This window comes from Musca domestica, unplaced genomic scaffold, assembly GCF_030504385.1.
Source record: "Musca domestica strain aabys unplaced genomic scaffold, Musca_domestica.polishedcontigs.V.1.1 75, whole genome shotgun sequence".
Taxonomy (NCBI): Eukaryota; Metazoa; Arthropoda; class Insecta; order Diptera; family Muscidae; genus Musca; species Musca domestica.
In genome coordinates, this window is record NW_026712393.1 from 165,799 (window position 1) to 237,887 (window position 72,089).

General features: G+C 36.4%; 4 protein-coding genes across 4 annotated transcripts; 2 read left to right on the top strand and 2 right to left on the bottom strand.

Annotated features, from left to right (window-relative positions):
* Positions 1-7,894: 7,894 nt before the first annotated feature.
* On the bottom strand, positions 7,895-8,943 carry LOC131800498 (uncharacterized). Its single transcript, XM_059130461.1, has 3 exons — positions 8,610-8,943; positions 8,382-8,549; positions 7,895-8,324 (listed from the first exon to the last, which is right to left on the bottom strand). The coding sequence occupies exons 1-3, from the start codon at positions 8,928-8,930 to the stop codon at positions 8,148-8,150; spliced, it is 666 nt and encodes a 221-aa protein (XP_058986444.1). The 5' UTR covers positions 8,931-8,943; the 3' UTR covers positions 7,895-8,147.
* A 1,496-nt stretch (positions 8,944-10,439) lies between these two features.
* Positions 10,440-11,152, top strand: LOC131806389 (uncharacterized). Its single transcript, XM_059130445.1, has 3 exons — positions 10,440-10,700; positions 10,755-10,922; positions 10,982-11,152. Exons 1-3 carry the CDS (start codon positions 10,440-10,442, stop codon positions 11,150-11,152), a joined length of 600 nt encoding a protein of 199 aa, XP_058986428.1.
* A 4,821-nt stretch (positions 11,153-15,973) lies between these two features.
* Positions 15,974-16,355, bottom strand: LOC131806390 (uncharacterized). Its single transcript, XM_059130446.1, has 2 exons — positions 16,221-16,355; positions 15,974-16,150 (listed from the first exon to the last, which is right to left on the bottom strand). The coding sequence occupies exons 1-2, from the start codon at positions 16,353-16,355 to the stop codon at positions 15,974-15,976; spliced, it is 312 nt and encodes a 103-aa protein (XP_058986429.1).
* Positions 16,356-19,830: 3,475 nt separating this feature from the next.
* On the top strand, positions 19,831-22,875 carry LOC131806391 (uncharacterized). The gene is made up of 3 exons (XM_059130447.1): positions 19,831-20,099; positions 20,167-20,334; positions 22,858-22,875. The coding sequence occupies exons 1-3, from the start codon at positions 19,839-19,841 to the stop codon at positions 22,873-22,875; spliced, it is 447 nt and encodes a 148-aa protein (XP_058986430.1). The 5' UTR covers positions 19,831-19,838.
* The last annotated feature ends 49,214 nt before the right edge of the window (positions 22,876-72,089 follow it).

Here is a 72,089-nt window from a genome sequence, read left to right on the forward strand (position 1 = left end):
TTGGCTATGAAAACACGAAGAAATACAAATAGATAAAAACAGGGAAGAAAAACTTGCTCCAATAAACCCACTTTCCAAAAAAAAAAAAAAAAAGCACAAAGAGAGGACTAGAGGAGAAAAGAAATGAAACTTTTCCCAAGAAAGAAAGAGGAGAAGGAATAAAGTGGCAAATGAAATGAACTAAGCTAATTGGAGTGACACGTGTCCTGGCAAATTCCAAGCTTCGCATGCATTTGAATTTGATGACAATTTATAAATGAAAATGGAATTGTAGGGGAATGACAAGCAGGAAAGAAAATATGAAATGTTATGGATATTAAGAGCTTGTTTTAATTTTTTTTTTTAATTTAGAAAAACATGTCAAAAAACCACAAAAATATCTAAAGTGGGATATATGTTAGTTAGAAATGTGAAACCAAATTTTATATTTCAAAACACGGAAAACTTTGGAGGAATGCTATGAGATCGTGGATAACACATATGGATCAGTCTAAAAAAATTTGACAGGGAATTTTCTTAAGGTCATAATTTAATAAGAACTTATGTTTCTTTTCGCTAAACGAATATATTCACGCGCTAGGAAATATTGCGACATTACTTTGAAAATCATGGTAATATTGTAGAATGGGTAAGGATTTTGGAAGAGGAGAATCAATGTCATCTTCGAATGTAAAGAGGCACTTGAGACACAGAAGACCCACGTGCATACATTGTAATGCCGATATACCCAAAACGAGTCACTGTTTGGTTCGGATTATTAAATCCACTCCTTCTGATACCTCTGGCCAAAATTTACAAAAAAAATATTTTACTGCACAGAAAGATAAAGGATGAACCGATTTTGCTCTAATTTTACAAATCGTCATATTTGCATCAGGGCGAGGTCAGGTGCGAAAATTAACAATATCGGTCCAAATATTTTCGCGATTATATTCAGCATTTATTCTGATGCCACGGTCGATTAATACGAGCGGAGAGCGACCATCTGCTGCTATGGCGGCCCACACCACCGCCATGGCCGGCGCTTGAGTTCTGATGGCCAACCGAATATGCACATTTTCAGCTGATCTCTTTGGCAAGTAAACACGATCATTTTGTTTGTTTACAAACTGCTGGACAACGAATGTTTACTCATCGGGGAAACCAAATTCAGCAGTTCACTACTTTCGGCCAAGCGAAGCAACTCTTTAGCTCTTTTCAGTCTATTTTCTTTCCGTTGCGGTGTAAGTTCTTGCACTTTTTGGAATTTCAATGGCTTTACCCCGAGCTCATTTTTCAATATTTGCCGAATGGAATATTGCGATGGTGGTTTTCTAGTCAAATATAAAGAAATCACATTATGTCACTGGAATAATATTAACAGCTGTCGGACGAGTGTTTTAGAAATGACAGCAGTCTGACGTTGGTTGCAGGTTTTTCATCTCACCCTGTATGGTACCTCACGCATATTTTAACATTTTCTAAAAATTATCACATATCTCATATAAAGTGAAGGAAGTAATCGATGTAGTCCAAACCTGGCAAGTCGCAATATTTATATCGTATTTTTTTAGGTCTTTATTGGAACATTCCTCCGGAACCTACTCCATAGAGGGTCAACGATTTGAATAATCATAACAGAAGTCAAAATATATTTAAATGATCGAACACTAGCTGAGGGTCTATATCTGTCGACAAAACCGACTGACACTCTTTTACTTCTTAGCTCTACTTTTATAATCTACTATTTTTTTGTACCCTCAACCGCAGTATTAAGTATTAAATTTGTCATTCCGTTTGTAACACCTCGAAATATACATTTTAGACCCCACAAAGTATATATATTCTTGAACAGCATAAAAGTATATGTCGATTTAGCGATGGCCGTCCGTCTATCCATCTGTCCGTGTGTGTAAATCACTCTAGCTTCCGAACCAAATTATGTAGATTGATAAAATTTTACCAAAATGTATATTATGCTTGCTGGACTTTTGGTATTGAAAATGGGCCATGTAGGTCCACGTTTTGGTTTAGCCCCCATATAACGGTACCTTCCGATATTCGATATTTTGATGATTTTAGCGACATTATTCACCGGAATTGTTTCAAATTTGGTATCAGAAACTCGAAATGGATACTACAGCCTAAGACAGAAAATTGTCTGTGCAGGCCCACTTTATGTATAGCCCCCATATAACGGTACTTCCCGATATTGGGTATTTTAACAATTTTAGCCACATTATTCACCGAAATTGTTTCAAATTTGGTATTTGATATTCGTAATGGATGCTACAGCCTATGACAGGAGATTGTAAGTTCAGGTCCACGTCTCGTATAGCCCCATATAACGGTACATCCCGAATTCGGCAATTTGATGATTTTAGCGACATTATTTATCGGAATTGTTTCAAATTTGGTATTTGAAGTTCGTAATGGATACTAAAGCCTTAGACAGAAAATTATCTGTGGCGGTCCACGTCTTCGTATAGCCCCCATATAACGGTATCTACCGATATTGGATATTTTGATGATTTTAGCGACATTATTCAGCGGAATTGTTTCAAATTTGGTATTTGAAGTACGTAATGGATACTGCAGCCTAAGGCAGAAAATTGTCTGTGCAGGTCCAGGTCTTCGTACAGCCCCCATATAACCGTACCTCCCGGTATTAGGTATTTTGATGATTTTAGCGACATTATTCACCGGAATTGTTTCAAATTTCGTATCTGAAGTTCGAAATAGATACTACAGCTTAAGACAGAAAAATGTCTGTGCAGGTCCGCGTCTTCGCATAGCCCCCATATAACGGTAACTCCCTATATTCGGTATTTTCATGATTTTAACGACATGATTCACCGGAGTAGTTTCAAATTATGTATTTAGAATTCGTAATGGGAACTATAGTCTGTGACAGAAAATTGTCTATGCAGGTCCAGGTCTTCGTATAGCTCCGATATAACGGTACCAATATAATGGCTGTATTCGGTATTTTAAGGATTTTAACAGAATTTTTTTACGGTGTATGGTATTCAGAATTCGGCCTTTTTTACTTGTTTTATCTCACACTATATTGTGATGTGTGTACTTTGAAGACAATCACATTTTATAAGTGTTATAATTATGAAAATATTGAGGGAGGTACTTCTTGGATTGGGCCGACATTGTCGATTTCCGCACCTGACCTAGCACTGATGCAAATATTAGGATTTGCAAAGTTGGAGCAAAATCGGATTATCCTTTCTCTTTCAGTGCAGGAAAATATTTACTTTGGAAAATTCCAACTTTTGTGGGTGAGGTACCAGAAGGAGTGGACCGATATTGTCCATTTTCAAAGTGCATCTAAGTTTGATAATAATATTACGATGTACAAAGTTTGGACCAATTCGTATACTCTCTCTGTGACTTATCGTACGCACCAGACAGACAGACGGACGGACATCGCTAAATCGACTCCAGATGTCCTGAAATGGATTTGGTTCGTTATTTCGATGAGGCACGTTTTCAGCCATATGCCTGAGGGTTTTAAAAATATGAACGTCTTGAATTTTGTTGTTGTACGTACCAGAGAAAGTGTCAACCTCTACCAAAACCGTCTCACTCTTTTGGAGAAATATAAAAAAATATATATATTACTAATAAAAATATTACTCAAATTTCATTAATACTCTTCTTCAAAACTAATCTCATTTACATTTCGAGCCACATTAAGATTATAATAAATTTAATTTAATGTGCTAATTTAATACATTGTCCCCAAGTATTAGTTTTTTTCATCCACACACAACACCAACATGCCACACATGTAAATATACACAACTTCCAACCATTACCACACTAGGCACACTGGCCATCAACACCACCACCATTTGAGTGACCCAACGCCATGCCATCATCGCCGTAGCCATCATCAACATTGTCGCTTCAATTATAATTGAATTTCTGGCTATACGGAGTAATTTCTCCGGCAAAACAACATACCAGTATGACGGTCGATCAGTTCGTTTGTCACTCTGGCAGCTAGACATGACTATGCGGGGACGTCATAATTTCATTTAAATATCTATGGTGGGGGTGAAGATGAAATGTTATTAAAAGCGTTTGGGTTTTGTTTTTCTCTATTTTTTCTCTATTTTTTTTTTTTTTTTTGCTTTTGAGGGGGTCAGGTTGACGGAAATCCACACATGTTATATGTTGGAAGCATTATGGTATGGTCCAGATTCATTCAAGCGGCTTCATACACAAACACTCTGTGAGAGAGGGAGAGCGAGAGCGGGCAGTTGTGAGTGATTGTAGTAACCAACAATGGCACCGTAATGAAATGTAATGGAATGTACGGGTCAACTTTTACACAAAAACAAGCACACACACTCTCATACACACCCATGTACATTGTACTCTCATTGTTGTTGGTATTGTAGTGGGTACTTTAACCGGAAAAGGTCATTAACTCAATGTGGTTTTTTATATTGTGCGTTCTGATTGCTTTGCATTGTTGTTGTTGTTGTTTATTTCTGCACAACTTTCAGTTCAACGCGTATTGCTGGGTACCATTACCACCGCAAAAGGTAGTTATTAATGGGCTATTTATTTTCAATCCCTTGCCGGAGGGAGGGAGGAAAAGATGGAAGGTTTTCAAAAAATTAAAACTATTTGTTTTTCGGTGTTCCTTTTTTTTTGGCAAATTTTCAGAACCCATCATTTCCGCTCTCACACACCATTACCAGCGCATTGCTAATCGTTTTATCGTAGACTGGCTGATATGTTCTATTTTGTGTTTCACTGCGGATTTTGTTTCCCATGGATTTTATATTTTTTATTTGGATAAATTTGCAAACTCACATACATACCTCTATTGAGTTTATGAAGAGGAAGGAAGCACCCATTGATTGCCAAAAACCCAAATGGATGATTGTGGAGCTAATTTATAATTTTAGGGAAAATGATGAACCAACCTGAAATGAGAAATAACAAGGGAATAGAAAATTAATCAGAAATGATTTGTGGATCATAAAAAAAACTTAAAAAATAACATTAAAATTTTAACAGAATTAGATGCCTTGGAACCCATGCAGTTTAGGTAAAGTAGTGTCCTTGGCAATATTACCAACGGCAATGCAAGGATTTTTTTGCAGGAAATTTTAACCCCAAAGCGAGTCACAAAAGAGGTCTTTTTGGTATTTATACCCTACTCCAAATAGTGATAAGGGTATTATTTCTGTGTATTTTTTTTTTTTTTGTAACACGGAGAAGCTGAAGCGAGATAGACCCTTTTGAGGATCTGCATAGAATCACTTTCTGAGTTGATTTATGCATCCCAGTCCGTAAGTCCGTCTGTCCATGTATTCTTGTGAACAAACTACAGGTAGCATTTAGTAGCCGATTGAGATAAAATTTTGTAAACAATATTTTTCTGGCCCAAGAACGAACCCTGATGAAATTGGTGATAATCGGTTCAGATTTAGATATAGCTCCAATATATATCTTCAACCGATTTCGGGTTAATTGTGCACAAAATGGCCAATATAAGTCCTAATGGCCTGAATATGTTTCATCCGATGTGGAGTTTTAAGTTCCTCACATGCGTAATATGCACTCGAGAAGAATGATATTTGGCACCGGACATCAGACACTGCTCTTTGGCACCACATATCAGATACAGCTCTGAAATATGTTTGTCAAATTTTGTCAAGATCGGTTCAGATTTGGGTATAGCTCCCATCAAGAGTGAGATGAAAAAACTGCAACTAACTTCAGACTGCTGTCATTTCTAAGCCACTCGTCCGACATCTTTTAAAATTATTCCAGTGACAGCTCATTATATTGTTTACAAGTGAACAAAAGCACTTTGGTGAGAATTTTCCAGAAAAAGAGTTATTCGTGATGGAATTCAAGCGTGATAGTGTGATTTCTTTATATTCGGCTGGAGAACCATAAGTGGCTCTCGTTGGAACACTCTAGCATTTAAATGTGAATAAATCTTTTGTGTCTCATACCATCTCTCGTTACCGTGATACTGGTAGCGTAGCCCGACGTCTAAGAAGTGGACGAAAGAAAACAGCAACATCAGCAGAAATGGTTCGAAAAGAAAAGAAGCGACTCGATCGAAACCCGCGTCGCAGTGGCCGAAAAATGGCTCGTGAGCTGAAAATATCGCAATATTCCATTCGGAAAATATTGAAAAATGAGCTCGGGGTAAAGCCATTGAAATTCCAAAAAGTGCAAGAACTTACACCACAACAGAAAGAAAATAGACTGGAAAGAGCTAAAGGCTTGCTTAGCTTGTCAACTGCTGGTCAACTGCCGAATTTTGGTTTTCTCCGCTGAGAAAACATTCGTTGTCCAGCAGTTTGTAAACAAACAAAATGGTCGTGTTTACTTGCCAAAGAGGTCAGCTGAAAATGTGCACCTTCGGTAGGCCACCAGAACTCAAGCGCCGGCCATGGTGATGGTGTGGGCCGCCATAACAGCTGATGGTTGCTCTCAGCACGTATTAGTCCCACGGTCGATTAATGCGAATAAATGCCGCATATTATCGCGAAAATATTCTGGAGTGTGTATTAAAGCCTTGGGCACGCAAACATTTTGGCCGGAGACCTTGGACATTCCAACAGGACTCAGGACGAACTGCCGAATTTGGTTTTCTCCGATAAGAAAACATTCGTTGCCAGCAGTTTGTAAAGAAACAAAATGAGGTTAGCTGAAAATGTGCACTGTCGGTTGGCCACCAGAACTCAAGCGCCGGCCATGCTGATGGCGTGGGCCGCTATAACAGCCGATGGTCTCTCTCCACTCGTATTAATCGACCGTGACATCAGAATAAATGCCGAATATTATCGCGAAAATATTCGCGGGTGGTTTATTAAAGCCTTGGGCACGCAAACATTTTGGCCGCAAACCTGGGACGTTCCAACAGGACTCAGCACGCGCCATTAAAGAATGGTAACAACATGAGGTTGCTGGCTTCATTTTCAGCGCACAATTGCCACCAAAATCGCCGGATACCTCAAGCAAGCGCTTCGCCGGGAATGGACAAAAAAACCGCAGAGCAACATTCGGCCATAATTTGTGTCAAAGGTGACCAATGCGAATAAATCTAAACTTATTCTAAAATTTGATGCTATTTCCCTTACCACTATGTGGTATAGGTTATAAATATATCAAATGAAATGTTAGAGGACCTTTAACCCAAAAAGTTTTCTAGTCCTTTAAAAAAAAACATTTAATAAAAAGACATCATGTTCTGCCAAAAATAGTTCTGGCAGGCTAATTTTTTTAGTTTTGCCAAGAAATGTAGAAAAAATTGTTCTTGAAAAAGTCTACGATTTTCATTGCCAGGATAACCATGAAAACGCTTTATTAGGAAATCCATGTGTTGTTACTAGGAGGTCTATATAAAATCTCTAATTTATGACTTGTAGGGAGGTGGCTGTGAAAATGTTGAGCTTTTGTGGAGGAGGTACCTGAAGGAGTGGACCCATATTGTCCATCTCCGAACTCCACCTAAGTTTGATAATAATACTACGATGTACAAAAGTTGGACCAAATTAAATACTCCCTTCGAGAGTTGTCGTGCACACCAGCCAGCCAGACAGACGGACATAGATCGAATGTTCTGAAACCGACTTGGTCCAAAGAGACCTAGGGTCTAATGCGATTATTTCGATGAGTCACGTTTTAGCCGTATGAAATTATATATATCCTCTTTAGCAATAAGTCTCAGGGTATAAAAATCGTCTAGAAAGTTTTTGAAAAAATTACCGACCATTAAAAAGGACTTTAAAACAAATCCTCTATTCTAGAAAGGATTTCCCCGATTTTCTGCAATAAAATCTTAAAATTGATTTTCAAAGGCCATTGTAGAAAGTATTTTTAAAAACTTCACTATTAGAAGATATCTGGGAAGCCAATACGGGGTTTTTGTAAGATTTTTGACCAGGAAGAAGCTGTTGAAAAAAAATTAAAAACTGCACTATTTTTTGGCTAGAAATTCCTTAAATATATTTTAAAAAAGCAATTCTTGGATTTAAAAATCCATGGCTTTTAATAGAAATAGTCCTTGTAAAAATTTCTAACATTTGACAAGTTAATCTTCAATATTTCCTGAAAAGTCTGCCATTTTCGAAGGTCCCTAAAAGTTTGTTTGTTTATGAGAATCGTGCATTTAAAACTTAATATTTCACTTTTACAAGATCGCCAAAAATTTGAACACAGAATTCTTTCGGGCGTTTTCGATTCGAGGTGTCGTCATATGCTACACTTCTCACCACAATTTTGTGACGGCCCTCCATGTTTTGGGAAAAGCTGTACTTGGTGTTGAGAGCAAATGGCCGGTAGTGATAGATGTGCTATGGAGACAGAGTGAAAACATCTAAATCCTTTAGAATATCCAACATCTAACTTACACCGTAATTGTTGATACACTTGCGATCCCATTCGATTATGTGGCGACTCCAAACCGGAAAGAAAATTGAGGTTGGAGCAAATTGTATGGCGCAAAAATCATCTGTGTATGCCGAGATTGGGGTTGGCTGCCAGCCACCTTGTTGGAATTTTAACAATTCTGATCTGATCTAAGGGTGAGAGTAACAAAAATTTAATTTCCAAAATGCCTACATTTCTCCGTTTCATACAGTAATGCGATCGGTGGGTTCCACACCCTCCCATTTGCAGGTCATACTTCCGCTGACAAATACACGACCTTCCCTGTACACTATTGATAGGTTGGTCAAATCAAAATAATCGTGTATGCCCTTGCCGTCTAGCATGTCGGGGCATTTATCGAAAACTTCATCGTTGTCCAGAATAAATTCATAGAGTGTCCCATATACCAGGGCGATTGGCAGCAAGAAACCAAGGAAGGTTAGCACTTTTGAACGTTGTATTAACATCGCGAAAAATATTGATTCAATGCTCGAGCTGCTCTCAATTTTGGGGTTATATAGCCTGAACATGGCCAGATCTAGGGTTGAAATAAGATCATAATGATTGATCGGTAAGAGATGTTAATAGTTTAATTGTTTAAAAAAAAAAAACAAACTTTGTAAGATCATTATCGGAACACAGATTTTTCTCACGCGATACAGTGATTCTATTTTGCAAGTTCGGTTAACCTGCATTAATCGTAGCTGCATTTTGACTTTTGCTGACAAAAACAAAAAAAATATTTTTGACTGCGATCATTTAATTAAACAAAATACAGGGTGCGATAAAAAACACTGCCACAAAGTCAAAATTTTTACATGTTTTTTTAAAATTTATTGAATAAACGAAAAAAATGTCGGAACTAGCATCAAATTTTAGAATAAGTTTGGATTTTGTTCGAACTGGCCATCTTTGGCACAAATTATGGCCTTCAAACGGCCAATGAAAACGTCACACGCTGCCCGATTGTTGCTCTGTGGTATTTTGGCCCATATCCGGCGAAGTGATCGACACTTTGGTGTTTTTTAGTGCCAACCTTGCTTTCCAAAATACTCCAGACACAATAGTCCAACGGATTGGTATCCGGAGATTTTGATGGCCATTGTGCGCTGGAAAAGAAAGGAACCTCGTTTTGTAACCATTCTTGGGTGACGCGTGCTAAGTGCGATGCTTGTAAATGAGAATAGAATCCAATCTCTCTCTTCGATTGTCAACTCTAGATTTTTCCAGCGCCTCAATCGCACTCAAAAACATATACAACGATGCTGAGTCCTGCTGGAATGTCCAAGGTCTGCGACCAAAATATTTGCGGGCCCAAGGCTTTAATACACCCTCCAGAATATTTTCGCTATATTATTCGGCATTTATTCTGATGCCAAGGTCGTATAATACGAGCTGAAAGCGACCATCGACTGTTATAGCGTCCCACGCCATCATCATGGCCGGCGCTTGAGTTCTGTTGGCCAACCGAAGGTGCACATTTTCAGCTGACCTGAAACACGATCATTTTGTTTGTTTACAAACAACTGGACAACAAATGTTTTCTCATCGGAGAAAACCAAATTCGGCAGTTCACCACTTTCGGCCAAGCGAAGCAACTCTTTAGCTGTTTTGAGTCTATTTTCTTCCGGTTGCGGTGTAAATTCTTGCACTTTTTGGAATTTCAACGGCTTTAGCCTGAGCTCATTTTTCAATATTTGCCGAATGGAATATTGCGATATTTTCAGTTCAAGAGCCATTTCTCGGCCACTCCGACGCGGGTTTCTTTCAAGTCGCTTCTTTACTTTTCGAACTATTTCTGCTGATGTTGCTGATTTCTTCCGTCCACTTCCTTGACGTCGGAAATAGCATGTGTTCAGATTTTTATCTGACATGGAATAGTAAAACCAATTAGAATTTTAGCACCTCTGATTGAGGAAAAATATAATTAATGTTTTCAATTAAATTCCTCTATTGCTCACCCCTTGTGGATTTTCGAAGTATATAAGCGCATTGTACTAAAATTCGGTAGCTCATTCCATATCGCCAGCTTTTCCGTGATGATAAAACCAAGGCCCATCATTCTAATTTCGATTGTCTGCTTACTATATTCCGTCCAGCCTGCATATTTCGCTCTCTACGAATTCATTTTAGAAAATGACGAAGTTTTCGACGACTGTCCCCAAATACCAGGCAATCACGGAATCCACGATCTATTTGACATAACCAATGTGACATTGGCCTACAGTGAAGGTCATGTCACCGTTAGTGGCTGGGGACCCTGTGCATGGGAAGGTGTGGAACCCACCGATCGCATAGGTGTAAGATAATACATAATTATAAAACTTAAATGTTTTAAAGTTCTTCCTACGCAGGGTAGAGCCGAACTATTAAAATACCATCGCGGCACTTGGCAGCCAACACCAATATCGATAGCTGTGCCTGATTTTTGTGAAACATTGTTCGATCCAACATCAATGACATATCAAGTGTGGGGCCGCCACATCCATGAAAGTGAACGGAAATGTATTAACAACAACGGGGTAGGTCAGGAGGTAAAGATTTTCGTTTTATTAAAAATTTCTTTGGTTTTTCTCCATAGCACATCTACCACCATGAACCCTTTGAGGTGGACACCGTGTTTCAGTTCCCCTGGAATGTTGAGGAACGCCATAAACTTGTTGTCAAAGGAACGGCCTACGACTTGTGGAATCGGCCACGTCCCAAAGAAATATGTTTTCAAATTTTTGGCGAATTTATTAAAGTGAAATAATAAAGTTGGAAGTTGGATCGAACATTATGGGTCGATATTCTGAGAGTTTATATTCTTTTATTTTATTAAATCAAATCTTAATACTAACATAGGTTAAATGACTTAAACGCAACTGTACTACAAATAGACATGCATTTGTTACACGCCGTACTGGATTTAATCAAATCAGCCTAGAACATAATTCACTGATGGTTAAATTTATAAAATACAAGGAATTCTTGGACAAAACATCGTCTTTAGATGACTTTTTCGAGTCTCGATTGGATTCTAAACGGAAAAGGAAAACCTAAATGATATTGCTGATATTCTTCAGCCAACACTGATACTCAAATAATTTCTGAGAATGTACAGGGTTGCCCATATTCGACAAACCCATCTGGCAACGCCATAAATTTTTACAGAGATGTCACATCGCTTAATGACATACCGCGTCTGAAGCGTCAGTCCAAGCAGATTTTTACCATTAAACGTAAGGTAAGGCTCTTTCTAATCCGCAGAGGCCATATAAAAGTCGACCAAGGCGATCGGCCGAGAATATCGCTGCCGTACGAGCCAGTGTTGAGAGGTCCCCACGAACATCCCAAAAACGCCGTTCTCAGCAGTTGGTCATGGCTCGGTCCACTTTACAACGGATTATTCGCATTTGTTCCCGTACAAAATTCAATTGACGCAAAGAATGTTGCCTGCGGACAAGCCTCGTCGATTGGAATGGGCCCAAAGAGTCTTCGAAATGGCCGAAGATGACGAGCAATTTTGGAACAAAATTATCATGTCCGATGAAGCCCATTCCACATTGAATTGGACCGTAAACAAGCAAAATTGCCGTTTTTACTCCACTGAAAATCCTCAGGAGATTCAAGAAGTGCCTCTGACATGACGAAAAAGTCACAGTTTGGTGCGGCGTTAGTGCGAAAACGGTCATTGGGCCGTTTTTCTTCCAAAATGAAAATGGCCATGCTGTTACCATCAATCAGGAGCGTTATCGCGACATGATGACCAATTTTGTGATGCCAATTATTCGTCGAAATCGTATGAGGCAGTTCTGGTTTCAACAAGACGGCGCTCCACCGCACACAAGTCGCATAACAATCGATTTTCTGAAGAATTTGTTTCCGGGCCGTTTGATGTCGAAAAGTGGTGATTTGGACTGGCCACCGCGTTCGCCCGATTTGACGCCACCTGACTTCTTCTTCTTGTGGGGATATTTGAAGTCAAAGGTTTACGTTAACAAGCTAAGGAACGTAGAAGAGCTTAAGGACAACATTCGTGAAGAAATAGCCGCTATTCCGGCCGAAATGTTGGCAAAAACGATGGAAAATGCAGCAAAAAGAGCGCAATACGTCATCAACGCCAGAGGCGGCAATTTGAGAGATATCATATTCAAAAATTGATGTAAACAAATCTATCGGAACAAATTAAATGATTAACATTGCCAACCGCCAAATTTTTATTTTTTTCTTTGATTTTTTAAAAAAATAAACTTGGGTCCGTCGAATATGGGCAACCCTGTAATTAACGAAATGCATTCCGAAGACAATAACTTTTCTGAAAACAGTGAGAAAAACAGAACAGAGCTTACTCTATCCCGTTCAAAAACATTTTTCTCGCCGCAGGTAACGCCTAAAACTCCAAACACGCTATACATTCCTATCTCTCCAAGTCCCATAAATTTAAAAGTTGTTGAATCAAAACGTACAATTTTCACTGGTAGATCTGCCGAAACGAATGAAGATAACATCGTTTCATACATCAAAAACAAATTAAATTTAAATATTTAAATCACCGCTTTTAAATCTAAATATTCTGAAATGTGAAGTCAGCCCTCACTTAAGATTGTTATTCATCCTGAAGATAAGTACCATCCAACACTAAATATTCTGATTGCACTAGCTTTTACTGACCAAAATAATATTTCCAGTGGACATAGTACTGTTTTTCAAACTCTTTTTTTCATTTGCTGATGGACAATGTTTCCCATTTCGTGGCGGATCCGTATCCTTTAACCATCTTATCATAACCTTAACTATGCTATTTTCTATGAACTGACATTTGCCCAAGAAGGTCAGAGTTGTATAGTTGTGCTATCCGTTTCACTGAGTGGACCGAATTTTCTCGTACCTTTTCTCATTTTCTGGCGGTAAATATTTTCAAGTTCTGTTCAACATCCTATGAACTGGTATCTGTCCAAGAAGGCAAGAGAAGAATAGTTCGAAGAATAGAATAAAAGAATGCATGACCGATTTCTCTTTCCTTTCTTCAAGATGAACTAGGTCGATCATCTAGTTCTTCTAGTTCGCCCGTTCCATTCAGTGAGAGTTTGGTCCCAGAGTGTTTAGCCTGGAAAGGACGAGTGGCTGCCAATGTTTCGGTGTTTGAAGCTGATCAGCATCCTAAAAGTATCTAATCGCACCTTCAATAATGCTATTATCTATGAACTGGCATCTGTTCAAGAAAGCCAACGCTATATAATTGTGCGATCTAGTTCACTGAGCAGATCTATATTCTCATTCGTTTTCTCATTTGCTGGCGGAAAATAGGTCCGGGATCGTAGCTGATTCGTATCCTCAACATTGCTATGCTAGGTCGGAGCAGTATAGTCGTTGTTACTCTTCTTCAAGAGGAACTAGGTCGTTTGTTTAGTTATTTTTAGATTCCTTTAAGGTCGTGATCAAAGGTTCCTTTTCGTTCCAACTTTTTTCGATAAAAAATGCAAGAATTTGACCGTTCAGCCTGGGGAAAGTTCGACTGGCGGCAGGTGTTCTGCACCCTAAAACCATATTCTCAATTATTATCTATGAACTGGCATCTGTCCAAAGAGGCCAGAGCAGTACAGTTCGGCGATCTACTTCACTAGGCGGATCAATCTTTCTCGTTCATTTTCTCAAATGGAAGTAGTTCGTTGATTAATATCTCTTCACTTCATCGTTCCTTCCGGCTCAATCGTTCCCTTTGGTTCCAACCTTTTTTCGCTATGAATGCGAGAATTTTATTCCGGCGCATTCAGACTAGAAAGGGGGACTGGCTGCGAATGTTTTCGAGCTCGCAGCTCATTCGCATGGTACAAGCATCTAGGCATGCCCTCAATTATTATCTATAAACTGGCATCTACCCACGAAGACCAGAGAAGTATAGTTTTGCGATTTAGCTGAGCAGATCTATATTTTTTTGTTACTTTCTCAAGATGAAATAGTTCGTTCATTAAATTGATTTTAGTTCAGTCGTTCCTCTCACCTCAATCGTTCCTTATAGTTTATCGCTCCATCGAGATCAATGGTTCCTTTCCTACCTTTTTTTAATATCGAATGCGAGAATTTGGTATCAGGACGTTCAGTCTGAAAGGAAGCCTGCGAAAAACGTTACCGCGTTTCTTAACTATGCTCTTATCAGGGAACTGACAGCTGTCCAAGAAGGCCGGAAGAAATCTTAAATGTTTCTAATTATATCCTCAAATAAGCTATTATCTATGAACTGACATCTGTCGATAAAGGCTAGAGCTGTATAGTTGAATTATCTAGTTTCCTGAGGAACTATTTCGTTCGCCTCGTTCTTTTCATTTTAGTAGCTCTTTGGCTAGCCCTGGATTGAATGCAACGAGAGCGGCAGCAAAGATTCAGGGAAATAAAGCAAATTGGAGTCGAAAAAATACCCAAGAGCGAACAGATATTGCTCATTTAAAGGGAAGTGACAAAGAACTGTGTACTTAGGTTCAGAAAATATCGGTCTTTCCCTATCCTAATATGAGATATGTAGGTTTAGTTACCTTACAAGTAAAGGGATTTAATTATGGTTCAGATCATTAAATTAAAGTAAATATAAAACTTAGAATAGCTCTTTTCGTTCCGGAATGATCCAACTCTATAGAGCAGTTCTTGTCATAAAGACGTCTGTTCTATCTACTTGCGCTCTATCGTAGATCGACCTACCAGAATGAGATCCATAGAAACTGTCTGCTCTACGGATGTAGGCCCAAACAAGATAAAAATATTTTTCTTTCCACGAGAGTTGAATTGATTTGGGTAGTTCCGGAAGGAACAAATTCGAGTGAACTAGCTCGAGCTCTTAAGTTTATCTCGTTTCATCTCTTTTCGTTCGTCTATCTTTCTTTTTCCCAGCCCGTTGCTTCAATTTTATTTTATTATCGTTCTTTATTTAAATTTTCATATTCCGCGAAAATGAACGATTAAAGACAATTTTTCTAATGAACTATAACCAATCGGTACCATTTAAAATGGAGGAACTATGTTCAGGAACTAGTTCCTCATGAGAAAAGCAACGAGAAAGATCGACCCGCTTCGTGAACAAGATTGCTCAACTCTGGTGTTGGCATGGCATCTCCTTTTATATTCTGACGGCGGTTTATACTCAGATCGATGCCGGTCAAATGTGTTGTGACGCGTTTCTGTAGTTTCTTCTTTTTCCGCTAGGTGGGGTAGCCTTAGTTTATGTTGTAGTAATAACTGTTGGCACTAGAGGTCAATGATTAGATTATGAGTTTAAAGGTGAATTATTCATTCAAAACATCTTAGACCTAAATCAAGAATTTTTGATGCAAATTTATGCATTGAGGGCTTCCAAACAGAACTTCTTGCATTTTTTACCGTTTTTATTTAATTCCTAATAATCACCACGAATTTTAATTAACATATTTCACTTTTACAAATTCCCCAAAAATCTGGACACACAGTTCTTTTGTCACAACAATTTTATGACGGCCCTCCATGTTGTGGGAGAACCTGTACTTGGTATTGAAAGCAAATGGCCGGTAATGATAGATTTGCTAGGGAGACAGAGTGAAACCATTGAGAAAATCTTTGACAACATCTAACTTACACCAAAATTATTGACACATTTGCGATCCTCTCGATTTATGTGACGACCCCACACCGGATATGTCAGCGAGGTGGGGACAAACTGTATGGCACAAAAGTCATCGGTGGATGCTGAGATTGGCGTAGGCTGCCAGTCACCTTGTTGGAATTTTAACAATTCTCCCCTGCTCTGTGGAAGATAATCGTAAGAGTTACTAGATTTTATTTCCACAACCGTTCCCATTTCTTTCGTTCCATACAGTAATCCGATCAGTTGGTTCCACACCCTCCCATTTGCAGGCGCTATTTCCGCTGATGTAAACACGTCCCTCCCGGTACACCATTGTGATATTTGTCATATCGAATAAATCGTGTATGCCATTGTTGTCCGGCATGCCGGGGCATTTATCGAAAACTTCATCGTTGTCCAAAATAAATTCATAGAGTGCTCCATATACAGGGCCGAGCGACAGAAGGAAATAAAGCAAGGTTAGGATTTTTGAACTACGTTTTATCATCGCGGAAAATATTTATTCTATAGACGTGCTGTTCTCCATTTCAGTGTTATATATAGCGGAAATATGACCACATTCAGGCTCAAAAGCGAGGTCATAATTGTTAATCGATAAGAGGTGTAAATAGTTTAATTGTTTTCAGAACACAACCTGTCAGATAAAGATCTAAACACAGATTGGTTTTTCACACGAAACTGTGGATTCTATTATGCAATTTCGTATTGAAAGTCAGTACAGTAATTTAGGTTTGGCTGCATTATTCATAACTGCATTTTGGCTTTTGCTGACTAGAATGTTAATACAGGGTTGCCCATATTCGACGAACCCATCTGGCAACGCCATAACTTTTGACAGAGATGTCACATCGCTTGACGAGCACTTTTGGAACAAAATTATCATGTCCGATGAAGCCCATTTCACATTGAATGGGATCGTAATTAAGCAAAATTGCCATTTTTACGCCACTGAAAATCCTCAGGAGATCCAAGAAGTGCCTCTTCACGACGAAAAAGTCACAGTTTGGTGAGGCGCTGGTGCGAAAACGGTCATTGGACCGTTTTTCTTCCAAAATGAAAATGGCCATGCTGTTACCATCAATCAGGAGCGTTATCGCGACATGATGACCAATTTTGTGATGCCAATTATTCGTCGAAATCGTATGAGGCAGTTCTAGCGCTCCACCGAAAAGTCGCATAACAATCGATTTTCTGAAGAATTTGTTTCCGGGCCGTTTGATGTCGAAAAGTTGTGATTTGGACTGGCCACCGCGTTCGCCCGATTTGACGCCGCCTGACTTCTTCTTGTGGGGATATTTGAAGTCAAGGGTTTACGTTAACAAGCCAAGGACCGTAGAAGAGCTCAAGGATAACATTCGTGAAGAAATAGCCGCTATTCCGGCCGAAATGTTGGCAAAAAACGATGGAAAATGCAGGAAAAAGGGCACAATACGTCATCAACGCCAGAGGCGGCCATTTGAGAGATATCATATTCAAAAATTGATGTCAACAAATCTACTTGGAACAAATTAAATGATTAACATTGCCAACAGCCAAATTTTTATTTTTTTCTTTGATTAAAAAAAAAAAACATGGGTCCGTCGAATATGGACAACCCTGTACATTTTTGAGGAAAATTAAAAGAAATATTCGGTTCTTCTTTTGGCTCGACTGTGCTAAAAAAATGCAGTAATAAAATAGGGTCAAGGCTATATAAAGGATTTTAAAGAATTTTGGCTAAGAGCCCGAAATTCTTTTTATGCTTTGATTCGTATGAATAACCACACGGGCTAATGGACCTCAAACGAGCTTATAACTTTTTATTTTATTTTCCGTATTTTGCAAAGAAGACTTGGATAATTTATAATGTAGCAATACACAACTAAGAAACGTACCCAAATCATAGGAGTTTACTTTTCAAATCAACGGTTCATTGTATTGACTCTGCAAAAAGCGGTAAGGAACATTCCTGGTTCCGGCAGACTAGGAACTGTCCAAACGTTGGACAATATTTAAGTGGTACAGGAAAGTATTCGTAAGGATCCAGAAATATCAACTAGGAGAGGTTCGACACAACTTGGCCTCTCAAGAGGGTCGCTGCAGCGAATTTTGCATACCATAAAAATGTTTCTATACAAAATTTAGCTTGTCCAAAAATTGAAACCGACAGGTTACCAGCAACGACTTGACTATACAATTTATTTCCAGCAAAAGGCACAAGAGAATTCTTATTTTATTTATAACTTAGTTATGAGTGACAAAGGCCATTTCCAATAAAATGGGTTCGTTAACAAACGAAACTGTAGGACATGAGCTACGGAAAGCCCGAGAGTACTTCCTTAATTACAACCTGTTTAGTGTGATGTTTCTTCAGAAAGGATCAGTGGTGTTCTATATTGGGCCATGTTGGAAAATTGTGTAAGGCCAGCCGGAAAATTGTGTACGGCCAGCCATCAGTAAATATGTTTCCAACAGGACGGAACCACAGCGCAGAGTACGAGGGCCACAATGGCTCTTTGACGCAACATCTTTGGTGAAAGAATAATTTCGCGTAGAAGCTATAGGGGGGTCCTCTTGTTCCCCGGATCTAACCACACCAGGCTATTTCCTTCGGGAAAGCAAAAAATGTCGGAAATAGCATCAAATTTTAGAATAAGTTCAGATTTGTTCAAATTGGTCACATTTGGCACGAATTGTGGCCTTCAACTGGCCAATGAAACCGTAACATCCTGCCCGAATGTTGCTCTGCCGTATTTTGGCCCATTCCCGGCGAAGCGCTTGCTTGAGGTGATCGACACTTTGGAATTTTTTAGTGCCAACCTTGCTTTCCAAAATACTCCAGACACAATAGTCCAACGAATTGGTATCCGGAGATTTTGGTGGTCATTATTAGCAGGAAATGAAGCGAGAAATATCATTTAGTAACCATTCTTGGGTGGCGAGTGCTGAGTCCTGTTGCAATGTCCAAGGTCTGCGGCCAAAATGTTTGCGTGCCCAAGGCTTTAATACACCCTCCAGAATATTTTCGCGTTAATATTCGGCATTTTTTTCTAATGCCACGGTCGATTAATACGGGCGGAGAGCGACCATCGGCTGTTATGGCGGCCGGCCCACACCATCACCATGGCCGGCGCAAATTCGGCAGTTCACAACTTTTGGCCAAGCGAACCAATGCTTTAGCTCTTTTGAGTCTATTTTCGTTCAGTTGCGGTGCAAGTTCTTGCACTTTTTGGAATTTCAATGGCTTCACACCGAGCTCATTTTTCAATATTTGCCGAATGGAATATGGCGATATGTTCAAATCACGAGTCATATTTCGGCCGCTGCGACACGGGTTTCGATCAAGTCGCTTCTTTACTTTTCGAATCATTTCTGTTGATTTGGCTGTTTTCTTCCGTCCACTTTCTTGACGTCGGGCTACGCTACCAATATCACGGTAACGAGCGATGGTACGAGATACAAAAGATCTATTCACATTTAAAAGCTGGAGTGCTCTAACGATAGCCACTTCACGAAATTTTTTTTTCTGGAAAATTCTCACCAAAATGCTTTTGTACGCTTGTAAACAATATAATGAGCTGTCACTGGAATAATTTTAACAGCTGTCTGAGGAGAGGAGTGGCTTGGAAATAACAGCAGTCTGAAGTTGGTTTTCAGTTTCATCATCTCACCCTGTATATATTCAACACCGGTGATACAAACCTTGTCAATTTTCAGACTGACATTTCATGTTCGCCAATAACACCTCGGGTTGATGAAAATAAAATAAATATTCACAACTAAAATCCTCTTTTCCACACCTCTTGATGTATTTAAATGCATTACATGGCGACTGCCGACCTCATTTTCTGTCGGAAGCTTCGCCGTGATGATAGACCTGAGCTCAAATTTACTAATTTCGCTTGTCTCAATATTATCCAACGCCTCCCCTGTCTCCTTCGCCCTCTACGAATTCATTTTGGCCAATGACGAGGTTTTCGACAACTGTCCCCAAATACCGGGCAATCGGGGAATACACGATCTCTTTGATATGGCAAATGTGACATTGGTTTACAGTGAAGGTCGTGTTACCATCGGTGGCAGTGGTGTCTGTAACTGGGAGGGCATGCAACCCAACGATCGCATACGTGTAAGGCAAAAAATAATAACGGGAACAAAAATTAAAAAATCTTAAATCCCCTGATTCTCTTCCCCAGAGCAGAGCCGAATTGTTGAAATATCATCGCGGAACTTGGCAGCCAACACCATTATCGTCGGCCACGAATAATTTTTGTGAAACATTGTTTGATCCAACATCGCTGACCTATCATATGTGGGGTCGTCACATTGTTGAAAGCGAACGCAAATGTGTTAGCAACTATGGGGTAAGTTCGGAAGAAGTAATTTTGATTTTATTGATTGATTTGGTTGTTCTTTCTTTGATGCCTCCATAGCACATCTACCACTACTGCCCTTTTATGGTGGACACCGTGCTTGAGTATTGAGGGACGCCATAAACTTGTGTACCGAAGTAGGGCTTATGACTCGACGTCGAATCGGCCACGTCCCAAAGAAATATGTATTCAAGTTTTTGGTGAATTTATTAAAGTGAAATAATATCTCGATGGAGGATCATGTGAACTAAAATTTAACTACCGAAGTAGGGGAAATTGGGGTCGCCACAACTCATAAAGTGCTTGAATATGCAGTTCTAGTAGTTCTTAAGGCTAGAAAATATATAAAACCATTGTCTGGAACTTTGAATTTTGGCAAAACAATCACACATGGCGCAAAGGGTAGCGTATGGTGCAATTTTTGTAAATTAGTACCAAAATTACTAAGCTGAATCAAATTACCACTCCAGCGGGCAAAGGGACATAGGTAATATTCGGAACTTTTTTTTTTAATTATGGTATTAAGGTACTTAAGTCTGAACGTTTTTAGTTTAACTGAGGCAAGTTTTTAGGGGGGGGGGGGAAGGGGGGTGAGTGGAAAGGAAATGGAAAAAAATTGCTCGTTCTGGCTATTTCTTTTGTGTTGTTATTTTTACTCAAAAAATTAAAAAACAATGACAGAAAAGTGAGAGTGAAAAAAAAAAAAATGCTGAAAAATTGCCCTGCAGAGTAAGCAAATTGAAAAAAGGACGAGAATAAATGTCGCAAGTAAACTCGCCTATCAGAAATTTTAACATATTGAAATGTTATTTAAAAACCTAAAATTCGAATTATTCTAAAATTATTTTGCATTTAAAACTTAAAAAAAAATTGTTTTCAAAAATGAAAAGTGATTCCTCAGACCCTGCATGGACGTCTGTAAAAATTTAAAAAAAAAAATTGGAGACCTTTCAAGTGCAATTTAAAACGTGAAGAAGACTGGACTAGAAGAACGCGGAGAAGACTACAGATGTGGATTTTTACAGATTTCTAGGACCGTTAGGACCGTGCAATCGTAGATTTTTTTAAGGATTTCTAAGACTTGACATAGATGATTGACATGATGATTATAAAGGTGGATTTTCAAAGATTTCTAGAACCTTAACAAGATGACTATTAAATTGATGTTTTTTAAAGATTTCGAGGACTTCACAAAGTAGAAAATAAGGTGGATTTTTTTAAGATTTCTAAGACCTCGCAAAGATTACAATAAATGTAGATTTTTCAAAATTTCGGGGACCTAAGATGAACGAATGGATATATTTTAAAAATATCTTCGTATTCTCTTAAAATTTTTCAAAGATTTATTGGGTCACACAACGTGAATTTGTTGTTTGATTTCTAGGGCCTCACAAGGATGACTATTAAGGTGGATTATTTATAGGTTTATAGGATTTCACAAGGACTTCTTAAAATATATATTTTTTTCAAATTTTAAGGACCATTGTAAGATGGTTTTAAATGTGGATTTTTTTTAAAGAATTCGTCGATCTTACAAGTACGATTGTAAACGTGTATTTTAAGATTTCATGGACATTGCAAGGACATCTGTAAATCACGATTTTTCAAGGATTTCTAGGACCTCACAAGGACGACGGTAAGCGAGGATTTTTTAAAGATTTATTCGACATTACGAAAATGGCTATATAAAAGGATATATTAAAGATTTCTAGGACCTTTCAGGAATAACTGTGCAGGTGGATTTTTTTTAATTTCCAGGACCTTATAAAAATGACTATTTCTATGACTTTGCAAGGATGACTATAAAGGTGGATTTTTACAGAAGTCTTTAAATACGTTTTTTTTCAGTTTTTAGGAACTTTAAAGGACGATTTGAATAGTGCTTCTTTTTAAAGATTTCTCGGACCCTACAAGGACGTCTCTAAACGTCAATTTTTTAGAGATTTCTACGACCTTACAGGTGCGACTATAAACAAGGATTTTTAATATATTTCCAAGACGACAAAAGGACGATTATAAGTGTGTTTTGTTAAAGGTTTCAAGGACATAACAGGTATGGCTGCAAAGGTGTATTGTTTAAAGATTTCTAGGACCTTACATGGATGACTATATGGGTGGATTTTTTAAGTTTTTGCAAAGACTTCAGGGTCCTTACAAAGGCGACTATAAGGGTGGATATTTCAAGAATTTCTAGGACCTCACAAGGACGATTATAAACTCGGATTTTTTAATAAATTCTAGGACTTTACAAGGACGACGGTAAAGCAGGATTTTTTTTAAAGATTTCTAGGACCTTACAAGGACGACTTTTTATTTGGATTTCTAGGATCTTACATGGATAAATATAAAGTTGAATTTTTCGAACATTTCGTTGACAAGGTCGTCTTTTAACATGTTATTTTCTTATAAACTATTAAAATAAGGTAAATGGTTTATTTTAAGATTGCGATTTTTAGTAAAATGCTTATTCCTTTAACTATTTTCGCCTAAAACTAAATTTTATGTTTCTTTCAGGCGCCAACCGGATTCTAAGCAAAAAATCGTCCATAAATGGTGGTTTATAATGAATTTCGATGAGGAATATTTCTTCTTTTAGTACTTTTCCAAAAAAATAAAGCATTAATTGAGATTTTGATTTGGAAAGGTGTTAAATTGGCAGTGAAAAACGTAAAAACATAATTTGTACTTTTCATATATAAATTTCGAATGTATTTTTCGGAAAAACGGTCATAGATAGATGCATACTTCATTCTTAGGTTTATAGTGGAATTTTGTGAAGAACAATTCTGTCTTTAAAATTTTTGTCTAAAACGAAAAACAATTTTCTCAAAGAAGAAACTTTCTTTGTGTTTATTGGTAACATTGAAGCAAGTTTTTTTTTCTTGATAGCTAGCAGATATAGGGATTTATTTTCTTTGGTAACTTATAGTGAAATTTTGTGATGAATATTTCTGTCTTTGACTTCATTCCTCCAAAATGTTGTTTTGTGGGAGAATTTTGCCAAAACTCACATAAGGTACGGTTTTAACCCAAAAATGTGTTTTTAATATTTATGAATTCTTGGCCGGTGAATAATGTCGCTAAAGTCATAAAAATACCGGATATCGGGAGGTACCGTTATATGGGGACTATACGAAGACGTGGGCCTGCATAGACAATTTTCTACCTTAGGCTGTAGTATTCATTACGAACTTCAAACAACAAATGTAAAACAATTCCGTTGAACAATGTCGCTAAAATCATCGAAATACCGAATATAGGGAGGCGCCGTTATAAGGGGGCTATACGAAGACGTGGACCTGCACAGACAATATTCTGTCTTAGGCTGTAGTATCCATTTCGAACTTTAAATACCAAATTTGAAACAATTCCGGTCAATAATGTCGCTAAAATCATCAGAATACCGAATATCGGGAGGTATCGTTATATGGGGACTATGCGAAGACGTGGGCCTGCATAGACAATTTCTGCCTTAGGCTGTACTATCCATTGAGAACTTCAAATACCAAATTTGAAACAATTCCGGTAAATAAAGTCGCTAAAATCATCAAAATACCGAATATAGGGAGGCACCGTTACAAGGGGGCTATACGAAGACGTGGACGTGCACAGACAATTTTCTATCTTAGGCTGTAGTATCCATTTCGAACTTCAAATGACAAATTTGAAACAATTCCGGTGAATAATGTCGCTAAAATCAGCAAAATACCGAATATCGGGAGGTACCGTTATATGGGGCTATATGATAACGTAGACCCACATGGCCCATTTATGAACTTAACCTGACTACTGGCAAAATATACACGTGTGCAAAATTTTTGAGTCCTCTATCTTAATTCGTTCGAAAGATAGCGTGATTACAACAGACAGACAGACACACAGACGGACATGGCTAAATCGTCTTAGAATTTTACGCTGATCAAGAATATATCTACTTTGTTGGGTCTGTCATTAGTATTTCGAGGAGTTACAAACGGAATGACAAAATTAATATACCTCCATAGTATGGTGGAGGGTATAAAAATGCCTTCTAGACTAAATTTCCGTTTCTGCAGCCTGTCACGCCCTCACTTTAAAATCGCCTAAAACTTTGTCCTTCCCATAAAGCCCCTTCCATCCAAGTAACCCATAAAAATTTAATAGTAAATGCCGGTGATTTTTCCCTTGTATAAACCTCCGCTAAATTCGCAAAGAAGTATCCATAATCCTTTTTCACATAAATTTAAAACATTTAACGGAAAATGTGCGTAATTTAAGTAGCATTTTCTGGGAATATAAAAGAAACTGCGGGCAAAAAAAAAACTCTCAAAAAAACAAAAAAACAAGGAATAAAAATGCTAAAAATAACAATAATTTGTAAAAACTGAAAAGAAGGCGGGAGGACCAAAATGATAAAAAAGAAATGAACGCACTCCATAAGCTAGAAATCCCAGCTACAATTCATTTGCTACGAGAGCCACAAAAAAAGAACAGAAAACCTAACATTGCAAATGGCGAGAAATAATAAAAACAAGAAACGTTTTCGTTTTATATGGCAGTCAAAGACTATAAAAAAACCCCAACAGCAGCACACAGCTCATCCAGGAGAATATGCGAAAATCCCTGTGGGTGAATTACATTCAGATGGAGCTGAGAACTCATAAACAGAATGGGCATCAAAAGCTGCTGGTGAAACAAAATATAACAAAAAGCTCGAAGAAAAATAGACGAACAAATCATCAGCATCAATGGTAGCAGAAGTAGCAGCAGCAGAATCCAGCAAATGGCATTGGCTTGACTGGAAGGCAAGCAGGCAGCTCCATTGGAGTTTTCATCCTCAGGCAGCCATACTGGAATATAATGACGATGGATGCCTGCCTGCCTGCCAGTCAGCCTCAATGCAACGATGATGAGCTGCAATGATGAAGTCTAGCTGAGAAAAAAAGCGAGCGACAATAAATGCAACAATAAAAAACTGCTTTTAGATTTTTGTTATTCTGTTCTTCTTTTATTTGTGCAGAAGACTAAAACAAAACAACGATAGTAGAAAACGTCACCGAGTTAGTTGGGCTAGACGACAACGCCAACAACGTCGTGGAGGATGACGACGACGAGTATAGACAACGCTGGGTCGTAGCGTCTGACTAAAACACATCCCATTGAAATTGATTGAGAAAGGAACTAAATGGAAAAGCGGCATGAAAACAAACTGTGCGTTGTTTTTCTTTTTTCATGTTTTTTTTTCTATTTTTCAGTTTTTTTTTTTTTTTTTTTTTTGGTTAGCAAGATATATAACTCAGGGCAAAAAACGCCCTTTCAAATACACTCGAGGAAAAAAATTAGAACTGATTTTTTCTATGGAAAAAATGCCTCAGAGGCTGAGGCCTGATATTTTTTTATAGACAAAAATGCCCCAGAGGCTGAGGCCAAATTTTTTTCTATAAAAAAAATGCCTCAGAGGCTGAGTCCCGAATTTTTTTCATATAGAAAAAATGCCTCAGAGGCTGAGGCCTGATTTTTTTCTATAGAAAAAAAATGCCTCAGAGGCTGAGGCCTGATTTTTTTCTATAGAAAAAAATGCCTCAGAGGCTGAGGCCTGATTTTTTTCTATAGAAAAAAATGCCTCAGATGCTGAGGCCTGATTTTTTTCTATAGAAAAAAATGCCTCAGAGGCTGAGGCCTGATTTTTTTTCTATAGAAAAAAATGCCTCAGATGCTGAGGCCTGATATTTTTCTATAGGAAGAAAATGCCTCAGAAGCTGAGGCCTGATATTTTACTATAGGAAAAAAATGCCTCAGAGGCTGAGGCCTGATTTTTTTTCTATAGGAAAAAATGCCTCAGAGGCTGAGGCCTGATTTTTTTTCTATAGAAAAAAAATGCCTCAGAGGCTGAGGCCTGATTTTTTTTTTCAATAGAAAAAAATGCCTCAGTGGCCTCATTTTTTTTCAATAGAAAAAAATGCCTCAGTGGCCTGAGGCCGGTTTTTTTTTTCTATAGACAAAAATGTCTCAGTGGCCTGAGGCCTGATTTTTTTTCTATAGACAAAAATGCCTCGGAGGCAGAGGCTTGATTTTTTTCTATAGACAAAAATGCCTCAGAGGCCTGAGGCCTGATTTTTTTCTATAGACAAAAATGCCTCAGTGGCCTGAGGCCTGATTTTTTTCTATAGACAAAAATGCCTCAGTGGCCTGAGGCCTGATTTTTTTCTATAGACAAAAATGCCTCAGTGGCCTGAGGCCTGATTTTTTTCTATAGACAAAAATGCCTCAGTGGCCTGAGGCCTGATTTTTTTCTATAGACAAAAATGCCTCAGTGGCCTGAGGCCTGATTTTTTTTTCTATAGACAAAAATGCCTCAGTGGCCTGAGGCCTGATTTTTTTCTATAGACAAAAATGCCTCAGTGGCCTGAGGCCTGAGGCCTGATTTTTTTTTCTATAGACAAAAATGCCTCAGTGGCCTGAGGCCTGATTTTTTTCTATAGACAAAAATGCCTCAGTGGCCTGAGGCCTGATTTTTTTCTATAGAAAAAAAATGCCTCAGAGGCTGAGGCCTGATTTTTTTCTATAGAAAACAAGTAAAAATCCGAAGAAGGCCGAACTTTGAATACCCTCCACCATTTCGAACGAATTTGGCAATTTATAAAAAAAACAATAAAATCCGTTGTTAGCTGTTATATTAGGGTCTATACGACGACATGGACCGGCATAGGTAACTTTCGGCATAAGCCATTACAATATTCAAATGCGAAACTTAAAAAAAGTCAGTGAAAATGCAGCTAAAATCATCAAAATACCGAATATCTGGGGGCTATAGGGAGACGTAGACCTGCACATACAATTTTCCGTCTTAGGCTGTAGAATGCGTTACGAACTTCAAATGCCAAATTTGAAACAATTCCGGCGAAGAATGTTGCTAAAATCATCAAAATACCGAATATAGGGAGGTTCCGTTATATGGGGGGCTATACGAAGACGTGGACCTGCACAGACAATGTTCTCTAATAGGCTGTATCATGCGTTAGGAACTTCAAATACCAAGTTTGAAACAATTCCGGCGAATAATGTCGCTAAAATGCTCAAAATACCGAATATCGGGTGGTATCGTTATATGGGGTTTATACGAAGACATGGACCTGCAAAGACAATTTTCTGTCACAGGCTTTAGCATCCGTTACGAACTTCAAATACCAAGTTTGCTACAATCCCGGTGAATAATATCGCTGATATCATCAAAATACGTATATCGGGAGGTACCGTTATTTGGGGGCTATAAGAAGACATGGGCCTGTGCAGACAATTTTCTGTCATAGGCTGTAGCATCCATTTCGAACATCAAATACCAAAATTGAAACAATTCCGGTGAATAATGTCGCTAAAATCATCAAAATGCAGAAGTACTGTTATATGGGGGCTATACGAATACGTGGACCTGCACAGACAATTTTCCGTCTTATGCTGTAGTATCCATTACGAACTTCAAATACCAAATTTGAAATAGTTCCGGTGAATAATGTCGCTACAATAATCGAAATACTGAATATCGGGAGATACCGTTATATGGGGGCTATACGAAGACGTGGAACTGCACAGACAATTTTCCGTCTTAGGCTGTAGAATGCGTTACGAACTTCAAATACCAAATTTGAAACAATTCCGGTAAATAATGTCGCTAAAATCATCAAAATACCGAATAAAGGTAGGTATCGTTATATGAGGGCCATACGAAGACGTGGACCTACATGGGTCATTTTCTGTCTTAGGCTGTAGTATCCATTACAAATTTCAAATACCAACTATTAAACAATTCCGTTGAATAACGTCGCTAAAATCATCGAAATACCGAATATCGGGAGGTACTGTTATATGGGGGCTATACCAAAACCTGGACCCATTTTAAATACCAATAGACCTGCAGACATAATACACATTTGAGTAAAATTTTATCAATCTACGTCAATTCGTTCGGAAGCTAAAGTGATTTCCACAGACGGCAGACGGATAGACGGACGGACATCGCTAAATCGACATAGAATTTATTGCTGATCAAGAATATGTATATTGCGAGGAGTTACAAACGGAATGACAAACTTAATATACCCTCCATAGTATGGTGGAGGGTATAAAAATGCTTCAAAGGATGATGAAACTTTATCTACAAGAAAAAAAAAAGAATAAATAAATCTCTTTTTTCGAGTGTATTCCTAGATGAGGTTGGAAAAGCCCTGAATGCAACGAACTGCATGACTCCAAAACTGCATCATTGGTGGGGACTAATGTTCTAGTACTGCAAATGGGTAAAATGCATGAGGATGCCGGGCGCTGCTGATGCCGTTCCTCATGAAAATGATGATGATGTTGTTGTTGCTGCTGCTGAATGGTGGATTTGCCACACAATCATGGGTGTCAGCAGTCACTTGGTGTTCTGGAAATCTTGTTTAGTCGATGTTCAAGCAATTTCTGATGCATTGTATAGACGTGGAGGTTGTTGTTGTTGCTGGCGTGTTTTGTTTTTTTTTTCGCTCCATGCCTTTTGCACTCGTGTTAATGACCCTTCTATGCCTTGGCATGGCAGAGGGACTAATGGCAAGCGCAACTGCTGCACCTACTCTACACCTCTGCCCAGACATGGAGACCATTTCTTATGACAAAAACAAAAAAAGCAAAAACAAAGACATCCTTGCAAGACATGGTTGTATATTTTTAAAACCGTTTCATTTTCTTGGTTCTCCATCATCTCCTGCTGCCGCTGTTTGGAGCCAGCCAGCTAACATCACAGTAAGAAGGACCCTTGGAGTGCAGAAGAAAAAGAAAAAACGCATACATAAACACACATATGCGTGTATGTGGGTAGGTTTGTGTCTGACATCTCTCGTAACAAGGGCCATTTCATGTGTCATGTTTGTTAATCTTTGGAAATGTTCTGCTGTATTCTTGGAGCTTTTTTTTGTTGCATTCAATCTTTCTATAGACGAGCGACAACAAAGAAAGGGAAAAACCAAATTGAAGAGTGAATCGAAAATCGTCATCGTCAAAGTCAGAAAAGAAGCAGACCAAAAATAATGGTAAGCAGAATGTATATAAAAAAATATTCGCCTGTCTTCTTTGCTTGCCGGCTTTCGGTTGTTGTCGTCGAATAACGCCCTACGCTTCCTCTTCCAGCATCCCACTCATCTACCATCACTTATTGTGTTGGACCATAATTTAGGTGTTTATTGTTTATTTCCCTTTCAATTTAGGAGACTGCGCATTAAGATAAGGAAATTCAAATTGAAAAAGAGGAAAGAGATAAAAATTAAAAACATGGATCAGTATTCCAAGGTCTAATAGGAAACAATGTCCTCAGCTTTAGAGAACGACTTTTTCCTATAGGAAACTTAAGTTCTTAACTGTTGAGGACTACTTTTTCCCATAGGAGAAAATTTGGTCCTACTTTTTCCCATAGGTGAAAATTTTGGTCCTCAGCTGCAGAGGACTACTTTTTCCCATAGGGGAAAATTTGGTCCTCAACTGCTGAGCACTACTTTTTCCCATAGGGAAAATTTGGTCCTCAACTGCTGAGCACTACTTTTTCCCATAGGGAAAATTTGGTCCTCAACTGCTGAGCACTACTTTTTCCCATAGGGAAAATTTGGTCCTCAGCTACTGCTAAGGACTACTTTTTCTCATAGGGAAAATTTGGTCCTCAGCTACTGCTAAGGACTACTTTTTCCCATAGAGAATATTTGGTCCTCCGCGGCTGAGGACTACTTTTTCCCATTGGGAAAATTTGGTCCTCAGCTGCTGAGAAATTTGGTCCTCAGCGGCTGAGGACTATTTTTTCCCATAGGTGACAATTTTGGTCCTCAGCTGCAGAGAACTACTTTTTCCCATAGGGGAAAATTTGGTCCTCAGCTGCTGCTGAGGGCTACTTTTACTCATACGGGAAAATTTGGTCCTCAGCTGCTGCTGAGGACTACTTTTTCCCATAGGGCAAAATTTGGTCCTCAGATGCTGCTGAGGACTACTTTTTCCCATAGGGCAAAATTTGGTCCTCAGCTGCTGCTGAGCACTACTTTTCCCATAGGGAATATTTCGGTCTTCAGCAGCTGAGGACTACTTCTTCTTATAAGGAAAATTTGGTGATCAGCTGCTGAGGACTACTTTTTCCCATAGGGGAAAATTTGGTCTTCAGCTACTGCTGAGGACTACTTTTTCCCATAGGTAAAAATTTGGTCCTCAGCTGCTGAGGACTACTTTTTCCCATAGGGGAAAATTTGGTACTCAGCTCCTGCTGAGGACTACTTTTTGCTATAGCGGACAAGTTGGTTCTCAGCTCCTGCTGAGGACTACTTTTTCCCATAGAGGAAAATTTGGCCCTCAGCTACTGCTGAGGACAACTTTTTCCCAAAGGGGAAAATTTGGTCCTCAGCTGCTGAGGACTACTTTTTCCCATAGGGGAAAATTTGGTCCTCAGCTACTGCTGAGGACTACTTTTTCCCATAGTGGAAAATTTCGGTCCTCATCTGCTGAGGACTACTTTTTCCCATAGGGGAAAATTTGGTCTTCAGCTGCTGTGGACTACTTTTTCCCATACAGAAAACTTTGGTCCTCAGCTGATGAGAACTACTTTTCCCATAAGAAAAATTTGTTCCTCAGCTGCTAAGGACTCCTTTTTCCTATAGGGAAAAATTTGGTCCTCAGCGGCTGAAGGCTACAGTTTTTTCCTCACCTTTTTAATAGAAAAATTATTGCTTTCCCCACATCTTTTTCCTCAGCTTTTAAGGACAACTTTGCTGTATGTCCTCCTCTGCGGAGAACAATTTTTTTCATTAGAAATATAAAGGTGTTAAAAATTTTTAAAACAAACTCATTCATAGTTCAAAGTTTCCCCCAAACGCTAAGCTCCACATCCAAGTTTCCACCATCCAAACCATTCAACTTCCAAGTCATAAGAGAGGGACGCTGCAGAACACCAAATTTTCAAAAATCCCTCCAAAAAAAAACAAATCAAACTAAACTATAGGTGGGTTGTAGTTACACGACACTCGTGTGGTTGTCTACCTGGCTGGCGGATTGGAAGTTAATGTTATTTTGTTGTTGTTTTTGTTATTATTGTCTTATTCGATTGTTACAAGGTGTTGACGTCGATGATGTTTGGCACCGCTGGCTGGCTGGCTGTACGAATGGGTGGTTGAGGCGGGTTGACTTGGTGTGGTTATGTTACTCGTGTCAGTTAAGGAAAGAAAAAAAAACTACATTGATTCACTGACTTTTAAGATACGCCATGAATAATAAATTCATTAACAAGTCATCGATGTTGTTGTTGTTGGTGTTATTCTGTTTTGTTGTATGACTTGCAGGCTTTAGGAGAGTAAAGAATAAGTAATGTTTTTCGGATGATTTGGGTGGTTTATTTGTGAACTGTTAGTTGTTATGTTTTGAACGCCTTGTTTAAGATATGGGATAAAACATAGACCACCATTGCGGATCTGGATTCAGAAAAAAACTACATATCATAAGAATATTTCTAGTAACCCACGGTCATATCGTAGTAAACCGTTTTACATTCTTGCAGTTCCGGATAGGATTACATGTCAATAGGTCTTCTAAAGGGCCTACAAATGGCAGCAGGACATAATTTCTCCCCTGGCAGATGAATTACAGGGTGAGATGAAAAAACTGCAACCAAATTCAGACTGCTGCCATTTCTAAGCCACTCATCCGACAGCTGTTACAATTATTCCAGTGATAGCTCATTATATTGTTTGAAAGCGTACAAAAGCATTTTGCTGAGATTTTTCCAGAAAAAAAGTTATTCGTGGTGGGATTCAAGCGTGATAGTGTGATTTCTTTATATTTGGCTGGAAAACCACAAGTGGCTATCGTTAGAGTACTCCAGCGTTTAAATGTAAATAAATCGTTTGTGTCTCGCACCATCGCTCGTTACCGTGATACTGGTAGCGTTACCCGACGTCAAGGAAGTGGTCGGTAGAAAACAGCAACATCAGCAAAAATGGTACGAAAACTAAAGAAGCGACTTGATCGAAACCCGCGTGGCAGTAGCCGAAAAATGGCTCATGAGCTGAACATATCGCAATATTCCATTCGGCAAATATTGAAAAATGAGCTCGGGGTAAGGCCATTGAAAGTCCAAAAAGTGCAAGAACTTTCACCGTAAAAGAAAGAAATTAAACCCAAAAGAGCTAAAGAGTTGCTTCGCTTGGCCGAAGGGGGTGAGCTGCAGAATTTGGTTTTCTACCATGAGAAAACATTCGATGTCCAGCAGTTTGTAAACAAACGGGCAAAATAATCGTGTTTAGTTGCCAAAGAGGTCAGCTGAAAATGTGCACCTTCGATTGGCCACCAGAACTCAAGCGCCGGCCACCGTGTGCCGTGGGTCGCCATAACAGCCGATGGTCGCTCTCCGCTCGTATTAATCGACCGTGGCATCAGAATAAATGCCGAATGTTATCGCGAAAATATTCTGAAGGGTGTATTAAAGCCTTGGTCACGCAAACAATTTGGCCGCAGACCTTGGGCATTCCAACAGGACTCAGCACCAACGCACTCAGCACGCGCCCCCAAGAATGGTTACAAAATGAGATTTCTCGCCTCATTTCCAGCGCACAATGAAAATCTCCAGATACCAATCCGTTGGACTATTGTGTCGGAAGTATTTTTGAAACCAAGCTTGGCACTAAAAAATACCAAAGTGCCGATCACCTCAAGCAAGCGCTTCCCCGGGAATTGGTCAAAATACCGGGCAGCGTGTGACGGTTTTATTGGCCGTTTAAAGGCCATAATTCGTTCCAAAGGTGACCAATTCGAACAAATCTAAACTTATTCTAAAATTTGATGCAATTTCCGATTTTTTTTTCATTCAATAAAATTAAAAAAAAAAAAAAAAAACAATTAAAAAAGCTGTAAGTTCGGCCGGGCCGAACTTTAAATACCCTCCACCATTTGGTAAAAATTTAACAATTTTCAAAAGAATAAAATCCGTTAAAAATTCTGTTAAAATCTGGAAAATACTTAATGTAGCCGTATATCAGAGTCTATACGACGACGTGGACCTGCATAGGCAACTTTTGTCACAAGCTCCTACAATATTCAAATTCAAATGTGAAAATTGAAAAAAAAAATGGTGAAAATGTAGCAAAAGTCATAAAAATACCAAATATAGGGAGGTACCATGGTGGTTATAAAACGTGGATCTGCACAGACAATTTCCTGTCATAGGCTATAATATCCATTACGAACTTCAAATACAAAATTTAAAATAATTTCGGTATATAATGTCGCTAAAATCATCGAAATACCGAATATCGGGGGGTACCGTTATATGGGGGCTATACGAAGACGAGGACCTACATGGCTCATTTTCTGTCTTAGGATGTAGTATCCATTACGAACTTCAAATACCAAAATTGAAACAATTCCGGTAAATAATGTCGCTAAAATCATCAAAATACCGAATATCGGGAGGTACTATACGAAGGGGAGGGGGCTATACGAAGACGTGGACCTACATGGCCAATTCTCAATACCAAAAGTCTGCTGACATAGTACACATTTGAGTAAAATTTTTCAGACAGATAGACCGACGGACAGACGGATAGACCGACAGACGGACGGATATTGATAAATCGACATAGAATTTTATGCTGATCAAGATTATATGTCTTTGTGGGGTCAAAAATGTATATTTCGAGGTGTTACAAACGGAACGACAAACTTAATATACCCTCCATACTATGGTGGAGGGTATAAAAATGTAAAAATTATAGCGTTTGATTATGATGCAGTTTACAAAGTAGGTATGTGGTGAAAGACGGGCTATCCTCCTGACTCATCTCTTGTAAACGCCACATCCATACTGCATTTCTCACCTTTTTTTTCTTTCTTGGCGGCGACCTCAACGGGTGGGGTGGCCCCGATAAAAATCTACATTAAATTATTTTGTTAATTAAAATCATTAAAAAAAAAAACACTTCAAAAGCTATTGAGAGGAAAGCGAAAGTCAAACTTGTTGCCACATTAAAAACGAAACTGAAAATCAATTCCCACAAGAGAAATTGCATTTTTTCTAATTATCGAAATTGTTGAAGTATTTTCTTCGTTGATTTCAAAATTGAATTGAACAGTTATGTTACCTTAAAATTTAAAAGAAATTTTGAAAAATATATTTTTTTTTTGGAATGCCATAACATTTTTTCTTTCAAGTGGCATCAATGATGAAGATGATGATGGGTAGTGAAGATTGAAAAGATTGTGTGGTGGTTGCGACTCGACCACAAAACTTCTTCCTCATTGCACACAGCAAATGAATAAAAAAAATGTTTGAACAGAGACAAAATACGAAAACAGTCAAATAGACAACAACACCGACAACAACAAAACATTCCAATAATAAAGAAGAAAAATGAAAAATGTCTACCCACAGCCTTAGATTGCTCACAAAAGGTAAACATAACAGCCAACGCCGAGTGACTTAAGCGCTTTCATTTAAAAAAGCCCACCATGTCCACATCTCTGCAGCACAGATGATTAGTAAATTTTCCTTTCCAGACTTTTATTGGTGGCATCTTTAAGATGTTTTTTTTTTATTTTAACTGTCATTTCTGGATAAGCAGATGAGATATTTAGGTAGGAGGAAGGGGGGATGGGACCGATGAGGGGAGAGACACTCTCAGTGTCACCGGGTGAGTGAGCAAATGATGTTACACAATAAATCGATTGAATTTTTGTTTAAATAAAATATGACACTGTGCAACACAAAAAACAATAACAGAAAAAGCCCAGTAGCATGTGAAAATGATGAGGCACATTTCCATTCCCTCAGTGGGCAAAGCGACATATAGTTTCTAATTTTTATACCCACAGTCATATGCCTAGAGAGGGTAAATATCGTAAATATCGGCCTAGGTCTCTTTGGACCAAATTCGTTTCAGGAAATTTGGAGTCGATCTAGCGATGGCTGCCCATCTGCATGTCTAGCCGGCTGTTGTGCACGATAATTCTAAAAGGTCCAAACCTGGTACATTGTAATATTATTATCACACTTAAATCGAGTTCGGAGATGGGACAACTCCTCTTGGTACCTATCCCCACAAAATCACATAAACGTGGATTTTTTAAATAAATGTTCTCAAGGACCAACAGTTGAATAAACGTGGATTTTTTAAATAAATGTTCTCAAGGACCAACAGTTGAATAAACGTGGATTTCTTAAATAAATTTTCTCAAGGACCAACAGTTGAATAAATGTGGATTTTTTAAATAAATTTTCTCAAGGACCAACAGTTGAATAAATGTGGATTTTTTAAAAAAAATTTTCTCAAGAACCAACAGTTAAATAAACGTGGATTTTTGAATAAATTTTCTCAACGGCCAACAGTTGAATAAACGTGGATTTTTTAAATAAATTGTTTCAAGGACCAACCGTTGAATAAACGTGGATTTTTTAAATAAATTGTCTCAAGGACCAACAGTTGAATAAACGTGGATTTTTAAATAAATTTTCTCAAGAACCAACAGTTGAATAAACGTGGATTTTTTTAATAAATTTTCTCAAGGACCAACAGTTGAATAAACGTGAATTTTTTCAATAAATTTTCGCAATGAGCAACATTTGAATACACGTGGATTTTTTAAATAAAATTTCTTAAGGACCAATAATTGAATAAACGTGGATTTTTTAAATAAAATTTCTTAAGGACCAACAATTGAATAAACGTGGATTTTTTAAATAAAATCTCTCAAGGACCAACAATTGAATAAACGTGGATTTTTTAAATAAAATTTCTTAAGGACCAACAATTGAATAAACGTGGATTTTTTTAAATAAAATCTCTCAAGGACCAACAATTGAATAAACGTGGATTTTTTAAATAAAATTTCTTAAGGACCAACAATTGAATAAACGTGGATTTTTTAAATAAAATCTCTCAAGGACCAACAATTGAATAAACGTGGATTTTTTAAATAAAATTTCTCAAGGGCCAACCGTTGAGTAAACGTGGATTTTTTAAATAAATTTTCTCAAGGACCAACAGTCGAATAAACGTGGATTTTTTAAATAAATTTTCTCAAGGACCAACAGTTGAATAAACGTGGATTTTTTAAATAAATTTTCTCAAGGACCAACAGTCGAATAAACGTGGATTTTTTAAATAAATTTTCTCAAGGACCAACAGTTGAATAAACGTGGATTTTTTAAATAAATTTTCTCAAGGACCAACAGTCGAATAAACGTGGATTTTTTAAATAAATTTTCTCAAGGACCAACAGTTGAATAAACGTGGATTTTTTAAATAAATTTTCTCAAGGACCAACAGTCGAATAAACGTGGATTTTTTAAATAAATTTTCTCAAGGACCAACAGTTGAATAAACGTGGATTTTTTAAATAAATTTTCTCAAGGACCAACAGTCGAATAAACGTGGATTTTTTAAATAAATTTTCTCAAGGACCAACAGTCGAATAAACGTGGATTTTTTAAATAAATTTTCTCAAGGACCAACAGTTGAATAAATGTGGATTTTTTAAATAAATTTTCTCAAGGACCAACAGTTGAATAAATGTGGATTTTTTAAAAAAAATTTTCTCAAGAACCAACTGTTAAATAAACGTGGATTTTTGAATAAATTTTCTCAACGACCAACAGTTGAATAAACGTGGATTTTTTAAATAAATTGTTTCAAGGACCAACCGTTGAATAAACGTGGATTTTTTAAATAAATTGTCTCAAGGACCAACAGTTGAATAAACGTGGATTTTTAAATAAATTTTCTCAAGAACCAACAGTTGAATAAACGTGGATTTTTTTAATAAATTTTCTCAAGGACCAACAGTTGAATAAACGTGAATTTTTTCAATAAATTTTCGCAATGAGCAACATTTGAATAAACGTGGATTTTTTAAATAAAATTTCTTAAGGACCAACAATTGAATAAACGTGGATTTTTTATATAAAATTTCTTAAGGACCAACAATTGAATAAACGTGGATTTTTTAAATAAAATCTCTCAAGGACCAACAATTGAATAAACGTGGATTTTTTAAATAAAATTTCTTAAGGACCAACAATTGAATAAACGTGGATTTTTTAAATAAAATCTCTCAAGGACCAACAATTGAATAAACGTGGATTTTTTAAATAAAATTTCTTAAGGACCAACAATTGAATAAACGTGGATTTTTTAAATAAAATCTCTCAAGGACCAACAATTGAATAAACGTGGATTTTTTAAATAAAATTTCTTAAGGACCAACAATTGAATAAACGTGGATTTTTTAAATAAAATCTCTCAAGGACCAACAATTGAATAAACGTGGATTTTTTAAATAAAATTTCTTAAGGACCAACAATTGAATAAACGTGGATTTTTTTAAATAAAATCTCTCAAGGACCAACAATTGAATAAACGTGGATTTTTTAAATAAAATTTCTTAAGGACCAACAATTGAATAAACGTGGATTTTTTAAATAAAATCTCTCAAGGACCAACAATTGAATAAACGTGGATTTTTTAAATAAAATTTCTTAAGGACCAACAATTGAATAAACGTGGATTTTTTAAATAAAATCTCTCAAGGACCAACAATTGAATAAACGTGGATTTTTTAAATAAAATTTCTCAAGGGCCAACCGTTGAATAAACGTGGATTTTTTAAATAAATTTTCTCAAGGACCAACAGTCGAATAAACGTGGATTTTTTAAATAAATTTTCTCAAGGACCAACAGTTGAATAAACGTGGATTTTTTAAATAAATTTTCTCAAGGACCAACAGTCGAATAAACGTGGATTTTTTAAATAAATTTTCTCAAGGACCAACAGATGAATAAACGTGGATTTTTTAAATAAATTTTCTCAAGGACCAACAGTCGAATAAACGTGGATTTTTTAAATAAATTTTCTCAAGGACCAACAGTTGAATAAACGTGGATTTTTTAAATAAATTTTCTCAAGGACCAACAGTCGAATAAACGTGGATTTTTTAAATAAATTTTCTCGAGGACCATCAGTTGAATAAACGTGGATTTTTTAAATAAATTTTCTCGAGGACCATCAGTTGAATAAACGTGGATTTTTTAAATAAATTTTCTCAAGGACCAACAGTTGAATAAACGTGGATTTTTTAAATAAATTTTCTCAAGGACCAACAGTTGAATAAACGTGGATTTTTTAAATAAATTTTCTCAAGGACCAACAGTTGAATAAACGTGGATTTTTTAAAGAAATTTTCTCAAGGACCAACAGTTGAATAAACGTGGATTTTTTAAATAAATTTTCTCAAGGACCAACAGTTGAATAAACGTGGATTTTTCAAATAAATTTTCTCAAGGACCAACAGTTGAATAAACGTGGATTTTTCAAATAAATTTTCTCAAGGACCAACAGTTGAATAAACGTGGATTTTTCAAATAAATTTTCTCAAGGACCAACAGTTGAAAAAACGTGGAATTTTAAAGTTAGTTTTTAAGCATATTTTGGAAAAAGACCCGCATGAGGGTTACCATATTCTACCAAAATAATCTCCGTAATGTTACCCCTAATATTGCCAAAGGCACTATATACCTAAAATGCACGGATTTCAAGGGATTTAAATTAGAATTTTTAAAAAAATGTGGAAAAGGTAGGTAGCTTCACTCCTCTGTTTTGGTTACTTTGCGAAGTAAACTTTTAAAAACCCGGCACGTGTGTCTTCTCAACTTTCTCTAGATTATGAATCTACTGCGTGATTCCTGTAGTTATCAAAAAATGTTCCCACAGTTTTATTAACGACAGCACAAAAGTAAACCGAGTTATAGGACATTTTCACACCCTCAGCCGACAAACCCACTGATTCCTTCTAACTTATTTCCATCCCATTTGATGCAATGCCGAAATATATGTGAGTTCTCACTTTTCCCACAATCAAAAATGCAAATTATGAATAAATTCGGAACAAATTTAGCAGGATTAACGTAAAGAACAACTTCTAAGCAGATTTAACGCCAAAAAATGATAATTCAGTTTAGACCACAAAAAAAAAAACGCCGTACTTCATCATTTCACAATCATTTCGAACTCGTGGCATAGGAACATAACACAACATAATACCATAAAATATTGTGAACTTCGTTTTTTGTTGCTAAAACAACAACAACAACAGTTATTTATGACTTGCAGAGCACTTAAGGTTCACAAAAATTAAAGATGTCTTTTCTAAGAAAATTTCCAAGTTTTAGCAGCAGGGGGTGGTGAGGATTTGAAATTCTTTGATGCTGGTAGGTAGAAAGGTAGATAAGTATAAGTTATATCATTCTTGAGATATTTGTTTTCGTTGTTGTTTTCGAAATCCTCCCGAGAATAAATGTGATATTTCACTCCGAGTTCTGCTCTGATGATGAAGCATAAATATTTAATATTCCTCCAAAACTCACAAACATCGACTTGATGCCTTCCATAAATCCTCATAAATTATGTGGCAAAAAACAGCAACAACTGTGCGACAACAGCGATTAAAATTCATAACCAACAAAAAGTGAACAACAATATGCCGAAAGGAGATGTTTGTGCTGTCCATGCTGTGGTCGCTCGAAATCGAAATCATCCAAATTCTTCGTCCACCCTCCACCCATGAAAAATATTTCGCGTGCTGCCACAAATCTAAATGAATACAAAAACAGGATGGTCGCCAAAACAAAATCATTTAACATTCATGAATATTGGCAAATGCAAATAAAACAACAATCTGTTTTTTCTGCTGTTGTTGTTGGTATTTTTGGTATTCGTTTTCCACAATCCGGAAATTAACTTTAAATCCACAAAATATACAGAAAAATAAAATACAATTTGGGGATAACTTTTGTAGGTATATTCCCGTATGATTAGCGGTGTTTTGAGTAAATATTTTTTGTACTCAAATGTTAATAATGGGAGCTTAGCAATATTGGGGAAAAATATATTTGAATGGCGTTTGGAATAAAATTTATGGAAAAAAAAAAATAATAAATAAATAAATAAAATAAAAATAAGTGTGTACATTTCTCTCCAGAATATGGGAGTAATATATAAAAGTATATAAAAGGACTTTAAAGTCTGTACTAGCATATGAAGTTAGAATGGATATAACAATTTTGAACTTACGCATATAAATTAAATATTGAAAAATGTCATACCTGTGAAGAAAAAAAGATAAAAAAGTTTTAGATTTTTTCGAATTTAATAAAATTATTATTTTTATAATAAAAACAAGTAAGCAAAGGCTACAGTCGAGCGGGGCCGACCGTTGAATACCCTACAACACTATAATAAACGATACAGTTTATATAGGCGAGATACTAGAAAGAATTCCACAAGATATTGTGACAAATAATAAAAGAAAACCATCAGGATCCGTTCTCTAATTTTCGAATAATAGCAACTTAAACTAATTTGCTAATTTCCAATTTATTGGTAGATGATGCACGTAAATGGTCATCCTAGATCTGGAACCAATATTTCCCAAAGACCTATAATCTCTCAGAAGTGACAAAAGATTAACATTTATTATTGGTTTTTGACTGAAACGCATCTATATGAGATACAGACATTTGACTATATTCTTCAACGAAATCAGCGTTAACGAAATAGTCAGAAGTGCGTCTTTCCTGTATTTGTGAATTCTCCAAAAAGTCACTGGAATGGACATTTTAGTATTTTGTCTATAAAAGTTGGCAAACTCCTTCACACATTGAATATTTTTGGATGGCCATCCAAAACTGCGTGGCTTTTGCAATGTCCGGTAACCCCCATAATTACGACCTGCTGACAATTTTGCAGTTTTTTTTGGTCCATTTCAACCCCTAAATATATGGCGATCATCTCCAAAAAGAATAGGCTTTTATTCTGACCCTCATCTTATCTCCATGCAAAATTTCGTAAGGATTGGGCCATAAATGCGATCTGTATATGATATCCTGATATCCTAACTACTTAGTTTTGTTAGCTGTAGAAATATTACCAAATGTTTAATTCAAAATGAAAATATGCCAAAAAAATTACAAAATTGAAAAAATATGAGAAAATTTTACAAAATCAATATTTTCATCTTTAGAGAGATATTTGTATGCGATTTTTGTAGACGTTATTTCTTTCCTGCCAAGAGGCCATTCTGAATTAATGAGAACTGTCGAAATCAGTTCAGCCGTTCTCGACATATAAGAGATTTTTCAAGCATATCTTCTTTGATAAACATATATATCGCACATATTTTCTATATATCCGTTTTGTTGGATGTTAACATCAATGTAAAGATCACAAGTAACCTTATTTCGCCGGGATTTAAAATATTCGCGGTTTAATGAAAAATTTTGAATTTTTTCAACAAAAAAAATATGGTCTATTTTACCCGCTAAATATTATCCGATGACCACCCAAATGGGTAGGCTTCTTGCCAGCCCTAAACTCTAGCTACATGCGAAATTCCGCGTCGATTGGTATATAATTTCGACCTGTAGAGCAAGTGCAAAATCAGGAATTTTTTCAGTTTTTGGTCCATTTCAACCCCTAAATATTATGCGATCATCACCAAAAGAAATAGGGTTCTATTCTGACCCTAGCCCCACCTAGCCCATTTTAAATTTCGTGAAGATCGGACCATAATTGCGTCCTGTAGAGTGATTACAAATTAACATGGACAGACGGACAGACGGACGGACGGACATACATAGCTAGATCGACTCAGCTCGGCGAGCTAGGAAGATCCATATATACTTTCCTATGTGGGAAATCAATATTTCGTGGTGTTACATAATTTTTGGCCCAATCAAACTTATAATACCCCCAACACATAGTGTTGTAGGGTATAATTATTATTTTTATACATAAAAATATGATAAAATTATTCATTTAATTCGTTTGTTTCTCTTTTAAGACGAGTTTAAAAATCTGAAATTCGCAATGACACACTCACCACTAGGTGACGCGTTTCGCCTTAGCTTAGGCGGCTCATTAGACATATTTGGTATGGATGATGGCTTACAGGGGTCATTACTTTTATTCGTTAAGGAAGTTATACGAATTTAACACCAGAACAATCCAAGTTCAACTCCAGGACCATTCTTTTTATTCGATAAGGAAGCTATTCGAATTTAACACCAGAACAATCCAAGTTCAACTCCAGTTCTACTGGCAAAACCTTTTCAGAATAAAGCTTGTTCCACATTGTAACTACATTACAAGCAGCTTCTTTTCCACTCCATACTTCGTCTATTTTCCAAATGAACACAATACATCGCTGGCGTATATAGGAGGGAGACCTCCTCCCTCCGAAATAATAAAATTTTAGATATTTTCAGTGAATTTTTCTTGAAGATCAAACTTTTTATCTGCATCTGTCATCACGTGCCTCAAAATGTCACCTTAGCCTTTAAAATACCGCAAATGGAAAAATACTTTTATATTGGAAAAGATTTAACATTTCTGGCACTTTTTGGGGTGGGGGTGAGATAAAAAAAAACTGCAACAAATTTAAACACCATAATTTGTATTTTTTTATTTTATTGAATAAAAACAAACAAAACATCAAATTTTAGGATAAGTTTAGATTTGTTCGAATTGGACACCTTTGGCACGAATTATGGCCGTCAACCGACCAATGAAACCATCATACGCTGCCCGAATGAATATTGCTCAGCGGCATTTTGGCCCATTCCCGGCGAAGCACATGCTTGAGGTGATCTACACTTTGGTATTTTTTAATGCCAACCTTGCTTTCCAAAATACTCCAGACATAATAGTCCAAGGGATTGGTATCCGGAGATTTTGGTGGCCATTGTGTGCTGGAAATGAAGCGAGGAACCTCATTTTGTAACCAATCTTGGGTGGCGCGTGCTGAGTGCGATTGTGCTGAGTCCTGTTGGAATGTCCAAGGTCTGCGGCCAAGGCTTTAACACACCCTCCAGAATATTTCTGCGATAATATTCAACATTTATTCTGATGACTCGTTCGATTAATACGAGCGGAGAGCGATCAGCGGCTCTTAAGGCGGCCCACACCATTACCATGGTCGACGCTTGAGTTCTGTTGGCCAACCGAAGGTGCACATTTTCAGCCCTCTTCGGCAAGTAAACACGAGCATTTTGTTTGTTTACAAACTGCTGGACAACGAATGTTTTCTCATCGGAGACGGAGAAAACCAAATTCGGCAGTTCAGTACTTTCGCCCAAGCGAAACAACTCTTTAGCTCTTTTGAGTCTATTTTCTTTCTGTTTCGGTGTAAGTTCTTGCACTTTTTGGAATTTCAATGGCTTTACCCCGAGCTTATTTTTCAATATGTGCCGAATAGAATATTGCGATATGTTCAGCACACGAGACATTTTTCGGCTACTGCGACGCGGGTTTCGATCCAGTCGCTTCTTTAGTTTTCGTACCATTTTTGCCGATGTTGCTGTTTTCTTCCGTACACTTTCTTGACGTCGAGCTACGCTACCAGTATCACGGTAACGAGCGATGGTACGAGACACAAAAGATTTATTCACATTTAAATGCTGGAGGGCTGTAACGATAGCCACTTGCGGTTTTCTAGCCAAATAAAAAGAGATCACACTATCACGCTTGAATTCAAACACGAATAACTTTTTTTCTAAAAAATTCTCTGCGAAATGTTGTTGTACGCTTGTAAACAATTTAATGAGTTGTCACTGGAATAATTTTAACAGCTGTCGGACGAGTGGCTTAGAAATAACAGCTGTCTGAATTTGGTTGCAGTTTTTTCATCTCACCCTGTAGCCTAAATATAGATGTAGCGACAGATTTAAGATTTTTTTTTATTGTCAGTTACAATTTTAATCCGAATTTTCTGTAAATTAGCAGCTTGTGTTCCCATTATATAAGAAAAATCCTTGCATAGAACTGTCAATATAAATCTAATTTTGGTACAGGTCCCGATATAACTGTACATCCAGATATTCGGTATTTTAATGATTTGCGTCACATTTTTCACCGGAATTGAATAAAGTTCGGAATTTGAAGTTTCTAATGCGTACTACAGTCTTTGACTGAAATTTGCCTATGTAGGCCCAGGTGCTCGTGTAGCCTCCATATAACGATACCTGCACATATTCACTATTTTCCTGTCGGAAAGAATTGTAAGGAAATGTTTACCTTGTACACCAAAAAGTCTCCAAAATCTGTAATTTTGAAGTTTACTGAGGAGGATATTAGTAATACTATTGCACGGACCCTCGTCCAATTTTTCTGTCCTAAACTGTTTTAGCGCCTCTATATGTGAACCCTAGAATTTAACCTCTATTCCTTGACATAACACCAAAAAAATCAATTTAGTACTTTTCGAACAACTATAGTACGCATTTTCAATCTCAGATACCAACATTGACCCAAATTTTAGCATTTCAACACTATAATTTCCCCCATTACCAAATTTAGTACAACTTTAGTACGCATAGGCAAAACCAACTTCTTCTCTTAACCACAAACACCAAGAATGACATCCATATCAAATTTCAAGATTTCAGCTGCATTCCTTCACCCAATACCAAATTTAGTACTATTTTCTATTTTTTGTACAAATATAGGACGGATTTTTACACCACCGCCAAATCTCCAACACAGATACCATCAGTAATCTAAATATACAATTTCAGAATTTTATCTTTGTCCCTTCACCCAATACCAAATATTTTATCATTCATTACTTTTCGTATGATTATGGTACATATTTCCAAACCTACTCCATATCTCAATTCCAGATACCAACAGAGACCTCATTGTCAAATATACCAAATTTAATACCATTTAGTATTTTTCGTACAAATATTAGACACATTTCCAAAACTCCTCCATATTTCAAAACAGGGATCATAATATCAAATTTGAGCCTTATCCCTTCACCACATAACAAATTTCGTACCATTTAGTACTATTCCAAAAATTATAGAGCACATTTCCAAAACCACTTTCATATCTCAATTTTAGATACCAACACTTACCTCAATATTAAATTTAAGGATTTCAGTCCTTTTCTCTCAATTAATGCAGGCACATTTCCAAACCACCGCCAAATCTACAACAAGAGTTATATCTTTATCCCTCCACCCAATACAAAATATATTACAGTTTGGTATTTTTCGTACCCAGACACCATAAGTAATCAAAATATTAAATATTCAAATTTTATCTCTATCCACTCACTCAAGTACTATTTGGTACTTTTTGTACGATTATGGTACATATTTCCAAAACCACTTCCATATCTCAATTTACAGAGATTTCAGTGCCATTATTTCGGGATTTCAGCTTTATTACTTCACTTAATACCAAATTAAGAGCCATTTGGTACTTTTCGTACAAATTTAGGACGCATTTCCAAAACTACCTCTATAACTTAATTCCAGATACCAACAGAGACCTCAATATCAAAAGGATTCCAGCCAATTTACCAATACCAGATGTAGTACCATTTGGTAAATTTTGTACAATTATAGTACAAATTTTCGAAATCACCTCCATATGTCCAGGTAACACATGAACCCTAATGGTCCCCAATATCAAATTTCAGCTTTAAAGCACACTATCTGTTCACCGAATATAAAATTGTTCCAAATATAGTGCTATTTAGCACTTTTCGTGCACGTATAATATACATTTCCAAAACCAGCTCTTTATCGCAAACCTACCACCAACAGGAAGCCCAATACAAAATTTCAAAACTCCACCTTCATCCCTTCACCCTAAATCAAGCTGTTCCAAATTTAGTACTATTTATGTACACTATGTACACATTTCCAAAAACCACCCTCACATATCAAACTTGCTTTTCAATCTTGATTCTTATACCGAATTTCAAGTTTTAGCTCTCTCCATTCACACAATACCAAATGGTACCATTTCAGAAGTTTAGTACAATTTTGGAACTTTTCGTAACCTTAAAGTTCGAATTTCCAAAAAAAAAAATCCTTTGGTACATCTAACCTGAACTCCATCAGTGACTACTATTTCAAATTTCAGAATTTTAACTCATTTAGTTTGTCCAATAAAAATTATTTGATTTTTAATACATTTAAGTACCTTCCGTAGTAAACTATAGCAAAATTAAGTACTTATCGTACAATTACTGTACACATTTCCAAAACAACATCCATTTGTCCAGTTACGCACGAACAGCGACCCTAATACCAAAGTTCAGATTTCAAGCACCATCTGTTTAACCAATATCAAATTGTACCAAATGTAGTACTATTTAGTACTTTTCATGCTCTTATAGTGCACATTTCCAAAACCACCATCTCATTACAAACCTGTCACGAACAAGGACCCCAATACAAAATTTCAAAAATTCCAACTTCATCTGTTCACTCTAAAAGCAAAATGTTCCAAAGTTAGTACCATTTAGTACAGTTTCGCACACTTTGTACACATTTCCAAAAACCACCCTCACATATCAAATTCACTTTCCAACCTTGATTCTCATACCGAATTTCAAGTTTTAGCTCTATCCATTCACATAATACCAAATGGTACCATTTCAGAAATTTAGTACCATTTTAGAACTTTTTGTAACCTTAGAGTGCGAATTTCCAAAAACCCGTTGGTACATCTATCCTGCACACTATCAGTGATTCTCATTTCAAATTTCAGAATTCTAGCTCACTCTGTTTGTCCAATACAAAGTATTAAATTTATAATACATTTTAGTACTTTTCGTACCCTATCGGTACGAATTTCCAAATAGTTGATTTAGAGTGAAAAAAAAAAAATTACCACGGCCAGTTTTTTTCCTATTCTGAGCTGAAATTTTAAAACTAAGTCGATTCCATCGGAAATTGATGTCGAACTAAATAATACTAAATTCACAACAAAAATGTGTGTTTTAATTCAATTACAGAAGCATAAAATTATTGACCCACATGTGTCTAATTATTCATACATAAAATCATCCAAATGAAATATTAGAATGAGTAGCCCATAACCCTTAACAAAAGATAACTCAAATGTTTTGTTAAATATTTAAAACAACATTTAAATTACCATACTCTCTGTATATATCATTTGGCTGTGCAAAATTTCATAACATTTTTTTTTGGCTAAAAACAAAACACACCATTTAATATTAGGAGGGTGGTAGGTGTTTCGCGTCACCTTTCTCACTATCGCTCTCAATGAATGAAACACATGCTAGCTACATAAAACAGAACCAGCAGTAGCCGCAGCGGATGTTATGAATTATGCCAAAAACCATGGCAAATTATTTTTGTCCAGATCGGCGAAAAAAATTGGCGAAAAACAAAAGAGCTCCGTGGTTAGACTTTATGCTTAAATGGACAAGATATCAATAGTCAGTCAACAATAGCTCATCCAAAACACACACTCACACAGACACAATCATCAGCGGCGGCTGAAGCAGCAGCAGCTTGACCATTACATAATGATTTCCTTCCCCCCTGGTGAATAACACAGCCAGCCATGGCGATCTGCTAAAAACCCAAAACCACAAGCATCCTCCCTCCCCCACACCGAAATGGAACCACACAGATTTTGGATTTGACATTCATACATACCTCTCTACTATTCTATGATTTAATCAAATTTGTTGTTGGTGTTTTTGCTGCTAATGATGATGATGATGGCAATGCTGCTGGTTAGGAAGGTGTTGTTTTAGAGTTCAATGGCCACAATATCAAAAATAGAAAAAAAAAATCTCAACACTCCCCAAAAGAAAGCCAATCAAAACCAAAAAATAAACAAATAAAAAACACATCGGAAACAATCATTGATAGAAGTTTGGCAGAGAGAGGAACCCTCAACTTACCCACCATTAACACCATCTTTGGTTCAGAATTTTTAGAGGTTGAAAACCAGTTTTGATGAGTTTTCTTCCAAATCCAAAAAAATAAAATAAATAAAAAAGATATAAATCTCAAGACTCACACCTTCGTTCTTTTCATTTGCCATTCCAGCAGCTTTTTTTTTTGGACGCCCTTGAATTTTGCGCTCTATCAGCCATTTAAGCCATTCCACCGTTATGTCTTTGTAAACAAACATTTTTGATTTTTTTTTTCTTTGATTTATTTATTATTTTTTTTTTTTTTTGGTTAATAAAATAAACTTCTTTTTCTGAATCGAAAAAATAATGGTTAGTAAAAAAATGGCAATAAAAAATATTTGATTGTTTTTCCAAAGCTTGAATGTTGTTTGGGCGAAGTTTTGAGCACCTTGTTTCCTTTTTGTGTGATATATTGGAATTTATTTGAAATTTTTCTTTATGGAAAATTTTTGATTTTTAGCAAGTTTTATTCGTTTCCTGTTTTCCAAACTTTTCGCAATATCCTTCGAAGGAAACATATTGCGAGTTTTATTTCAAATAAGACTGGCCAATGTCAATCAAATTGAAAATTGCAAAAGTTCGAAAGGGGACAATACAGAAAAAAATCGTAATGAAACATTCATAAATATGGCAGCTACGGCTATATCTGATTTCTTTATTTTTTTTTTTTTTTGCCAAAATCCGTCTTGATTTTGGACGAGAGCACAATAAATATGAAACCTGATTAATTCAAATCCGAGTCTATTTAAAGAAGGTTCGTCCTTGGGCCAAGCAACTGATGTCAATAGGATGACCTTTAATGAAAATTTCTTTTGCAAAGGGTACTAAAAATTTAAATCACTCTGCTAAGCAAACGGATAGAGTTAGAAAATTGGAATGAGGGTTACTGATGGGGTGTAGGATTGGATTAAGGCGAGCCAAAGAAAGTCCCATGTTCACCAACACAATTGTAAACAACTAAAAAAAAACTGTAAGTTCGGCCGGGCCGAACATTGAATACCCTCCATCATCTGGAAGTTTTCAAAAAAAAACCTCTAAAAATCTTTAAAATACGAATATAGCCGTTATATGGGGGTCTATACGAAGACGTAGACCTACATAGGCAATTTTCTGTCACAGGCTGTAGTACCTATTAGGAACTACAAATACGATATATTACAACAATTCCGGAGAATAATGTCGATAAAATCATCAAAATACCGAATAGGGATGATATATGCAACCTATACGAAGACCTGCACACGCAATTTTTGTCATAGGCTATAGTACCCATTACGAATTCTAAATACGAAATTTCCAACAATTCCGGTTAATAATGTCACTAAAATCGTCAAAATATCGAATATGGGTCGAGGGGGTGTACAGTTGTATGTGGGCTATACGACATCGTGGACTTATATAGACGTTTCTCTCCCAGGTCGTAAAGCGCTTAGAAAGACCTTATAGCATGGATTTTTAGACAATTCCATTGAAAAATGTAGTTAAAATCGTCAAAAAATACCGACTATGGTACCACCCTATATTATGTGGGAGATACACGATATCGTGGACCTATATAGACAATACTCTTTCAGGAGGTAAAGTACTCAGAAGGAACAACTTTTGTGGATTTTCAGATAATTTCACTGACAAGTTTGTCTACAATTATTAAAATACCGAATATCGGGGCTATACGATATCGTGAATCGATCTACGTACTTGACCTGCCTGCAGAAAAAAAGACTGATATGTGCAAAATTTTAGCTTCCAATCTTTATTCGTTTTGACTCTAGCGTGATTACAACAGACAGAAAGACGGACAGGGCTAAATCGTCGTAGAATTTTACGCTGATCAAGAATATAGGGTGAGATGAAAAAACTGCAACCAACTGCTGTCATTTCTAAGCCACTCATCCGACAGCTGTTAAAATTATTCCAGTGACAGCTCATTATATTGTTTACAAGCGTATAAAAGAATTTTCCACAATAAAGATATACTCGTGATGGAATTCAAGCGTGATAGTGTGATTTCATTATATTTGGCTGGAAAACCACCGCCACTGGCTATCGTTAGAGCATTCCAGCATTTAAATGTAAATAAATCTTTTGGGTCTCCTACCATCGCTCGTTATCGTGATACTGGTAGCGTAGGTCGACTTAAGGGAGGAAACGAAAAAAAACAGCAACATCAGCGGAAATGGTTCGAAAAGTAAAAAAAGGGACTTGATCGAAACCCGCGTCGCAGTGGCCGAAAAATGGCTCTTGAGCTGAACATATCGCAATATTCCATTCGGCAAATATTGAAAAATAAGCTCGGGGTAAAGCCATTGAAATTACAAAAAGAACAAGAACTCACAACGCAACGCAAAGAAAATAGACTCAAAAGAGCTAAAGAGATGCTTCGCTTGGCCGAAAGTGCTGAACTGCCGAATTTGGTTTGGTTTGGTCTCCGATGAGTTGACATTCGTTGTCCAGCAGTTTGTAAACAAACAAAATGATCGTGTTTACTACCCAAAGAGGTCAACTGAGAATGTGCACCTTCGGTTGGCCACCAGAACTCAAGCGCCGGCCATGGTGATGGTGTGGGCCGCCATAACAGCCGATAGTCGCTCTCCGCTCGTATTAATCGACCGTGGCATCAGAATAAATGCCGAATATTATAGCGAAAATATTCTGGATGGAGTATTAAAGCCTTGGGCATGCAAATATTTTTGAACATTTCAACAGGACTCAGCACCATCGCACTCAGCACGCGCCACCCAAGAATGGTTACAAAATGAGGTTCCTCGCTTCATTTCCAGCGCACAATGGCCACCAAAATCTGCGGATATCAATCCGTTGGACTATTGTGTCTGGAGTATTTTGGAAGGCAAGGTTGGCACTAAAAAATACCAATGTGTCGATAACCTCAAGCAAGCGTTTTGCCGGGAATGGGCCAAAATACCGCAGAGCAACCAGAACTCAAGCGCCGGCAATGGTGATGGTGTGGGCCGCCATAACAGCCAATTGTCGCTCTCCGCTCGTATTAATCGACCGTGGCATCAGAATAAATGCGGAATATTATCGCGAAAATATTCTGGAGAATTTGTTAACGCCTTAGGCACACAAATCTTGGACATTTCAACAGGACTCAGCACGCGACACCCAAGAATGATTACAAAATGAGATTTCTATCCTCAATGGCCACCAAAATCTCCGAATACCAATCCGTTGGACTATTGTGTCTGGAGCATTTTGGAAGGCAAGGCTGACACTAAAAAAAAATACCAAAGTGGCCAAAATACCGCAGAGCAACTTTCGGACAGCATGTGACGGTTTCATTGGCCGTTTGAAGTCCATAATTCGTGCCAAAGTTGACCAATTCGAAAAAATGTAAACTTATTCTAAATTTTGATGCTATTTCCGACATTTTTTGCTTTCATTCAATAAAATTTAAAAAAATGTAAAAATTATGGCGTTTGAATTTGTTGCAGTTTTTTCATCTCACTCTGTATATGGGAGTTATATCCAAATCTGAACCGATTTCAATAAAATTTGGCAAAAATTGGCTTTTTTGAGATGTATTTGATATATTTTTCTGAGTATCGTTGTTACGGAGAGCATATTACGGATGTGTAGGAGAAATTTAAAAAATCGGATGAAGACTATATATGAGAGCTATATCTATATCTCATCCGATTTCCACCAAATTTGACACTCTTGTTTTTAGTCTCAATTTTGTTATGTGTGCCAAATTTCTAATCACACGTTTGGTGCACAATAAAAGGAAATCGGACGAAGATATATATATGGGAGTCATATCTAAATTTTGAACCCAATTTCAATAGGGTTCGTCCTTGGGCCAAACAAATGATTTGTGCAAAATATCATTTCAATCGGGCAGTAAATGCGACCTGTACTTTGTTAACAAAAAATACGTGGGCAGACGGAGGGATGGACGGACAGGCATGCATAAATCGACTCAGAATGTGATCCTATGCAGATCATCAAAAGGAATTATGGTTCTAACCCGCTTCCTTGTCTATGTTACAAGAAAATACACAAAGACATAATACCCTGACCAAAGTGTGAAGTAGGGTTTAAAAAGTGGGAATCATAATTTAATTATTAACAAGTAAAAAAAGCTGTAAGTTCGGCCGGGTCGAACTTTGAATACCCTCCACCATTTGGTACAAATTTGGCAATTTTCAAAAAATTAAAATCCATGCACGGACAATTTTCTGTCTTAGGCTGTAATATCCATTACGAACTTCAAATGCGAAATTTGAAACAATTCCGGCAAATAATGTCGCTAAAATCATCAAAATACCGAATATCAGGCTGTAGTATTCATTACGAACTTCAAATACTAAATTTGAAATAGTTCCGGCAAATAATGTCACTAAAATCATCAAAATACCGAATATCGGGGGGAACCGTTTTACGGGGGCTATACGAAGACGTGGACCTACTTGGCCAATTTTCTGTCTTATGCTGTAGCATCCATTACGAACTTCGAATACCAAATTTTAAACAATTCCGATGAAAAATGTCGCTAAAATAATCAAAATACCGAATATCGGGAGGTACCGTTATATGGGGGCTATACGAAGATGTGGACCTACATGGTCCATTTTCAATACCAAAAGTCCTACAGACATAATACACATTTGAGTAAATTCTTATCAAATTGCTTCATTTTGTTCGTAAGCTAGAGTGAATCCCACAGACGGGCAGACGGATAGACGGACACTGACGAACATTGTTAAATCGACATAGAATTTTATGCTGATCAAGAATATATATGGATGTCTTTGTGGGGTCTAAAATGTATATTTTGAGGTGTTACAAGCGGAGCGACAAACTTAATATACCCTCCATACTATGGTGGCGGGTATAAAAATTCAAAGTTATCATTTCCTTCAGGACCGTCCCATGCGACCAATATAAAATTAAACAACGGCCATTAAACCCCAGCAAACAGCCAACTAAACAACTTTGAACTTAACCTCATCTTCATAAATTTAGTACGAAAAAAATCTCAACTTCAAACGTTATCTTAAGGTACTTGAAAGAGCAACAACACTAACAATAAAACAACGTCGAACCTCAATTGTTAATGACTTTGAAGATTGTTAGTTTTTTTTTATTGAAACATTTGTCAAAGAAGCAATAGATTTTTGCCAACTTCACTTCCTTGGAAGAAAAAAAAAAAAAAAAGAAAAGAAAAGATGCTTAATTTGCCATTTTTTTTCAGTGGTGCTTGGATATCCACAATGGCAGAACAGTCTCCATCTTCTTTCCATTGAAGGTGGCGGTGGCAGGGACCATAAATCAAGAGAAAAGGTCAAATGAACTGCTTGAGGGTATCGCTTTTGTGTTTGTTTTTTTTTATCAATACCGGGTTTGTTTTTTTCTTCCTAGTTGGTTGGTTAGCTGGTTGTCTGAGATTATCCTACTGTAGGAAGTTTGGAAATTGTGTGGTAAAGGGCTCCATGAAATTTAGAGTTTCCTTCTTGTTTTGCTCTTTGTCCACACCGTCCGAAATCATTAAAACAAACAACTGGACTGAAGGCAGAACACAAAGCAGATTCAAATGTTCTTTGCTGAAAGGTCGTAGATAAAGTGTCCGCTTGACATTGCATCCATCGAACATTGCAACATTGTTGCAAGGCAGTTTGCAGTAGGGAAGATAAGAAAGCCCTTGTCCAGAGGAGAACAGTGTTCTTAGGGATGAGGTGTGGAAGTTGTTTAAGATCATTTGAGATAGGACCAAAGTGTACTTCTAATTTTAGTATGGAAAGCTCAAGTTTGAAAATTTGTAAACTTTGCAAATTAAAATTGAACCACAGTACCTCCTTTTTGTACTCCTTTGCTGCACGACTAGCCTGTAAACCCAGGCGGATGGTTTGTTTTCATTTTGCTTTACACTTCAGGAGATGCAGCGTCCTCACAATTGGAGATAATGAAGTAGGGACTCTACTGATAACTTTGCCCCTATCTAAACTTAAATTGTTGCCAAATAGCCAAACTGATAATCCAACAACAAAAACTATTCCTAATGAGAGATTCAAGTAATGTCGTTCCCCACACATGCACGTATGTGTGTAGTTTCGTATTTGAAAAGATTTACATGTATGTGTAACCTGCCAACGATGATGTTATCATTGCAAAGTTGTTAACGACAACTTGTTTTGAATTTCGAAGGGATCTTAGAGATAGATGGCATGAGAGAGGAAGGAAAATCTGAAAAAAGTAAAAGAGCTGTAGCCTGCTTAGGCAACCTTTGTCATAAACCATTATAATATTAAACTTCGAAACTTGAAAAAAAAATCGGTGAATAGTGCAGCTAAAATCATCAAAATATAGGAATATAGAGAGGTACCATTATAGACAATTTTCTGTCTTAGGCTGTAGCATCCATTTTGAACTTCAAATACCAAATTTGAAACAATTCCGGTGAATAAAGTCGCTAAAATCATCAAAATACCCAATATCGGGAGGTACTGTTATATGGGGGCTATACGAAGACGTGGACCTGCACAGACAATTTGCTGTCATAGACTGTAGTATAATTCTCAGAATTCCTGATTAATTTCAAATCGTTTGTAACCCGAACATTATCAAATACCCGATAATCAATTGTCAATAAGCTAACACCCCTACGTCATAGCACCCGATAACATACAAGTCGTCAACCTTCTGATAGGTAAACGGTCTTCTGGTTAAAAAATACTCTCAATCGGCTTTTTGGCTATAGAATGCCGGCAGACGGTCTTTTGGCTATAAATGGTCGGTGCTCGGTCTTCTGTCCAAAGAAGACCAGAATAGGTCGGAAGACGACTATAGAAAACCCATAAAAGATATTCTGTCTATAGAAAAGTTGCTGAGGCTCCTTTACCCATTGAAGACCTGTAAGGGCATTTTGTTCAAAGAAGACCTGAACAGGGTCCAAGGAATACCCATAAGATACCATGTCCAAAGATGGCTTTTAACATATCTTCCATTTATAGAAGACGTAAACAGGGTCTTCTTTCCACACAAGACATTCAAAGGACCTTCTGTTCAAAAAAAACCTGCCCATAGATGACCTGCAGCACGTCCACTATCCATTGAAGACATGTCAAGGATCTTCTGTCCACAGGAGAACTTTAAAAGAACCTTCTGTTCAAAGAAGACTTGTTAAGGGTTTTCCGGTTATAGAAGACCTCACCAGAGTCTTCTCACCTGAACAGGATTTTCCATTTATGAAAGACGTGAACAGGATCTTCTTTATACACAAGACATTTAAAGGACCTTCTGTTCAAAAAAGACCTGGCCTTAGATCACCTGCAAAACGTCCCCAATCCATTGAAGACATATCAGGGGTCTTCTGTCCATTGGAGACCTGCAAAAGAATCTTCAGTTAAAAAAAAGCTATTCAGGGTCTTTGTCCTTAGATGACCTGCAAAACGTCCCATATCCATGGAAGACCACGTCCCATATCCATAGATTTGATCAGGGTCTTTGTCCTTATGTGACCTTCAAAACGTCCCATATCCATGGAAGACATGTAAAGGTTGTTCTGTTTATAGAAGACCTCTAAAGGGTCTTCTGTCCAAAAAAGACCTCCAAAGAATCTTTTGTTAAAAGAAGACCTGATTAGGGTCTTTATTCTTAGATGACTTGTAAAACGTCCCCTATCCATGGAAGACATGTAAAGGGTCCTTGGTTGATAGAAGACCTTCAAAAGACCTTTTGTTCAAATATGATCATGGTCTTTGACGCCAGTAAAGGGTCTTGTGTCCATGTAAAACGTCCCCTTTCCATTAAACACCTGTAAATAGCTGTCTGTCTATAGAATACTTGTATGGGACTTCTGACTATAGAAGAACATTAAAGGACCTTCTGTTTAAAGAACACCTAATCAGGGTCTTTTGTCGATGGTTGTAAAACGTCCAATATCCATGAAACACCTGTAAAGAGCTGTCTGTCTGTAGAAGACCTGTAAAGAATCTTTGGTCCATAACATGCTGACCTGTAGAACGTCCCCTTCCATGGAACACCTGTGAAGGATTTTCTGTCTATAGAAGACCTAATAAGAGTCATCTCTTCATAGAAGGCTTTTTAAAGTATTTTCTGGTCAAAGAAGTCTTAAACGGAGTCTTTTGTCCATTAAAGACTTGTATAGGATCATGTGTCCATAAAAGACCTGTAAAGAGTGTTCTGTTAATAAACGAACTGTAAAAATCTTTAAATGGTCTTCTGTCCATAGGTAATCCGTAAAACGTCCCCTTGTCCATGGAAGACCTGTATGTATTTATAGAAGATCTGAAAGGGGTCTTCTGTATGTAGGAGACCTGTATAGGACCTCCTGCCCATAGAAGACCTGTAAAGGATCATCTGTCCATAAAAGAAGACTGGAAGACCTGTATGTATTTATAGAAGATCTGAAAGGGGTCTTCTGTATGTAGGAGACCTGTATAGGACCTCCTGCCCATAGAAGACCTATGAAGGATCATCTGTCCATAAAAGACCTGTTAAAAGGGGACGTTTAACAGTCCATACAGTCCATACATTAACAGTCCATAGAAAATCTGTAAAGGATCTTCCGTCCATAAAAGACATTTAAAGTATTTTCCGTGCAAAGAAGACCTGCAGAAGGTTCTTCTATTCATAATATATTTGTAAAAAGTCTCCTAGCTATATGAAAAATGTTAAATATCTACTGTCAGCAGAATACTTGTAAAAGTAAGAAGCTTGTCTCAATATGTCGTATCTCCATCTATCATTCCCGCTCATGTTGATTTTTTCGACCACTCCTTTATTTGCCAAAAAACAGCCAAATAACCGAAATTTCAAAATATTTTTAAATTCTTCTAATCATTAATCAAACAACAGTTAAAGAACTTGGCCAATTTATAGATATTACATGTATGTAGGTATGTGTGTATGAATGTAAGTATGTAGCTTTCGGATATTGTTGTTGTTCCTCTAATTGTCCGTTTGCTTTAAGCCATTGGAATCATTTTTGTTAATTTAGTTCAGTTCAGTTCTGTTTTTAGAGATAATTAAGAGCAACTCCATTGACAACTCAATATTTATCTAAATAATGGTCAACAGCAATTGGAGACGGATACAGCGACAGCAGCATCATGAGCACCATGAAACTCATGTTGACAGATTAAATATCCGAAAATATCCAAATATTTTCGGGCAAAACTGAAACGGAAAAGAGAGCTAAACGATCCGACAAAATCACCTTGCAAAGTCAACATTCATCATCAGTGCGAATCGGCGGATTTCGGTGCGCTGAGATAGTCAGTCAGTCAGTTGGACAGTCATCTAACTACCAGGTCACCAAAAGATACATTTGCCAGCCACTGGTGTTGGATGGACAAATGGTTGGATGGTTGTGTGGTTGGCTGGCTGGCTGGTTGGTTGCTTTGGCATAGAGAATAACAGCTAAACACATTGACGAGTCCAACATCTCCTCTGTGCTGTGGTTGGCTGACTGTCTTAATGAACAAAATACATTTTAGCTTTGACATGAAATAGCCAAAAAAAAAAAAACGACAAATGTTCGAAAAACGAAAACAAAATAAACAAACAAACAACCGGACAAACAGACAACAGTCAGTCTGTCTGTCACCAGAAAATTAAGTTCCAAAATGTGTGTGTGTGTGAGTGCCTGTGATGTACCCGCGAGTTAGATACGTTTGTTTTCTTGAACAAATATGTTGTTTTTGTTGTCGTTGTTTTTTTTTTTCAGTTTTTAAAGCCAGTATCAACTTTAATTGAAATTTCTGAATATTTACCAAAGTCTTGGTTGGTGTTGACACAATAATTGCCGTAAACAGCAAGTTGTTGTCTTTTGATAGAGCGAAGAAAAAAATATTTAAGAAATGACTCAACTCCGAAAATAGATGATGCTGGTTTGAAAGGATTTTGAAAACGTATGGTCATAATTGGCAGAAATACTTGGGTGCCTGATAGCACGAGGCAAGCTTTTTGGGGTCCATATTTAATCAAAAGGTAGGTGTTGGGCTATTACCTCAAAAGACAGCATAACGTCTTCCGACCAAAGAAAAGTGTAAAAGTACTTCTGGCTATAGAATACCTGTAGAAGGCTCTCTGGCTACAGAATATGTGTGAAAGAACATCAGGATATAGAATGCTTGTAAACAATAATATTCTGCTTTCGGTCTTTTGAATATGAAGGGGATTGAAAAATCTATCTGACTATAGAGGACCCATTCCGACTATAGAAGGTCTCTAAGAAGTCTTCTGTTCATGGAAAATTTATAACAGCTCCTCTGTTAACTTTGTGCGAGACAATATTTATTAAAACATTTTTTTATTAAATCTTTATGCGCAGATTTTTTTAAACTAATTTTTTTATGGAACAATTTAGCGTTAATTTAAAAAAAAATATTTTTTTCAAGCAGCCATTAAGCTTGGATTTAAAAAAAAATATTTTTTCAAACAACCATTAAGTGTGGGCTTTTAAAAATATATTTTTTCTAACAAGTATTCAGCGTGGATTTTTTAACAAATATTTAAAGGTGGATTTTTTAAAAAGTATTTCTTCAAACAACCATTAGTCGTAGATTTTTTAAAACATATTTTTTATATGGAACCATTAAGGGTGGATTTTTAAAAAAATATTTTTTTAAAACAACCATTAAGCGTGGACTTTAAAAAAAAATATTTTTTAAATAACCATTGAGCTTGAGCTTTAAAAAAATATTTTTTCAAGCAACCATTAAGTGTGGATTTTTAAAAATATTGTTTTTTCATAATTACAAGATAATATCATAACCTAATCAAATAGAAGCAAGGTGCTTCGACGTTTTGAAAGTAGGCATTGCAATGTAATCTAAATAGAAGAGACAGATTTCCCCCTCTTGCACATTTTTTGAAAAAATTTCTGACTAAGATTGCTTAGAATCCGTTGATTTTATGTGCATAGTGCCTTTGGCAATATTGAGACAAGGATTATTTTGGCCAGAAATTTTAACTTTCAAGTGAGTAAGAAAATGGTTCTTTTTTTCAAAATATGGTTAAAATCTCTATTTAAAATATTCTGCGAATTTATTCTTCATAAAATTCTACTACAGGTCCCAGATAACATCAAAAGTCAAAATCCTAACCAAGCGCCAGGAACTTGTAAATACCAAAGACAATTTAGAGATACGAGTTTTTGGGAAAATTTACTAGAAAACATTGCTTTGGAAGGATGCCATCAATGAAAAAATTATTCTTCATCAAATTTCACTCTAGGTCATCAAATAAAATAAATCCTTATTTTCCATTATATACTCCGGAAATAGATTCGTCCCAACAATTCATGTTAGGCCTTTTTAGTACCCAAGACTTTTAACCAAACTTTAAATCAAACCAAAACAATCTTCCTATCGCAATCCTAGTCACCAAAGGTGATCCAAAATTACCCGTTAGTACTTTTCGAACAATTATATTACGATTTTGTAAATCTAATACCAGATCTCAATACCAGATACCAAGAGAGACCTTAATATAAAATTTCTTCCTCCTTCGCCTAATACCCGGTTAAATTCCACTTAGTAATTTTCGAGCAATTATAGCACACAGCAATAACACGAGCACATAGACACCAGCAGGGACATCTATATAAAATTTCGGGAGTTAAAACTTAATACTATATAGTACATTTCGTACAATTATAGTACACATTTCCAAAACAACCTCTACTGCAACCAACATCAGACTGCTGTAATTCCTAAGCCACTCGTCCGACAGCTGTTAAAATTATTCCAGTGCCAGCTCATTAGATTGTTTATAAGCGAACAAGAGTATTTTGGTAAGAGAATGATGGAATTCAAAACAAAATGATCGTGCTTGCTTGCCAAAGAGGTCAGCTGAATATGTGAACCTTCGCCACGGTTGGCCGTGGCATCAGAATAAATGCCGATTATTATCTCGAAAATATTCTGAAGGGTGTATTAAAGCCTTGGGCACACAAACATTTTGGCCGCAGACCTAGGACATTCCAACAGGACTCAGCACCATCGCATTCAGCACGCGCTACCCAAGTATGGTTACAAACTGAGGTTCCTCGCTTCATTTCAAGCGCAAATCTCCGGATACCAATCCGTTGGACTATTGTGTTAGACAAAGTGTCGATCATCACAACCAAGCGCTTCGCCGGGAATGGGCCAAAATACCGCAGAGCAACATTAGGACAGCTTGTGAGGGTTTCATGGTCCGTTTGAAGGCCATAATTCGTCCCAAAGGTGCCGAATTCGAACAAATCTAAACTTATTCTAAAATTTGATGCTATTTTCGACATTTTTTGCTTTCATTCAATAAAATTTAAAAAAAATGTAAAACATATGGCGTTTGACTTTGTTGCAGTTTTTTTTTTTTTTTTTTTTTTTTTTTTGGTCTCAGCCTGTATATCTCAAAACAGGGACCTCAATATCCAATTTGAAGATTCCATCCTTATGCCTTCACCCAATAAGAAAAATTTAGTACCTTTTATACAAATGTAGGACCCATTTTCAAACCCATCTCCATAACCTAACCACAAACACCAAAAGTGAAATTCATATCAAATTTCAAGTTTTCAGCTCTATTCCTTCACCCAATACCAAATTTAGCACTTTTTGTAAGCACATCCTACTCAGCCGATTCAGCCATTTTTTTACTTTTGGTACAAATATACGATGCATTTCAAACCGCCGCCATATCTCAAACAAATTTGCCATCAGTAATCGATATATAATATTTCTGAATTTTATAATTATTTATTATTATTATTATTATTGTTATTATTATTATTATTATTATTATTATTATTATTATTATTATTATTATTATTATTATTACTATTATTATTATTATTATTATTATTATTATTATTATTATTATTATTATTATTATTATTATTATTATTATTATTATTATTATTATTACTATTATTATTATTATTATTATTATTATTATTATTATTATTATTATTATTATTATTATTATTATTATTATTATTATTATTATTATTATATTATTATTATTATTATTATTATTATTATTATTATTATTATTATTATTATTATTATTATTATTATTATTATTATTATTATTATTATTATTATTATTATTATTATTATTATTATTATTATTATTATTATTATTATTATTATTATTATTATTATTATTATTATTATTATTATTATTATTATTATTATTATTATTATTATTATATTATTATTATTATTATTATTATTATTATTATTATTATTATTATTATTATTATTATTATTATTATTATTATTATTATTATTATTATTATTATTATTATTATTATTATTATTATTATTATTATTATTATTATTATTATTATTATTTAATTTTTATCTTCACCCAATACCAAATTTAGTACCACTTAGTACTTTTAGTACCACTATAGTACACATTTCCGAAACTACCTCTATAACTCAATTCAAGATACCAACAGAGACCCCAATTTTAAAATTGAGGATCCCAGCCCTATCCCTTTACCCGATACCAAATTTAGTACCATTTAGTATTTTTCGTACAAATATAGGACACATTTCCCAATCTCCGCCAAATCTCAAACACAGAAATCATCATTAATCGAAATATCAAATTTAAGAATGTTTTTCTTTTAGTACTTTTTGTACAATTATTGCACACATTTCTAAAACCACCTACATATGTCCTACTACACATGAAAAACGACCCTAATACCAAATATCACATTTCAAGCACTCTTTGTTCATCCACTACTGTATTGTACCAAATATAGTACAATTTAGAACTTTTCGTGCACTTATAGTACACATTTCCAAAATGACTTCTTTATCACAAACCCATAACTAACATTTCAAAATTCCAACTTCATCTGTTCACCCAAAACCAAATTGTACCAAATTTAGTTTAGTACCGTTCGCACACTTAGTATACATTTCCAAAACCACCTTCATATATCAACCTTGCTTTTCCATCCTTGATTCTCATACCAAATAACAAGTTTTTAGCTCTATTCATTGACATAATACCAAATGGTAACAATATAGAAGTTTAGTAACATTTTAGAACAATTCCCAAATTTAAGGTTCGAATTTCCAATAACCCTTTGGTGTATGTATTTTGCACTCCATCAGTGACTCTCATTCCAAATTTTAGAAGTCCAACTCTATCGGTTCATCACAACATTAATCCTATTTTCAAATTTCAGGATTCCAACGCTAACGTTTCGTCTATATCCAAATTGTACCAAATTTAGTACATTTTAGTACATATAAGTACAAATTTATTTACAAATTTAGTACCAGTTTAGAACTTTTCGTAACCTCGAAGTTCGAATTTCTTCCATCAGAAATTCTCATTCCAAATTTTATTTAATTCTAGATCTTTCCGTTTGTCCACTACAAGATTTTCAATTTTTAGTACTTTTCGTACCTTTTTAGTAAAATTTTCAAAACAAATCTCTCTGATTTCTTTCCCATATCCCAAGATGTATGTCTTCACTTTTATCGCCTTTTGCCTTACAATGCCGCATTCCTTTCTATTTGCCATGATTTCCAATACCTCGAAGGACAACTGGCAACAACATTGGTAAAAAATAATAAAAAAAATGGCCATTACAAATTGCCACATTTTATCTATTGCCAAAGAATCTGGTAAATTGCCAAAAAGCAATAACAAATCCATTTGTGTTTCTATTTTTTTTTTTTTTGGCCACTGCAATGAAACAATAAATTTGCAATAAACATTTTTACCTCCAATTAAGTGCTTCTGACTATTTTCATTTTCAGTTTTGTCGTTGTTTCTCTCTTGTTTTTGGCCAAAAACCAATCAACGCCAAAACAATATCCTTTATGAAAACTTGATGATATTCACAATACACACCTGCAAAGATACAACCAAAAAATAAAAATGGTATTGATTAATTTATTGGCATAAAACATTTAGAAGGAAATACATCCCCCACCTCCCCCACCCCTTACAAAATAAAAAAAGGCAATGACAGACCAATAGACAGTTAAAAACCATACAAAAATTGGCCAAAAAACCTCTGCGATTTGGCCAAAACTTAAAGCAATAAATTATAAATGCATTTTTTACAATATGTCAATAATATTTGTAATCCATCATAATTTGTGGCGGGGCAACGAGAAAAATACAAAAAGAAAAAAAAAAAACAAATGGGGAAAATTTGTCTCTGGCCAAGTGGGCAATGGCAACTGGAAAAAAAAACCTCACTTCCACACAACACATATGGAAACAAATGTTTGGCAGTTGGACAATATGAATTACCCAATGCCACATAGCCAGCCGCTAAAATTCAGTCTTGGTTTTTCTTCGAGATGGAAGTGTTTTTTTGAACAATCCAACCGTAGATCTCACCATCACCACCACCATTCAACGCCTACAACTTTTTGGTAAAAAAAAAAAAAAAAAAAAACACACACACACTCACACAGAAAATGAAGGAGTCCTCCGCTGTGTGGCATAACAAGCTGTCTCTGCAGTTTGGTGTTAGGTTTTTTTCTGTCTATATGACTGTCTGTCTGTCCGACTGTCTCTTGTCTTTTTTCTCCATTTTAGCTTTGCTAGACAAAATTTCGTCTATAGCTGACAACAAATTGCTGTTTTAGTACCAAACATCAATGATGCTGTTGAAAGATACATAAAAAAAACAATAACAACAGCAACAACAAAGGCACAGAGGAAAAGCCTTTTGTTTTTCCATTGGCCATAAAAAGGAAATCAAATTTGCCAAACAAAACAAGGCACAATGGACAGAAGGGTGTATTTGGAGACTAGAGATTTTATTTATACCAAGCAAATATTTGGGAAATACATGAGATGAATAAGTCATTACAAAGTAAGGTATTTGCATTACTAGAAGGTGGAAAAATATTATAAGTTTCTCAAAAAATTACAAAGTAAGAACTTGTTTTCTCATTGACAAGTAATGAGTTTCGTAATCGACACAGAGAAGTGAATAACTCATTACAAGGTAATGAGAACAAAATATCTTCTGTTTTATATTATTCAAAAAATTTAAAGCAAAATCAGTTATTTTTCTTATTATCAAGTAATGGATTACTTCGACATAGAGTGTGTACCTCCGACGACAAAATCAAAAGCTGTGAGTTCTTAGAACAAGTAAAAAAGAAGTAAATTCGGCCGGGCCGAACTTCAAATACCATCCATCATTTGGAACGAATTAGAAAATGTTCAAAAAAATCAAAGTCTTGAAAATACCTTATATCGGAAGGTGCCGATGTATGGGGGGATATGCGATTTAGTGAACCTATACAGACAACTCTATGCTTAAGGGGAAAGTACTCACAAGGAACACCCTTCCGGGGGTTAAGTGCTCACAAAGAACTCCTTGTGTGGATTTTCAGGCAAATGTGGCTAATATCATCAAAATGCCGAATACCGGGGGGTACTGTTATATGGAGGCTATACGATATTGTGGACCTATATAGATAATTCTCTGCCGAGGTATAAAGTACCCACAAGGAACTATTTGTGTGGATTTTCAGACAATTCCATTGAAAATGTGGCTAACATCATCAAAATACCGAATATCGGGGGTACCGTTATATGGGGGCTATACGATATCGTGGACCGATATAGCCCATCTTCGAACTTGACCTGCCTGCAGACAAAAGAGAGATCTGTGCACAATTTTAGCTTCCTATCTTAATTTGATTTTACTGTAGCGTGATTACAACAGACGGGCAGATAGCGCTAAATCGTCTTAGAATTTTACGCCGATCAAGAATATATATACTTTGTTGGGTCTTAAATGATTATTTCGATGAGTTACAAACGGAATGACGAACTTAATATACCCTCCATACCAAGCATTGTCGAGGGTATAAAAAGTTTGGGAGCTATTTGAGCCGAAAAAGGTAGGTACTGTAAACAAACTACCTACAGGATTACGAATAGGTTAAAAGAAATGGGTTATTGTAATAACTTATTTCCTTCATTACCAAGTAATGAGTAAAGGCGGCTCATTCGACCTAAAACTGAGAGATGTGTGTTCTAAAATTTGTTTAGGCAAATGAAGAAAAGTAATAGATTGTTAAGGGATGTGTGAAGTTCCTATGTAGTAAGGAGGTGGCCCCCTCGGCCGACAAGGGCGGGTATGAGTGGCTACGGCATTCATCGAAAAAATATGTTGTTAGTGTTGTAAGACTTCAAACAACGCTCATTATTCATTAATTTTGGTACCATTTTGGTTTTATATAAACGAGGAGAGCTAAAATTTTGAAATTTGATCTAAAAATTAAGTTGGGAAAGTGGGTTGATTTAAGGTGGTGGTAGTGGTGTTTTGGAAATATGTACTAAGGGTAAGAACTTCAACAAATGTCACTAAATTTAGTACAATTTTGGTTTGGCTGAACAGATGGAGCTGGAAATTTGAAATGCAGGTATTGGGGTCAATCTTGGTCTGTAGGACTGAGATTTCAAGTTAGTTTTGGTACTAAAGAAGTAGTAAATGGCACAAAATTTGTATTTTGGGGAGGTGGAGGAAGAGTTGGAAATCTGAAATTTGATATTCGGATCACTTTTTATGAAGTGGGTGTGTGATATATGAACGTGGATCTTGAAAAACGTACCACAAAGTACGAAAAGTACTAAATTAAATCAATTTTGGTATTTGGGGAATGGATAGAGCTGGAAATCTGAAATTTGTAATTAGGGTTCTTGATGCTGCTTAGGATAGCTGAAACTCAGGGTTTATGGAAATTCGAATAATATGTGTACAAAAGTACTAACATAACTAAATTTGGTAAATTTGGTACCATTTTGTTGATATTAGTCGGTGGTATTGGAAATATGTGCTAACTGTAATAAAAGGTACTACAGGATGAGATAAAAAAAAAACTGCAACAAAGTCAAACGCCATAATTTTTAATTTTTTTACACTCTATTGAATGAAAGCAAAAAATGTCGGAAATAGCCCCAAATTTTAAAATAATTTGATTTGTTTGTTCGAATTGGTCACCTTTGGCACGAATTATGGCCTTCAAATGGCCAATGAAACCGTCACACGCTGCCCGAATGTTGCTCTGCGGTATTTTGGTCCATTCCTGACGAAACGCTTGCTTAAGGTGATCAACACTTTGGTATTGTTTAGTGCCAACCTTGCTTTCCAAAAAATTCTCCAGACACAATAGTCCTACGGATTGGTATCCGGAGATTTTGGTGGCTATTTTGCACTGGAAATGAAGCGAGGAACTCCATTTTGTAACCATTCTTCGGTGGCGCGTGCTGAGTGCGATTCCTATAGGAAAGTCCAAGGTCTGCGGCCAAAATGTTTGCATGCCTAAGGTTTTAATACACCCTCCAGAATATTTTCGCTTTAATATTTTGCATTTATTCTGATGTCACGGTCGATTAATACGAGCGAAGAGCGACCATCGGCTGCTATGGCGGCCCACACCATCATCATGGCCGGCGCTTGAGTTGTGGTGGCCAACCGAAGGTGCACATTTTCAGCTGACCTCTTTGGCACATAAACACGATCATTTTGCCCATTTGTTTACAAACTGCTGGACAACGAATGTTTTCTCATCGAAGAAAACCAAATTCGGCAGTTCACCACTTTTGGCCAAACGAGGCAACTGTTTAGCTCTTTTGAGTCTATTTTCTTCCTGTCGCGGTGTAAGTTCTTGCAGTTTTTGGAATTCCAATGGCTTTACCCCGAGCTCCTTTTTTAATATTTGCTGAATGGAATATTGAGATAGGTTCAGCTCACGAGCCATTTTTCGGCCATTGCGACCCGGGTTTCGATCAAGTCGCTTTTTTACTTTTCGAACCATTTCTGCTGATGTTGCTATTTTCTTCCGTCCACTTCCTTGACGTCGGGCTACGCTACCAGTATCACGGTAACGAGCGATGGTACGAGACACAAAAGATTTATTCACATTTAAATGCTGGAGTGCTCTAACGATAGCCTCTTGTGGTTTTCCAGCCAAATATAAAGAAATCCCACTATCACGCTTAAATTCCATCACGAATAACTTTTTTTCTGGAAAATTCTCACCAAAATGCTTTTGTACGCTTGTAAACAATATAATGGGCTTTCACTGGAATAATTTTAACAGCTGTCGGACGAGTGGCTTAGAAATGACAACAGTCTGAAGTTGATTGCAGTTTTTTTATCTCAGCCTGCACAGCCTATGACAGAAAATAGTCCGTGCAGGTTCGCGCCGTCGTATGGCACCTCCCGATATTCGGTATTTTGGCGGTTTTAACGAAATTATTCACCGATTTTTTTTTCAAGTTTCGTTACTACAACAGCTACACTCGGTACTTTTAAGATTTCAACAGAAATTTTAACGGATTTAATTTTTTTGAAAATTGTAAAATTCGTTCTAAATGTTGAAGGGTATTATAAGTTCGGTCCGGCCAAACTTACAGATTTTTAACTGGTTTTTCATTTAGAGTTCTCATCCCCATTTAAAAAAGTTTTAGTTGTTATTTAATTTTGCCTCTTTTTTCATTGTTTTTCTTGTATTGAGATACCCTAATGTCCATTAAATATGTGCCGTTTGTATTATTGTTTATGTCTGTGCCATGTCATGCCATGTAGATACAAACACATCTAATAAATGACAACAATAATAAAATGCATAATGAAAATTTGCAGTTAAACTAATCATAAAAAAACTACACTTGATAAACAATTTATGCAATTGTTTTTCGAAATTTTTATATATTTGGCAAATGTTCAAATTAATGGATATTTGTTTGGAAATTTTTGGGCAGTAAAGATAATCTTCAGTGGCCAGAAGGTGACTGAAGACTCAAAATAAAAAACACCATAAATACAAAATTATGTTTTCGAAGAAACTTTTTTGTATTGAAAGTACATATTGAAAATAAATAAACTTATTTTGAAACCATTAAAAATATAACCAGTTGCGCTGACAATTCATTTATTAATATTTAATTTCAAATTATTGCAAAATAAAAAATACGAAATAAAAAAAGCAAGTAAAGAAACAGCTAAGTTCGGTCGGGCTGAACTTTTAATACCCTCCTCCATTTCGAAGGAAATTGATTAGTTTCAAAAAAAATTCTGAAAACTACCACTTAAATGAAAACCGTTATATGGGGACTATACGAAGTCGGGGACCTGCATACGAAATTTTTTGTCAGAGGCTGTAGTGACCATTACGAGCTTTTCAATTACGAAATTTGTTACAATTACGGTGAATAGTGTCGCAAAAATCATGAAAATACGGAGTATCGGAAGGTACCGTCATACGAATACTATACGAAGATGTGGACCTGCATACGACTTTTTTTTGCCATAAGTTGTAGTACCCTTAAAATCTTTTAATTCGAAATAATTCCAGTAAATAACGTCGCTAAAATCAAGAAAATACCGAATATGGGGAGGTACCGTTATATGGGGGCGATACAAAGACTTGGATCTGCATACAAAAATTTTTGTCAAAGGCTGTAGTACCCATTGGTATCTTCCAGTACGAAGTTTCAAACGATGCCGGTGAATAATGTGGCTGAAATCTTCAAAATGCCGAATATCGGGAGGTATCGTTATATGGGGGCTATACGAGGACTTGGACCTGCATACAAAATTTTTTTTCATAGGCTGTGGTACCCCTTACGAACTTAAAATACGAAATTTTAAATAAATCCGGTAAATAATGTCGATAAAATCATGAAAATACCGAATATTGGCGGCTATACGAAAACGTGGACTGACATGGGCCATCTACGAACTTAACCTGTAGTAAACATTACCAGTAGTAAACTATGCATGTATGCAAAATTTTAAATTGGTTCGAAAGATAGCCTGATTACAACGGCCAGACAGACAGACGGACCTCGCAAGATCATCTTAAAATTTTACGCTGATCCAGAATATATATACTTTGTAGGATCTATTATGATTATTTCGAAGAGTTACAAACGGAATGACAAATTTAATATACCCTCCATACTATAGTGGAGGGTATAAAAACTCTATGATGTGCAAATATTGATTCGTCTATAAAGTCACATCAGCACTTAAGTATTTCCTATTAAAACGTAATTCAACACCGATGCGGTCATGACTAAGTTCGACCCGTCATCTGCTAAAAATATTATCTAAAAAGCAAAAAAAAGTAAAACGATAAATTAATGCATTGTGAATTTAATAATGCAATACAAAAACAAAAACACATATACATATACAAAGGCGTGAAGTAAAGTACCCACTGGAAAGAGGAACTAGTTTAGATTTAGAAAATTGTAAATGCTCTAGGTATGAACATTTTTAAGACAATTCACTGCCTTTGTGAATTTTTAGTGATTGTCCTCCATGGAAGTGTTCGCCAGGACATCGATATGGTCTGAGACCATAAGAAAACCCTGCAGCGATTTGGTTGCTTTTGACTAGAAGGGAATATATTATAATATAACAAGTAACGATTTTAGACAGTAGGTGTCTTTCAAGTAAATTCGTTTCAGGACATTTGGAGTCTGGTTGGTCTGCACGAAAACTCTCGAATGAAGTATCCGATTGGGTCCAAACTTGGTACATTGTAATATTATTATCAAACTTAGATCGAGTTCGGAGATGGGCAATATAGGCTTACTCTTCTGGTACCTCCCGCAAAAATAGTCGAAATTTTCAAAAAAAAAAATTTTTTTTTCGGCTCAGAAAGAAAAACGATAATCCGATTTTGCCCCAACTTTGCAAATTCTAATATTTGTGTCAGTTCTAGGTCAGGTGTGAAAATGGACAGTATCGGTCCACTCAATCAAGTGCCTCTCCCAAGGTTGAATTTTGAATAATTGTAACTCTTATAAAATGTGATGTAAGAGTCAGATTTACTTCAAATTACATACATCGCAATATTTTTATTAATCCAAGGCCTGGTGCGAAGATGAAATACATAGCTCCACTCCTTCTGGTACCTCCCCCAGAAAGGGTTAAAGTTTTGAATATCTACGAAGCTCATAAAACGAAATTAACATCGAATTCCATTCAGACTTGGTACATCTCAATATTTCTATCAACACAAGATCTGTCATAAAAATGGTAGAGATCGCACCATTCCTTCTGGTACCTCTTCCACAAAGGATCAAAGTTTCGAATAACCAAAACGATTATTAAATCCGAAATAAGCATCCGGTTCTCTTCGTATTTCACCCATTTCTCCCAACACAGGATCTTCTGTGAAGATGGAATATATCGGCCCATTCCTTCTGGTACCTCCCCCACAAAGGTTCAAAATTTTGAATATCCATGAAGCTCATAAAACACGAAATTAACATCCGATTCCATTCAGACTTGACACATCTCAATATTTCCATCTACACAAGATCTGTTATAAAGATGGTAGAGATCGAACTATTTCTTCGGGTATCTTCCCCACAAAGGGACAAAATTTTGAATAACCAAGACGACTATAAAATGTGAAATAAGCATCCGATTCTCTTCATATTTCCGACATCCCCTTATTTCTACTAACACAAGATCTGCCGTGAAGATGGGATACATCGGTCTACTCCCTCTGGTACATCCCCCTCAGAAGGTAAAATTGTTGAATATCCATACGGTTCAAAAATCAGCGATTCTTTACAACTTGCTATATTTAAACATGTCTCTCAACCAGAAACCTGGGACGAATTTTGAATTTATGATTTCGAATAAAATTGGAAATAAATGTTCGATTTTCTTGTAATTTCGCCCATACCAAAATTTTTATCTGCATTAGATGAAGTGTGAAAATAGCAAATTTCGGTGGACCATATTTGGTACCTCTCGCTCATTTCAACATTCTCTTAAGATTATCAGATATCTCTATAAAGTCGCAATATTTATATCATATTTATTGAGGTCCGATACGAAATGGACAATAAGGGCCCATTCCTTTGGAACCTTCTCCATAGAGGGTTAACGATTTGAACAATCACAACAGAAGCCAAAATATATTTAAATAATCGAACATTGGCTGAGGGTATACATCAGTCGGCAAAACCGACTGATCTTTTTAAGTTGTTTTTTTATGTTTTTTTTAAGTATTTTCCCGAATGTGAGTCAGCGTTTTGGTTAGGAATACGCTCCCCAAACAGAGTTCTATTTACACATATTTACAAAATATTTAAAATATATCACCACCTACCACGTCCAGCTACGATTCCAAAAAAAAAAAAAAAATACTCAATATTTAATCATAGATTTACTTACATCCTTTGACAGGCGGCACCACATTGCACCATATCCTGTTTCACCCCAGACATACTTTTTACCGGTCAGCCAAAATAAATACCCAAAATAGAAAAAAAAAAAATACCCCAAAATCAGTTCAATCTTAAATCAATAATTATTTTGGTGGGCACACACCACAACAACGACCACAAAAAGAAACCATGTCCCAAGCACTTAAAAACTCATTAAATGTAACGCAGGCCAGACAAAATTGTAAGCGTGTGAGAGTGTGTGTGTTTTGATGTATTTTTGTCGTTTCAGATTGCGTGCGAAAGATAATCAGCATAAACGTGAGCTTTTTGAAAAAAAATTGTATTACGCATTTTCTGAATTTAGTTTTGTTTTCTATTCAAATCGGCAGGTAAGACGCCATTTCTTTTGGTTGAGGGTTTTATTTTTAGTTTTGTGGACACACGGCAAATATGCGTAGATTTTATTTAATTACACTGGGCAACAAAATTCAACAATTTTACGATAACTTAAGGCAAGCCCAAAAGAAGATATGCGTATCGGGGTTTTGATAGTTTGCATAGAAACACAACCTAAATAGAGGGGGAAGTTCCCCCTTCACTACATTTTTTAATGGAATCCTTGCATTTTAGATATATATAGTGTCTCTAGTAATATTAGTGATAACAAGATAAGGATTATTTTGTTAAAAAATGTGAACCCTCAAGCGATTCGCCCTTTTTTGTTAATCTATCAATATCTGATTGACTGACTTACTCTGTCTTAACGATTTATCAGCGCCCAGAGGAAAAGGCTGAAGCT

Bases quoted from the DNA above. Each gene is read 5' to 3' on its own strand.
- LOC131800498 (XM_059130461.1), bottom strand. From the start codon at position 8,930: ATGTTCAGGCTATATAACCCCAAAATTGAGAGCAGCTCGAGCATTGAA. The intron at 8,550-8,609 runs GTATGAAACGGA...TCTCACCCTTAG, and splicing joins AACCCACCGATCGCATTACT to ATCAGATCAGAATTGTTAAA. The intron at 8,325-8,381 runs GTAAGTTAGATG...CTGTCTCCATAG, and splicing joins AGTGTATCAACAATTACGGT to CACATCTATCACTACCGGCC.
- LOC131806389 (XM_059130445.1), top strand. From the start codon at position 10,440: ATGATAAAACCAAGGCCCATCATTCTAATTTCGATTGTCTGCTTACTA. The intron at 10,701-10,754 runs GTAAGATAATAC...CTTCCTACGCAG, and splicing joins AACCCACCGATCGCATAGGT to GGTAGAGCCGAACTATTAAA. The intron at 10,923-10,981 runs GTAGGTCAGGAG...TTTTCTCCATAG, and splicing joins AATGTATTAACAACAACGGG to CACATCTACCACCATGAACC.
- LOC131806390 (XM_059130446.1), bottom strand. From the start codon at position 16,355: ATGCCGGACAACAATGGCATACACGATTTATTCGATATGACAAATATC. The intron at 16,151-16,220 runs GTATGGAACGAA...TATCTTCCACAG, and splicing joins AACCAACTGATCGGATTACT to AGCAGGGGAGAATTGTTAAA.
- LOC131806391 (XM_059130447.1), top strand. From the start codon at position 19,839: ATGATAGACCTGAGCTCAAATTTACTAATTTCGCTTGTCTCAATATTA. The intron at 20,100-20,166 runs GTAAGGCAAAAA...TCTCTTCCCCAG, and splicing joins AACCCAACGATCGCATACGT to AGCAGAGCCGAATTGTTGAA.